The sequence below is a fragment of the Cetorhinus maximus genome, chromosome 19 (assembly GCF_964194155.1).
Source record: "Cetorhinus maximus chromosome 19, sCetMax3.hap1.1, whole genome shotgun sequence".
Lineage (NCBI taxonomy): Eukaryota > Metazoa > Chordata > Chondrichthyes > Lamniformes > Cetorhinidae > Cetorhinus > Cetorhinus maximus.
The window spans coordinates 14,264,896-14,336,984 of NC_135897.1; positions in this window are offsets into that span (position 1 = coordinate 14,264,896).

The window sequence follows — 72,089 nt, forward strand, 5'->3', positions numbered from 1 at the left end:
GTGGAACACTGTAACTCAGCTGACAGTGTGGAGCACTGTAACTCAGCTGACAGGGTGGAGTACTGTAACTCAGCAAACAGGGTGGAACACTGTAACTCAGCTGACAGGGTGGAACACTGAAAGTCCACTGACAGGGTGGAACAATGTAACACAGCTGGCAGGGTGGAACACTGTAACTCAGCTGACAGGGTGGAGCACTGTAACTCAGCTGACAGGGTGGAAGACTGTAACTCAGCTGACAGGATGGAACACTGTAACTCAGCTGACAGGGTGGAATACAGTAACTCAGATGGCAGGGTGGAACACTGTAACTCAGTTGGCAAGGTGGAACACTGTAACTCAATTGACAGGGTGGAACAGAGTAACTCAGCTGACAGGGTGGAGCACTGTAACTCAGCTGACTGGGTGGAACACTGTAAATCAGCTCGCAGGGTGGAGCACTGTAACTCAGCTGACAGGGGGGAACACTGTAACTCAGCTGGCAGGGTGGAACACTGAAAATCAGCTGACAGGGTGGAATGCTGTAACTAATCTGACAGGATGGAGCACTGTAACTCAGCTGACAGGGTGGAACACTGTAACTCATCTGGCAGGGTTATGAACTGTAACTCATCTGACAGAGTGGAGCACTGTAACTCAGCTGACAGGGTGGAACACAGTAACTTAGCTGACAGGGTGGAACAATGTAACTCACCTGACAGGGTGGGGCACTGTAACTCAGCTGACAGGGTGGAGCACTGTAACTCAGCTGGCAGAGTGGAACAATGAAACTCAGCTGACAGGTTGGAACTCTGTAACTCACCTGACAGGGTGGAGCTCTGTAACTCAGCTGACAGGGTGGAACACTGTAACTCCACTGACAGGGTGGAACACTATAACACAGCTGGCAGGGTGGAACACTGTAACTCAGCTGACAGGGTGGAGCAATGCAACTTAGCTGACAGGGTGGAAGTCTGTAACTCAGCTGACAGGATGGAACACTGTAACTCAGCTGACAGGGTGGAAAACTGTAACTCAGCTGGCAGGGTGGAACACTGTAACTCAGTTGGCAAGGTGGAACACGGTAACTCAACTGACAGGGTGGAAAATTGTAACTCAGCTGACAGGGTGGAACACTGTAACTCAACTGACAGGGTGGAACACTGCGACTCAACTGACAGGGTGGAACACTGTAACTCAGCTGACAGGGTGGAACACTGTAACTCAGCTGACAGGGTGGAACACTGTAACTCAGCTGGCAGGGTGGAACACTGTAACTCAGTTGGCAGGGTGGAAAACTGCAACTCAACTGACAGGGTGGAACACTGTAATTCAATGGAAGGGTGGAACTCTGTAACTCAGCTGACAGGGTGGAGTACTGTAACTCAGCCGAAAGGGTGAAGCACTGTAACTCAGCTGGAAGGGTGGAACAGTGTAACAAAGCTGCCAGCGTGGAACACTGTAAGTCAGCTGACAGTGTGGAACACTGTAACTCAGCCGGCAGGGTGGAGCACTGTAACTCAACTGACAGGGTGGAACACTGTAACTCAGCTGACAGTGTGGAGCACTGTAACTCAGCTGACTGGATGGAGTACTGTAACTCAGCTGACAGGGTGGAACACTGTAACTCAGCTGACAGGGTGGAACACTGTAACTCAGCTGACAGTGTGGAACACTGAAACTCAGCTGACAGGGTGGAGTAATGTAACGATGCTGAAAGGGTGGAACACTGTAACTCAGCTGACATGGTGGAACACTGTAACTCAGCTGGCAGGGTGGAACACTGCAACTCAGTTGGCAGGGTGGAACACCGAAACGCAGCTGACAGTGTGGAACACTGTAACTCACCTGAGAGGGTGGAGCACTGTAACTCACCTGACAGGGTGGAACACTGAAACTCAGCTGACAGGGTGGAGCCCTTTAACTCAGCTGGCAGGGTGGAACACTGTAACTCAGCTGACAGGGTGGAACACTGTAACTCAGCTGGCAGGGTGGTACACTGTAACTCAGTTGTCAGGGTGGAACACCGAAACTCAGCTGACAAGGTGGAACACTGTTACTCACCTGACAGGGTGGAGCTCTGTAACTCACTTGACAGGGTGGAACAATGTAACTCAGCTGACAGGGTGGAACACTGTAACTCAGCTGACAGGGTGGAGCACTGTAACTCAGCTGACAGGGTGGAGCACTGTAACTCAGCTGACAGGGTGGAGTTCTGAACTCAGCTGGCAGGGTGGAGTTCTGTAACTCAGCTGACAGGGTGGAACACTGTAAATCAGCTGACAGGGTGGAACACTGTAACTCAACTGACAGGGTGCTGTGCTGTAACTCAGCTGGCAGAGTGGAACACTGTAACTCAGCTGACAGTGTGGAGCACTGTAACTCAGCTGACAGGGTGGAGTACTGTAACTCAGCAAACAGGGTGGAACACTGTAACTCAGCTGACAGGGTGGAACACTGAAAGTCCACTGACAGGGTGGAACAATGTAACACAGCTGGCAGGGTGGAACACTGTAACTCAGCTGACAGGGTGGAGCACTGTAACTCAGCTGACAGGGTGGAAGACTGTAACTCAGCTGACAGGATGGAACACTGTAACTCAGCTGACAGGGTGGAATACAGTAACTCAGATGGCAGGGTGGAACACTGTAACTCAGTTGGCAAGGTGGAACACTGTAACTCAATTGACAGGGTGGAACAGAGTAACTCAGCTGACAGGGTGGAGCACTGTAACTCAGCTGACTGGGTGGAACACTGTAAATCAGCTCGCAGGGTGGAGCACTGTAACTCAGCTGACAGGGGGGAACACTGTAACTCAGCTGGCAGGGTGGAACACTGAAAATCAGCTGACAGGGTGGAATGCTGTAACTAATCTGACAGGATGGAGCACTGTAACTCAGCTGACAGGGTGGAACACTGTAACTCATCTGGCAGGGTTATGAACTGTAACTCATCTGACAGAGTGGAGCACTGTAACTCAGCTGACAGGGTGGAACACAGTAACTTAGCTGACAGGGTGGAACAATGTAACTCACCTGACAGGGTGGGGCACTGTTACTCAGCTGACAGGGTAGAGCACTGTAACTCAGCTGGCAGAGTGGAACACTGAAACTCAGCTGACAGGTTGGAACTCTGTAACTCACCTGACAGGGTGGAGCTCTGTAACTCAGCTGACAGGGTGGAACACTGTAACTCCACTGACAGGGTGGAACACTGTAACACAGCTGGCAGGGTGGAACACTGTACCTCAGCTGACAGGGTGGAGCAATGCAACTTAGCTGACAGGGTGGAAGTCTGTAACTCAGCTGACAGGATGGAACACTGTAACTCAGCTGACAGGGTGGAAAACTGTAACTCAGCTGGCAGGGTGGAACACTGTAACTCAGTTGGCAAGGTGGAACACGGTAACTCAACTGACAGGGTGGAAAAGTGTAACTCAGCTGACAGGGTGGAACACTGTAACTCAACTGACAGGGTGGAACACTGCGACTCAACTGACAGTGTGGAACACTGTAACTCAGCTGACAGGGTGGAACACTGTAACTCAGCAGACAGGGTGGAACACTGTAACTCAGCTGGCAGGGTGGAATACTGTAACTCAGTTGGCAGGGTGGAACACCGAAACTCAGCTGAAAGGGTGGAACACTGTAACTCAGCTGACAGGGTGGAACACTGAAACTCAGCTTGCAGAGTGGAACACTGTATCTCAGCTGACAGGGTGGAACACTGTAACTCAACTGACAGGGTGGAACACTGTAACTCAGCTGACAGGGTCGAACACTATAACTCAGCTGACAGGGTGTTGTGCTGTAACTCAGCTGGCAGAGTAGAACAGTGTAACTCAGCTGACAAGGTGGAGCACTGTAACTCAGCTGACAGGGTGGAGCACTGTAACTCAGCTGACAGGATGTAACACTGTAACTCAGCTGACAGGGTGGAACACTGTAACACAGCTGGCAGAGTGGAACACTGAAACTCAGCTGACAGGGAAGAACACTGTAACTCACCTGACCGGGTGGAGCTCTGTAATTCAGCTGACAGGGTGGAACACTGTAACTCCTCTGACAGGGTGGAACACTGTAACACAGCTGGCAGGGTGGAACACTGTAACTCAGCTGACAGTGTGGAGCACTGTAACTCAGCTGACAGGGTGGAAGACTGTAACTCAGCTGACAGGATGGAACACTGTAACTCAGCTGACAGGGTGGAATACAGTAACTCAGCTGGCAGGGTGGAACACTGTAACTCAGTTGGCAAGGTGGAACACTGTAACTCAACTGACAGGGTGGAACAGTGTAACTCAGCTGACAGGGTGGATCACTGTAACTCAACACACAGGGTGGAACACTGCAACTCAACTGACAGGGTGGAACACTGTAACTCAGCTGACAGGGTGGAACACTGTAACTCAGCTGACAGGGTGGAACACTGTAACTCAGCTGGCAGGGTGGAACACTGTAACTCAGTTGGCAGGGTGGAACACCGAAACTCAGCTGAAAGGGTGGAACACTGTAACTCAGCTGACAGGGTGGAACACTGAAACTCAGCTTGCAGAGTGGAACACTTTATCTCAGCTGACAGGGTGGAATACTGTAACTCAACTGACAGGGTGGAACACTGTAACTCAGCTGACAGGGTGGAACACTGTAACACAGCTGACAGCGTGTTGTGCTGTAACTCAGCTGGCAGAGTGGAACACTGTAACGCAGCTGACAGGTTGGAGCACTGTAACTCAGCTGACAGGGTGGAACACTGTAACTCAGCTGACAGGGTGGAACAATGTAACTCAGCTGGCAGGGTGGAACACTGTAACTCAGTTGGCAAGGTGGAACACTGTAACTCAACTGACAGGGTGGAACACTGTATCTCAGCTGACAGGTTGGAACACTGTAAATCAATTGGCAGGGTGGAAAACTGCAACTCAACTGACAGGGTGGAACGCTGTAATTCAATGGAAGGGTGGAACTCTGTAACTCAGCTGACAGGGTGGAGTACTGTAACTCAGCTGGAAGGGTGAAGCACTGTAACTCAGCTGGAAGGGTGGAACACTGTAACAAAGCTGCCAGCGTGGAACACTGTAAGTCAGCTGACAGTGTGGAACACTGTAACTCAGCCGGCAGGGTGGAGCACTGTAACTCAACTGACAGGGTGGAACACTGTAACTCAGCTGACAGTGTGGAGCACTGTAACTCAGCTGACAGGGTGGAGTACTGTAACTCAGCTGACAGGGTGGAACACTGTAACTCAGCTGACAGGGTGGAACACTGTAACTCAGCTGACAGTGTGGAACACTGTAACTCAGCCGACAGGGTGGAGTAATGTAACGATGCTGACAGGGTGGAACACTGTAACTCAGCTGACATGGTGGAACACTGTAACTCAGCTGGCAGGGTGGAACACTGTAACTCAGTTGGCAGGGTGGAACACCGAAACGCAGCTGACAGTGTGGAACACTGTAACTCACCTGAGAGGGTGGAGCACTGTAACTCACCTGACAGGGTGGAACACTGAAACTCAGCTGACAGGGTGGAGCACTGAAACTCAGCTGGCAGGGTGGAACACTGTAACTCAGCTGACAGGGTGGAACACTGTAACTCAGCTGGCAGGGTGGTACACTGTAACTCAGTTGGCAGGGTGGAACACCGAAACTCAGCTGACAAGGTGGAACACTGTAACCCACCTGACAGGGTGGAGCTCTGTAACTCACTTGACAGGGTGGAACAATGTAACTCAGCTGACAGGGCGGAACACTGTAACTCAGCTGACAGGGTGGAGCACTGTAACTCAGCTGACAGGGTGGAGCACTGTAACTCAGCTGACAGGGTGGAGTTCTGAACTCAGCTGGCAGGGTGGAGTTCTGTAACTCAGCTGACAGGGTGGAACACTGTAACTCAGCTGGCAGAGTGGAACACTGTAACTCAGCTGACAGTGTGGAGCACTGTAACTCAGCTGACAGGGTGGAGTACTGTAACTCAGCAAACAGGGTGGAACACTGTAACTCAGCTGACAGGGTGGAACACTGAAAGTCCACTGACAGGGTGGAACAATGTAACACAGCTGGCAGGGTGGAACACTGTAACTCAGCTGACAGGGTGGAGCACTGTAACTCAGCTGACAGGGTGGAAGACTGTAACTCAGCTGACAGGATGGAACACTGTAACTCAGCTGACAGGGTGGAATACAGTAACTCAGATGGCAGGGTGGAACACTGTAACTCAGTTGGCAAGGTGGAACACTGTAACTCAATTGACAGGGTGGAACAGAGTAACTCAGCTGACAGGGTGGAGCACTGTAACTCAGCTGACTGGGTGGAACACTGTAAATCAGCTCGCAGGGTGGAGCACTGTAACTCAGCTGACAGGGGGGAACACTGTAACTCAGCTGGCAGGGTGGAACACTGAAAATCAGCTGACAGGGTGGAATGCTGTAACTAATCTGACAGGATGGAGCACTGTAACTCAGCTGACAGGGTGGAACACTGTAACTCATCTGGCAGGGTTATGAACTGTAACTCATCTGACAGAGTGGAGCACTGTAACTCAGCTGACAGGGTGGAACACAGTAACTTAGCTGACAGGGTGGAACAATGTAACTCACCTGACAGGGTGGGGCACTGTAACTCAGCTGACAGGGTGGAGCACTGTAACTCAGCTGGCAGAGTGGAACACTGAAACTCAGCTGACAGGTTGGAACTCTGTATCTCACCTGACAGGGTGGAGCTCTGTAACTCAGCTGACAGGGTGGAACACTGTAACTCCACTGACAGGGTGGAACACTGTAACACAGCTGGCAGGGTGGAACACTGTAACTCAGCTGACAGGGTGGAGCAATGCAACTTAGCTGACAGGGTGGAAGTCTGTAACTCAGCTGACAGGATGGAACACTGTAACTCAGCTGACAGGGTGGAAAACTGTAACTCAGCTGGCAGGGTGGAACACTGTAACTCAGTTGGCAAGGTGGAACACGGTAACTCAACTGACAGGGTGGAAATGTGTAACTCAGCTGACAGGGTGGAACACTGTAACTCAACTGACAGGGTGGAACACTGCGACTCAACTGACAGGGTGGAACACTGTAACTCAGCTGACAGGGTGGAACACTGTAACTCAGCTGACAGGGTGGAACACTGTAACTCAGCTGACAGGGTGGAACACTGTAACTCAACTGACAGGGTGTTGTGCTGTAACTCAGCTGGCATAGTGGAACACTGTAACACAGCTGACAGTGTGGAGCACTGTAACTCAGCTGACAGAGTGGAACACTGTAACTCAGCTGACAGTGTGGAGCTCTGTAACTCAGCCGACAGGGTGTAGTACTGTAACTCAGCTGACAGGGTGGAACACTGTAACTCAGCTGACATGGTGGAACACTGTAACTCAGCTGGCAGGGTGGAACACTGTAACTCAGTTGGCAGGGTGGAACACCGAAACTCAGCTGACAGGGTGGAACACTGTAACTCACCTGAGAGGGTGGAGCACTGTAACTCACCTGATAGGGTGGAACACAGAAACTCAGCTGACAGGGTGGAGCACTGTAACTCAGCTGAGATGGTGGAACACTAAAACTGAGCTGACAGGGTGGAGCACTGTAACTCAGCTGACAGGGTGGAAGACTGTAACTCAGCTGGCAGGGTGGAACACTGTAACTCAACTAACAGGGTTTTGTGCTGTAACTTAGCTGGCATAGTGGAACACTGTAACACAGCTGACAGTGTGGAGCACTGTAACTCAGCTGACCGGGTGGAGTACTGTAACTCAGCTGACAGGGTGGAACACTGTAACTCAGCTGGCATAGTGGAACACTGTAACACAGCTGACAGTGTGGAGCACTGTAACTCAGCTGACAGGGTGAAGTTCTGTAACTCAGCTGACAGGGTGGAACACTGTTACTCAGCTGACTGGGTGGAACACTGTAACTCAGCTGACAGTGTGGAGCACTGTAACTCAGCCGAAAGTGTGGTGTGCTGTAACTCAGCTGACAGGGTGGAACTCTGTAACTCAGCTGACGGGGTGGAACACTGTAACTCAGCTCGCAGGGTGGAGCACAGTAACTCACCTAACAGGGTGGAACACTGAAACCTAGCTGACAGGGTGGAGCACTGTAACTCAGCTGGCAGGGTGGAGTTCCGTAACTCAGCTGACAGGGTGGAACACGGTAACACAGCTGACAGGGTGGAACACTTAACTCAACTGACAGTGTGTTGTGCTGTAACTCAGGTGGCATAGTGGAACACTGTAACTCAGCTGACAATGTGGAGCACTGTAACTCAGCTGACAGGGTGGTTCACTGTCACTCAGCTGGAAGAGTGGAACACTGTAATTCAATGGAAGGGTGGAACTCTGTAACTCAGCTGACAGGGTGGAGTACTGTAACTCAGCTGGAAGGGTGAAGCACTGTAACTCAGCTGGAAGGGTGGAACACTGTAACAAAGCTGCCAGCGTGGAACACTGTAAGTCAGCTGACAGTGTGGAACACTGTAACTCAGCCGGCAGGGTGGAGCACTGTAACTCAACTGACAGGGTGGAACACTGTAACTCAGCTGACAGTGTGGAGCACTGTAACTCAGCTGACAGGGTGGAGTACTGTAACTCAGCTGACAGGGTGGAACACTGTAACTCAGCTGACAGGGTGGAACACTGTAACTCAGCTGACAGTGTGGAACACTGTAACTCAGCCGACAGGGTGGAGTAATGTAACGATGCTGACAGGGTGGAACACTGTAACTCAGCTGACATGGTGGAACACTGTAACTCAGCTGGCAGGGTGGAACACTGTAACTCAGTTGGCAGGGTGGAACACCGAAACGCAGCTGACAGTGTGGAACACTGTAACTCACCTGAGAGGGTGGAGCACTGTAACTCACCTGACAGGGTGGAACACTGAAACTCAGCTGACAGGGCGGAGCACTGTAACTCAGCTGGCAGGGTGGAACACTGTAACTCAGCTGACAGGGTGGAACACTGTAACTCAGCTGGCAGGGTGGTACACTGTAACTCAGTTGGCAGGGTGGAACACCGAAACTCAGCTGACAAGGTGGAACACTGTAACCCACCTGACAGGGTGGAGCTCTGTAACTCACTTGACAGGGTGGAACAATGAAACTCAGCTGACAGGGTGGAACACTGTAACTCAGCTGACAGGGTGGAGCACTGTAACTCAGCTGACAGGGTGGAGCACTGTAACTCAGCTGACAGGGTGGAGTTCTGAACTCAGCTGGCAGGGTGGAGTTCTGTAACTCAGCTGACAGGGTGGAACACTGTAAATCAGCTGACAGGGTGGAACACTGTAACTCAACTGACAGGGTGCTGTGCTGTAACTCAGCTGGCAGAGTGGAACACTGTAACTCAGCTGACAGTGTGGAGCACTGTAACTCAGCTGACAGGGTGGAGTACTGTAACTCAGCAAACAGGGTGGAACACTGTAACTCAGCTGACAGGGTGGAACACTGAAAGTCCACTGACAGGGTGGAACAATGTAACACAGCTGGCAGGGTGGAACACTGTAACTCAGCTGACAGGGTGGAGCACTGTAACTCAGCTGACAGGGTGGAAGACTGTAACTCAGCTGACAGGATGGAACACTGTAACTCAGCTGACAGGGTGGAATACAGTAACTCAGATGGCAGGGTGGAACACTGTAACTCAGTTGGCAAGGTGGAACACTGTAACTCAATTGACAGGGTGGAACAGAGTAACTCAGCTGACAGGGTGGAGCACTGTAACTCAGCTGACTGGGTGGAACACTGTAAATCAGCTCGCAGGGTGGAGCACTGTAACTCAGCTGACAGGGGGGAACACTGTAACTCAGCTGGCAGGGTGGAACACTGAAAATCAGCTGACAGGGTGGAATGCTGTAACTAATCTGACAGGATGGAGCACTGTAACTCAGCTGACAGGGTGGAACACTGTAACTCATCTGGCAGGGTTATGAACTGTAACTCATCTGACAGAGTGGAGCAAAGTAACTCAGCTGACAGGGTGGAACACAGTAACTTAGCTGACAGGGTGGAACAATGTAACTCACCTGACAGGGTGGGGCACTGTAACTCAGCTGACAGGGTGGAGCACTGTAACTCAGCTGGCAGAGTGGAACACTGAAACTCAGCTGACAGGTTGGAACTCTGTAACTCACCTGACAGGGTGGAGCTCTGTAACTCAGCTGACAGGGTGGAACACTGTAACTCCACTGACAGGGTGGAACACTGTAACACAGCTGGCAGGGTGGAACACTGTAACTCAGCTGACAGGGTGGAGCAATGCAACTTAGCTGACAGGGTGGAAGTCTGTAACTCAGCTGACAGGATGGAACACTGTAACTCAGCTGACAGGGTGGAAAACTGTAACTCAGCTGGCAGGGTGGAACACTGTAACTCAGTTGGCAAGGTGGAACACGGTAACTCAACTGACAGGGTGGAAATGTGTAACTCAGCTGACAGGGTGGAACACTGTAACTCAACTGACAGGGTGGAACACTGCGACTCAACTGACAGGGTGGAACACTGTAACTCAGCTGACAGGGTGGAACACTGTAAGTCAGCTGACAGGGTGGAACACTGTAACTCAGCTGACAGGGTGGAACACTGTAACTCAACTGACAGGGTGTTGTGCTGTAACTCAGCTGGCATAGTGGAACACTGTAACACAGCTGACAGTGTGGAGCACTGTAACTCAGCTGACAGAGTGGAACACTGTAACTCAGCTGACAGTGTGGAGCTCTGTAACTCAGCCGACAGGGTGTAGTACTGTAACTCAGCTGACAGGGTGGAACACTGTAACTCAGCTGACATGGTGGAACACTGTAACTCAGCTGGCAGGGTGGAACACTGTAACTCAGTTGGCAGGGTGGAACACCGAAACTCAGCTGACAGGGTGGAACACTGTAACTCACCTGAGAGGGTGGAGCACTGTAACTCACCTGATAGGGTGGAACACAGAAACTCAGCGGACAGGGTGGAGCACTGTAACTCAGCTGAGAGGGTGGAACACTGAAACTGAGCTGACAGGGTGGAGCACTGTAACTCAGCTGACAGGGTGGAAGACTGTAACTCAGCTGGCAGGGTGGAACACTGTAACTCAACTAACAGGGTTTTGTGCTGTAACTTAGCTGGCATAGTGGAACACTGTAACACAGCTGACAGTGTGGAGCACTGTAACTCAGCTGACCGGGTGGAGTACTGTAACTCAGCTGACAGGGTGGAACACTGTAACTCAGCTGGCATAGTGGAACACTGTAACACAGCTGACAGTGTGGAGCACTGTAACTCAGCTGACAGGGTGAAGTTCTGTAACTCAGCTGACAGGGTGGAACACTGTTACTCAGCTGACTGGGTGGAACACTGTAACTCAGCTGACAGTGTGGAGCACTGTAACTCAGCCGAAAGTGTGGTGTGCTGTAACTCAGCTGACAGGGTGGAACTCTGTAACTCAGCTGACGGGGTGGAACACTGTAACTCAGCTCGCAGGGTGGAGCACAGTAACTCACCTAACAGGGTGGAACACTGAAACCTAGCTGACAGGGTGGAGCACTGTAACTCAGCTGGCAGGGTGGAGTTCCGTAACTCAGCTGACAGGGTGGAACACGGTAACACAGCTGACAGGGTGGAACACTTAACTCAACTGACAGTGTGTTGTGCTGTAACTCAGATGGCATAGTGGAACACTGTAACTCAGCTGACAGTGTGGAGCACTGTAACTCAGCTGACAGGGTGGTTCACTGTCACTCAGCTGGAAGAGTGGAACACTGTAATTCAATGGAAGGGTGGAACTCTGTAACTCAGCTGACAGGGTGGAGTACTGTAACTCAGCTGGAAGGGTGAAGCACTGTAACTCAGCTGGAAGGGTGGAACACTGTAACAAAGCTGACAGGGTGGAACACTGTAAGTCAGCTGACAGGGTGGAACACTGTAACTCAGCCGGCAGGGTGGAGCACTGTAACTTAACTGAGAGGGTGGAACAGTGTAACTCAGCTGACAGTGTGGAGCACTGTAACTCAGCTGACAGGGTGGAGTACTGTAACTCAGCTGACAGGGTGGAACACTGTAACTCAGCTGACAGGGTAGAACACTGTAACTCAGCTGACAGTGTGGAACACTGTAATTCAGCCGACAGGGTGGAGTACTGTAACTCAGCTGAGAGGGTGGAACACGGTAACTCAGCTGACATGGTGGAACACTGTAACTCAGCTGGCAGGGTGGAACACTGTAACTCAGTTGGCAGGGTGGAACACCGAAACGCAGCTGACAGTGTGGAACACTGTAACTCACCTGAGAGGGTGGAGCACTGTAACTCACCTGACAGGGTGGAACACTGAAACTCAGCTGACAGGGTGGAGCACTGTAACTCAGCTGGCAGGGTGGAACACTGTATCTCAGCTGACAGGGTGCAACACTGTAACTCAGCTGGCAGGGTGGTACACTTTAACTCAGTTGGCAGGGTGGAACACCGAAACTCAGCTGACAGGGTGGAACACTGTAACTCACCTGACAGCGTGGAGCTCTGTAACTCACTTGACAGGGTGGAACAATGTAACTCAGCTGATAGGGTGGAGCACTGTAACTCAGCTGGCAGGGTGGAGCACTGTAACTCAGCTGACAGGGTGGAACACTGTAACTCAGCTGACAGGGTGGAGTTCTGAACTCAGCTGGCAGGGTGGAGTTCTGTAACCCAGCTGACAGGGTGGAACACTGTAAATCAGCTGACAGGGTGGAACACTGTAACTCAACTGACAGGGTGCTGTGCTGTAACTCAGCTGGCAGAGTGGAACACTGTAACTCTGCTGATAGTGTGGAGCACTGTAACTCAGCTGACAGGGTGGAGTACTGTATCTCAGCAAACTGGGTGGAACACTGTAACTCAGCTGACAGGGTGGAATACTGTAACTCAGCTGACAGTGTGGAGCACTGTAACTCAGCTGACAGGGTGGAATACTGTAACTCAGCTGACAGGCTGGAACACTGTAACTCAGCTGACAGGGTGGAGCACTGTAACTCAGCTGACAGGGTGGAGCACTGTAACTCATCTGGCAGAGTGGAACACTGAAACTCAGCTGACAGGGTGGAACACTGTATCTCACCTGACAGGGTGGAGCTCTGTAACTCAGCTGACAGGGTGGAACACTGTAAGTCCTCTGACAGGGTGGAACAATGTAACACAGCTGGCAGGGTGGAACACTGTAACTCAGCTGACAGGGTGGAGCACTGTAACTCAGCTGACAGGGTGGAAGACTGTAACTCAGCTGACAGGATGGAACACTGTAACTCAGGTGACAGGGTGGAATTCAGTAACTCAGGTGGCAGGGTGGAACACTGTAACTCAGTTGGCAAGGTGGAACACTGTAACTCAACTGACAGTGTGGAACAGAGTAACTCAGCTGACAGGGTGGAACACTGTAACTCAACAGACAGGGTGGAACACTGCAACTCAACTGACAGGGTGGAACACTGTAACTCAGCTGACAGGGTGGAACACTGTAACTCAGCTGACAGGGTGGAACACTGTAACTCAGTTGGCAGGGTGGAACACCGAAACTCAGCTGATATGGTGGAACACTGTAACTCAGCTGACAGGGTGGAACACTGAAACTAAGCTTGCAGAGTGGAACACTGTATCTCAGCTAACAGTGTGGAACACTGTAACTCAGCTGACAGGGTGGAGTACTGTAACTCAGCTGACAGGGTGGAACACTGTAACTCAGCTGACAGGGTAGAACACTGTAACTCAGCTGACAGTGTGGAACACTGTAATTCAGCCGACAGGGTGGAGTACTGTAACTCAGCTGAGAGGGTGGAACACGGTAACTCAGCTGACATGGTGGAACACTGTAACTCACCTGACAGCGTGGAGCTCTGTAACTCACTTGACAGGGTGGAACAATGTAACTCAGCTGATAGGGTGGAGCACTGTAACTCAGCTGGCAGGGTGGAGCACTGTAACTCAGCTGACAGGGTGGAACACTGTAACTCAGCTGACAGGGTGGAGTTCTGAACTCAGCTGGCAGGGTGGAGTTCTGTAACCCAGCTGACAGGGTGGAACACTGTAAATCAGCTGACAGGGTGGAACACTGTAACTCAACTGACAGGGTGCTGTGCTGTAACTCAGCTGGCAGAGTGGAACACTGTAACTCTGCTGATAGTGTGGAGCACTGTAACTCAGCTGACAGGGTGGAGTACTGTATCTCAGCAAACTGGGTGGAACACTGTAACTCAGCTGACAGGGTGGAATACTGTAACTCAGCTGACAGTGTGGAGCACTGTAACTCAGCTGACAGGGTGGAATACTGTAACTCAGCTGACAGGCTGGAACACTGTAACTCAGCTGACAGGGTGGAGCACTGTAACTCAGCTGACAGGGTGGAGCACTGTAACTCATCTGGCAGAGTGGAACACTGAAACTCAGCTGACAGGGTGGAACACTGTATCTCACCTGACAGGGTGGAGCTCTGTAACTCAGCTGACAGGGTGGAACACTGTAAGTCCTCTGACAGGGTGGAACAATGTAACACAGCTGGCAGGGTGGAACACTGTAACTCAGCTGACAGGGTGGAGCACTGTAACTCAGCTGACAGGGTGGAAGACTGTAACTCAGCTGACAGGATGGAACACTGTAACTCAGGTGACAGGGTGGAATTCAGTAACTCAGGTGGCAGGGTGGAACACTGTAACTCAGTTGGCAAGGTGGAACACTGTAACTCAACTGACAGTGTGGAACAGAGTGACTCAGCTGACAGGGTGGAACACTGTAACTCAACAGACAGGGTGGAACACTGCAACTCAACTGACAGGGTGGAACACTGTAACTCAGCTGACAGGGTGGAACACTGTAACTCAGCTGACAGGGTGGAACACTGTAACTCAGTTGGCAGGGTGGAACACCGAAACTCAGCTGATATGGTGGAACACTGTAACTCAGCTGACAGGGTGGAACACTGAAACTAAGCTTGCAGAGTGGAACACTGTATCTCAGCTAACAGTGTGGAACACTGTAACTCAGCTGACAGGGTGGAGTACTGTAACTCAGCTGACAGGGTGGAACACTGTAACTCAGCTGACAGGGTAGAACACTGTAACTCAGCTGACAGTGTGGAACACTGTAATTCAGCCGACAGGGTGGAGTACTGTAACTCAGCTGAGAGGGTGGAACACGGTAACTCAGCTGAGATGGTGGAACACTGTAACTCAGCTGGCAGGGTGGAACACTGTAACTCAGTTGGCAGGGTGGAACACCGAAACGCAGCTGACAGTGTGGAACACTGTAACTCACCTGAGAGGGTGGAGCACTGTAACTCACCTGACAGGGTGGAACACTGAAACTCAGCTGACAGGGTGGAGCACTGTAACTCAGCTGGCAGGGTGGAACACTGTATCTCAGCTGACAGGGTGCAACACTGTAACTCAGCTGGCAGGGTGGTACACTTTAACTCAGTTGGCAGGGTGGAACACCGAAACTCAGCTGACAGGGTGGAACACTGTAACTCACCTGACAGCGTGGAACACTGAAACTAAGCTTGCAGAGTGGAACACTGTATCTCAGCTGACAGGGTGGAACACTGTAACTCAGCTGACAGGGTGGAACACTGTAACTCAGTTGGCAGGGTGGAACACCGAAACTCAGCTGATATGGTGGAACACTGTAACTCAGCTGACAGGGTGGAACACTGAAACTAAGCTTGCAGAGTGGAACACTGTATCTCAGCTAACAGTGTGGAACACTGTAACTCAGCTGACAGGGTGGAGTACTGTAACTCAGCTGACAGGGTGGAACACTGTAACTCAGCTGACAGGGTAGAACACTGTAACTCAGCTGACAGTGTGGAACACTGTAATTCAGCCGACAGGGTGGAGTACTGTAACTCAGCTGAGAGGGTGGAACACGGTAACTCAGCTGACATGGTGGAACACTGTAACTCAGCTGGCAGGGTGGAACACTGTAACTCAGTTGGCAGGGTGGAACACCGAAACGCAGCTGACAGTGTGGAACACTGTAACTCACCTGAGAGGGTGGAGCACTGTAACTCACCTGACAGGGTGGAACACTGTAACTCACTTGACAGGGTGGAACAATGTAACTCAGCTGATAGGGTGGAGCACTGTAACTCAGCTGGCAGGGTGGAGCACTGTAACTCAGCTGACAGGGTGGAACACTGTAACTCAGCTGACAGGGTGGAGTTCTGAACTCAGCTGGCAGGGTGGAGTTCTGTAACCCAGCTGACAGGGTGGAACACTGTAAATCAGCTGACAGGGTGGAACACTGTAACTCAACTGACAGGGTGCTGTGCTGTAACTCAGCTGGCAGAGTGGAACACTGTAACTCTGCTGATAGTGTGGAGCACTGTAACTCAGCTGACAGGGTGGAGTACTGTATCTCAGCAAACTGGGTGGAACACTGTAACTCAGCTGACAGGGTGGAATACTGTAACTCAGCTGACAGTGTGGAGCACTGTAACTCAGCTGACAGGGTGGAATACTGTAACTCAGCTGACAGGCTGGAACACTGTAACTCAGCTGACAGGGTGGAGCACTGTAACTCAGCTGACAGGGTGGAGCACTGTAACTCATCTGGCAGAGTGGAACACTGAAACTCAGCTGACAGGGTGGAACACTGTATCTCACCTGACAGGGTGGAGCTCTGTAACTCAGCTGACAGGGTGGAACACTGTAAGTCCTCTGACAGGGTGGAACAATGTAACACAGCTGGCAGGGTGGAACACTGTAACTCAGCTGACAGGGTGGAGCACTGTAACTCAGCTGACAGGGTGGAAGACTGTAACTCAGCTGACAGGATGGAACACTGTAACTCAGGTGACAGGGTGGAATTCAGTAACTCAGGTGGCAGGGTGGAACACTGTAACTCAGTTGGCAAGGTGGAACACTGTAACTCAACTGACAGTGTGGAACAGAGTAACTCAGCTGACAGGGTGGAACACTGTAACTCAACAGACAGGGTGGAACACTGCAACTCAACTGACAGGGTGGAACACTGTAACTCAGCTGACAGGGTGGAACACTGTAACTCAGCTGACAGGGTGGAACACTGTAACTCAGTTGGCAGGGTGGAACACCGAAACTCAGCTGATATGGTGGAACACTGTAACTCAGCTGACAGGGTGGAACACTGAAACTAAGCTTGCAGAGTGGAACACTGTATCTCAGCTAACAGTGTGGAACACTGTAACTCAACTGACAGGGTGGAACACTGTAACTCAGCTGACAGGGTCGAACACTGTAACTCAGCTGACAGGGTGTTGTGCTGTAACTCAGCTCGCAGAGTGGAACACTGTAACTCAGCTGACAGTGTGTAGCACTGTAACTCAGCTGACAGGGTGGGGTACTGTAACTCAGCTGACAGGATGGAACACTGTAACTCAGCTGACAGGGTGGAACACTGTAACTCAGGTGGAAGGTTGGATCACTGTAACTCAGTTTGCAAGGTGGAACACTGTAACTCAACTGACAGAATGGAACACTGTAACTCAGCTTACAGGGTGGAACACTGTACCTCAACTGACAGGGTGGAACAATGTAACTCACCTGACAGGGTGGAGTTCTGTAACTCAGCTGACAGGGTGGAGTTACGTAACTCAGCTGACAGGGTGGAACACGGTAACACAGCTGACAGGGTGGAACACTTAACTCAACTGACAGTGTGTTGTGCTGTAACTGAGGTGGCATAGTGGAACACTGTAACTCACCTGAGAGGGTGGAGCACTGTAACTCACCTGACAGGGTGGAACACTGAAACTCAGCTGACAGGGTGGAGCACTGTAACTCAGCTGGCAGCGTGGAACACTGTAACTCAGCTGACAGGGTGCAACACTGTAACTCAGCTGGCAGGGTGGTACACTTTAACTCAGTTGGCAGGGTGGAACACCGAAACTCAGCTGACAAGGTGGAACACTGTAACTCACCTGACAGCGTGGAGCTCTGTAACTCACTTGACAGGGTGGAACAATGTAACTCAGCTGACAGGGTGGAACACTGTAACTCAGCTGACAGGGTGGAGCACTGTAACTCAGCTGACAGCGTGGAACACTGTAACTCAGCTGACAGGGTGGAGTTCTGAACTCAGCTGGCAGGGTGGAGTTCTGTAACTCAGTTGACAGGGTGGAACACTGTAAATCAGATGACAGGGTGGAACACTGTAACTCAACTGACAGGGTGCTGTGCTGTAACTCAGCTGGCAGAGTGGAACACTGTAACTCTGCTGATAGTGTGGAGCACTGTAACTCAGCTGACAGGGTGGAGTACTGTATCTCAGCAAACTGGGTGGAACACTGTAACTCAGCTGACAGGGTGGAATACTGTAACTCAGCTGACAGGGTGGAGCACTGTAACTCAGCTGACAGGGTGGAAGACTGTAACTCAGCTGACAGGATGGAACACTGTAACTCAGGTGACAGGGTGGAATTCAGTAACTCAGCTGGCAGGGTGGAACACTGTAACTCAGTTGGCAAGGTGGAACACTGTAACTCAACTGACAGTGTGGAACAGAGTAACTCAGCTGACAGGGTGGAACACTGTAACTCAACAGACAGGGTGGAACACTGCAACTCAACTGACAGGGTGGAACACTGTAACTCAGCTGACAGGGTGGAACACTGTAACTCAGCTGACAGGGTGGAACACTGTAACTCAACTGACAGGGTGGAACACTGTAACTCAGCTGACAGGGTCGAACACTGTAACTCAGCTGACAGGGTGTTGTGCTGTAACTCAGCTCGCAGAGTGGAACACTGTAACTCAGCTGACAGTGTGTAGCACTGTAACTCAGCTGACAGGGTGGGGTACTGTAACTCAGCTGACAGGATGGAACACTGTAACTCAGCTGACAGGGTGGAACACTGTAACTCAGGTGGAAGGTTGGATCACTGTAACTCAGTTGGCAAGGTGGAACACTGTAACTCAACTGACAGAATGGAACACTGTAACTCAGCTTACAGGGTGGAACACTGTACCTCAACTGACAGGGTGGAACAATGTAACTCACCTGACAGGGTGGAGTTCTGTAACTCAGCTGACAGGGTGGAGTTACGTAACTCAGCTGACAGGGTGGAACACGGTAACACAGCTGCCAGGGTGGAACACTTAACTCAACTGACAGTGTGTTGTGCTGTACCTGAGGTGGCATAGTGGAACACTGTAACTCAGCTGACAGTGTGGAGCACTGTAACTCAGCTGACAGGGTGGAGTACTGTAACTCACCTGAGAGGGTGGAGCACTGTAACTCACTTGACAGGGTGGAACACTGTAACTCAACTGAGAGGGTGGAGCACTGTAACTCACCTGACAGGGTGGAACACGGAAACTCAGCTGACAGGGTGGAGCACTGTAAATCAGCTGGCAGGGTGGAACACTGAAATTCAGCTGACATGGTGGAGCACTGTAACTCAGCTGACAGGGTGGAAGACTGTAACTCAGCTGGCAGGGTGGAACACTGTAACTCAGCTGGCAGGGTGGAACACTGTAACTCATCTGACAGGGTGGAGCACTGTAACTCAGCTGACTGGGTGGAACACTGTAACTCAGTTCGCAGGGTGGAGCACTGTAACTCAGCTGACAGGGGGGAACACTGTAACTCAGCTGGCAGGGTGGAACACTGAAAATCAGCTGACAGGGTGGAATGCTGTAACTAATCTGACAGGATGGAGCACTGTAACTCAGCTGACAGGGTGGAACACTTTAACTCATTTGGCTGGGTTATGAACTGTAAGTCATCTGACAGAGTGGAGTACTGTAACTCAGCTGAGAGGGTGGAACACCGCAACTTAGCTGACAGGGTGGAACAATGTAACTCACCTGACAGGGTGGGGCACTGTAACTCAGCTGACAGCGTGGAGCACTGTAACTCAGCTGGCAGAGTGGCACACTGAAACTCAGCTGACAGAGTGGAACACTGTAATTCACCTGACAGGGTGGAGCCCTGTAACTCAGCTGACAGGGTGGAACACTGTAACTCCTCTGACAGGGTGGAACACTGTAACACAGCTGGCAGGGTGGAACACTGTAACTCAGCTGACAGGGTGGAGCACTGCAACTCAGCTGACAGGGTGGAAGACTGTAACTCAGCTGACAGGATGGAACACTGTAACTCAGCTGACAGGGTGGAAAACTGTAACTCAGCTGGCAGGGTGGAACAATGTAACTCAGTTGGCAAGGTGGAACACTGTAACTCAACTGACAGGGTGGAACAGTGTAACTCAGCTGACAGGGTGGAACAGTGTAATTCAGCTGACAGGGTGGAACACTGTAACTCAGTTGGCAGGGTGGAACACCGAAACTCAGCTGATATGGTGGAACACTGTAACTCAGCTGACAGGGTGGAACACTGAAACTAAGCTTGCAGAGTGGAACACTGTATCTCAGCTAACAGTGTGGAACACTGTAACTCAACTGACAGGGTGGAACACTGTAACTCAGCTGACAGGGTCGAACACTGTAACTCAGCTGACAGGGTGTTGTGCTGTAACTCAGCTGGCAGAGTGGAACAGTGTAACTCAGCTGACAGGGTGGAGCACTGTAACTCAGCTGACAGGGTGGAGCACTGTAACTCAGCTGACAGGGTGGAACACTGTAACTCAGCTGACATGGTGGAACACTGTAACTCAGCTGGCAGGGTGGAACACTGTAACTCAGTTGGCAGGGTGGAACACCGAAACTCAGCTGACAGGGTGGAACACTGTAACTCACCTGAGAGGGTGGAGCACTGTAACTCACCTGATAGGGTGGAACACTGAAACTCAGCTGACAGGGTGGAGCACTGTAACTCAGCTGAGAGGGTGGAACACTGAAACTGAGCTGACAGGGTGGAGCACTGTAACTCAGCTGACAGGGTGGAAGACTGTAACTCAACTGGCAGGGTGGAACACTGTAACTCAGCTGGCAGGGTGGAACACTGTAACTCATCTGACAGGGTGGAGCACTGTAACTCAGCTGACTGGGTGGAACACTGTAACTCAGCTCGCAGGGTGGAGCACTGTAACTCAGCTGACAGGGTAGAACACTGTAACTCAGCTGGCAGGGTGGAACACTGAAAATCAGCTGACAGGGTGGAATGCTGTAACTCATCTGACCGGATGGAGCACTGTAACTCATCTGGCAGGGTTATGAACTGTAAATCATCTGACAGAGTGGAGCAGTGTAACTCAGCTGACAGGGTGGAGCACTGTAACTCAGCTGACAGGGTGGAACACATTAACTCATCTGACAGGGTGGAGCACTGTAACTCGTCTGACAGGGTAGAGCACTGTAACTCAGCTGGCTGGTGGGAACACTGTAACTCAGCTGACAGGGTGGAACACTGAAACTCAGCTGACAGGGTGGAACACTGTAACTCAGCTGAGAAGGTGGGGCACTGTAACTCAGCTGGCAGGGTGGAAAACTGTAACTCAGCTGACAGGGTGGGGCACTGTAATTCAGCTGGCAGAGTGGAGCACTGTAACTCAGCTGACAGGGTGGAACACAGTAACTCAGCTGACAGGGTAGAACACTGTAACTCAGCTGGCAGGGTGGGACACTGTAACTCAGCTGACAGGGTGGAGCACTGTAACTCAGCTGACAGGGTGGAGCACTGTAACTCAGCTGGCAGGGTGGAGTTCTGTAACTCAGCTGACAGGGTGGAACACTGTAACTCAGCTGGAAGGATGGTTCACTGTAACTCAGCTGGAAGGGTGGAACACTGTAATTCAATGGAAGGGTGGAACTCTGTAACTCAGCTGACAGGGTGGAGTACTGTAACTCAGCTGACATGGTGGAACACAGTAACTCATCTGACACGGTGGAGAACTGTAACTCATCTGACAGGGTTGAGCACTATAACTCAGCTGGCTGGTTGGTACACTGTAACTCAGCTGACAGGGTGGAACACTGTAACTCAGCTGAGAGGGTGGGGCACTGTAACTCAGCTGGCAGGGTGGAACACTGTAACTCAGCTGACAGGGTGGGGCACTTTAATTCAGCTGGCAGAGTGGAGCACTGTAACTCAGCTGACAGGGTGGAACACTGTAACTCAGCTGACAGGGTAGAACACTGTAACTCAGCTGGCAGGGTGGGACACTGTAACTCAGCTGACAGGGTGGAGCACTGTAACTCAGCTGACAGGGTGGAGCACTGTAACTCAGCTGGCAGGCTGGAAGACTGTAACTCAGCTGACAGGGTGGAACACTGTAACTCAGCTGGAAGGGTGGTTCACTGTAACTCAGCTGGAAGGGTGGAACACTGTAATTCAGCTGGAAGGGTGGAACTCTGTAACTCAGCTGACAGGGTGGAGTACTGTAACTCAGCTGACAGGGTGGAACACTGTAAGTCAGCTGACAGTGTGGAACACTGTAACTCAGCCGTCAGGTTGGAACACAGTAACTCAACTGACAGGGTGGCACACAGTAACTCAGCAGTTTGGGTGGAACACTGTAACTCAGCTGACAGGGTGTAACACTGTAACTCAGCTGGAAATGTGGAACACTGAAACTCAGCTGGCAGAGTGGAAGACTGAAACTCAGCTGACAGGGTGGAACACTGTAACTCAGCTGACACGGTGGAACACTTTAACTCAGCTGGCAGAGTGGAACACTGAAACTCTGATGGCAGGGTGGAGCACTGAAACTCAGCTGGGACGGTGGAACACTGAAACTCAGCTGACAGAGTGGAACACTGTAATTCAGCTGACAGGGGGGAACACTGTAACTCGGCTGGAATGGTGGAACACTGAAACTCAGCTGGCAGAGTGCAACACTGTAACTCAGCTGACAGGGTGGAACACTGTAACTCATTTGACAGCGTCAAACACTGTATCTCAGCAGGCAGGGTGGAACACTGAAACTCAGATGGCAGGCTGCAACACTGAAACTCTGATGGCAGAGTATAACACTAATTCAGCTGACAGAGTGGAACACTGTAACTCAGCTGACAGGGTGGAACGCTGTAACTCAGCTTGCAGAGTGGAACACTTACTCAGCTGACAGGGTGGAGTGCTGTAACTTAGCTGACAGGGTGGAACACTGTAACTCAGCTGACAGGGTGGAACACTGTAACTCAGCTGGAAGGGTGGAACACTGTAAATCAGCTGACAGGGTGGAACACTGTAACTCAGCTGACAGGGTGGAACACTGTAACTCAGCAGGCAGGGTGGAGCACTGTAACTCAGCTGACAGGGTGGAACAATGTAACTCAGCAGGCAGGGTGGAACACTGTAACTCAGCTGACAGGTTGGAACACTGTAACTCAGCTGGAAGGGTGGAACACTGTAACTCAGCTGACAGAGTGGAACACTGAAACTCAGCTGACAGTGTGGAACACTGTAACTCAGCTGACAGGGTGGAACTCTGTAACTCAGCTGGCAGGGTGGAGCACTGTAACTCTGCTGACAGGGTGGAGCATTGTAACTCAGCTGACTGGGTGGAACACTGTAACGCAGCTGAGAGGGTGTGGCACTGTAACTTACCTGGTAGGGTGGAACACTGTAATTCAGCTGACAGGGTGGATCACTGTAACTCAGCTGGCAGGCTGGAGCACTGTAACTCAGCTGACAGGGTGGAGCACTGTAACTCAGCTGACAGGGTGGAGCACTGTAACTCAGCTGGCTGGTTGGAACACTGTAACTAAGCTGACAGGGTGGAACACTGAAACTCAGATGACAGGGTGGAACACTGTAACTCAGCTGAGAGGGTGGGGCACTGCAACTCAGCTGGCAGGGTGGAACACTGTAACTCAGCTGACAGGGTGGGGCACTTTAATTCAGCTGTCAGAGTGGAGCACTGTTACTCAGCTGAAAGGGTGGAACACTGTAACTCAGCTGACAGGGTAGAACACTGTAACTCAGCTGGCAGGGTGGGACACTGTAACTCAGCTGACAGGGTGGAGCACTGTAAATCAGCTGACAGGGTGGAGCACTGTAACTCAGCTGGCAGGGTGGAAGAATGAAACTCAGCTGACAGGGTGGAACACTGTAACTCAGCTGGAAGGGTGGTTCACTGTAACTCAGCTGGAAGGTTGGAACACTGTAATTCAGCTGGAAGGGTGCAACTCTGTAACTCAGCTGACAGGGTGGAGTACTGTAACACAGCTGGAAGGGTGAAGCACTGTAACTCAGCTGGATGGGTGGAACACTGTAACTCAGCTGACAGGGTGGAACACTGTAAGTCAGCTGACAGGGTGGAACACTGTAACTCAGCCGGCAGGGTGGAGCACTGTAACTCAACTGACAGGGTGGCACACTGTAACTCAGCAGTCAGGGTGGAACACTGTAACTCAGCTGACAGAGTGTAACACTGTAACTCAGCTGGAAGGGTGGAACACTGAAACTCAGCTGACATGGTGGAACGCTGTAACTCATCTGGCAGGGTTAGGAACTGTAACTCATCTGACAGAGTGGAGCACTGTAACTCAGCTGACAGGGTGGAGCACTGTAACTCAGCTGACAGGGTGGAACACAGTAACTCATCTGACAGGGTGGAGAACTGTAACTCATCTGACAGGGTTGAGCACTGTAACTCAGCTGGCTGGTTGGAACACTGTAACTCAGCTGACAGGGTGGAACACTGAAACTCAGCTGACAGGGTGGAACACTGTAACTCAGCTGAGAGGGTGGGGCACTGTAACTCAGCTGGCAGGGTGGAACACTGTAACTCAGCTGACAGGGTGGGGCACTTTAATTCAGCTGGCAGAGTGGAGCACTGTAACTCAGCTGACAGGGTGGAACACTGTAACTCAGCTGACAGGGTAGAACACTGTAACTCAGCTGGCAGGGTGGGACACTGTAACTCAGCTGACAGGGTGGAGCACTGTAACTCAGCTGACAGGGTGGAGCACTGTAACTCAGCTGGCAGGGTGGAAGACTGTAACTCAGCTGACAGGGTGGAACACTGTAACTCAGCTGGAAGGGTGGTTCACTGTAACTCAGCTGGAAGGGTGGAACACTGTAATTCAGCTGGAAGGGTGGAACTCTGTAACTCAGCTGACAGGGTGGAGTACTGTAACTCAGCTGGAAGGGTGAAGCACTGTAACTCAGCTGGAAGGGTGGAACACTGTAACTCAGCTGACAGGGTGGAACACTGTAAGTCAGCTGACAGGGTGGAACACTGTAACTCAGCCGTCAGGTTGGAACACTGTAACTCAACTGACAGGGTGGCACACTGTAACTCAGCAGTCAGGGTGGAACACTGTAACTCAGCTGACAGGGTGTAACACTGTAGCTCAGCTGGCAGAGTGGAACACTGAAACTCTGATGGCAGGGTGGAGCACTGAAACTCAGCTGGGACGGTGGAACACTGAAACTCAGCTGACAGAGTGGAACACTGAAACTCAGCTGACAGGGTGGAACACTGTAACTCAGCTGACACGGTGGAACACTTTAACTCAGCTGGCAGAGTGGAACACTGAAACTCTGATGGCAGGGTGGAGCACTGAAACTCAGCTGGGACGGTGGAACACTGAAACTCAGCTGACAGAGTGGAACACTGTAATTCAGCTGACAGGGGGGAACACTGTAACTCGGCTGGAATGGTGGAACACTGAAACTCAGCTGGCAGAGTGCAACACTGTAACTCAGCTGACAGGGTGGAACACTGAAACTCAGATGGCAGGCTGCAACACTGAAACTCTGATGGCAGGCTGCAACACTGAAACTCTGATGGCAGAGTATAACAATAATTCAGCTGACAGAGTGGAACACTGTAACTCAGCTGACAGGGTGGAACGCTGCAACTCAGCTTGCAGAGTGGAACACTTACTCAGCTGAAAGGGTGGAGTGCTGTAACTTAGCTGACAGGGTGGAACACTGTAACTCAGCTGACAGGGTGGAACACTGTAACTCAGCTGGAAGGGTGGAACACTGTAACTCAGCTGGCAGGGTGGAACACTGTAACTCAGCTGACAGGGTGGAACACTGTAACTCAGCAGGCAGGGTGGAGCACTGTAACCCAGCTGACAGGGTGGAACACTGTAACTCAGCAGGCAGGGTGGAACACTGTAACTCAGCTGACAGGTTGGAACACTGTAACTCAGCTGGAAGGGTGGAACACTGTAACTCAGCTGACAGAGTGGAACACTGAAACTCAGCTGACAGTGTGGAACACTGTAACTCAGCTGACAGGGTGGAACACTGTAACTCAGCTGACAGGGTGGAGCACTGTAACTCAGCTGACAGGGTGGAGCATTGTAACTCAGCTGAGAGGGTGTGGCACTGTAACTTACCTGGCAGGGTGGAACACTGTAATTCAGCTGACAGGGTGGATCAAAGTAACTCAGCTGGCAGACTGGAGCACTGTAACTCAGCTGACAGGGTGGAGCACTGTAACTCAGCTGACAGGGTGGAGCACTGTAACTCAGCTGGCTGGTTGGAACACTGTAACTAAGCTGACAGGGTGGAACACTGAAACTCAGCTGACAGGGTGGAACACTGTAACTCAGCTGAGAGGGTGGGGCACTGCAACTCAGCTGGCAGGGTGGAACACTGTAACTCAGCTGACAGGGTGGGGCACTGTAACTCAGCTGACAGGGTAGAACACTGTAACTCAGCTGGCAGGGTGGGACACTGTAACTCAGCTGACAGGGTGGAGCACTGTAAATCAGCTGACAGGGTGGAGCACTGTAACTCAGCTGGCAGGGTGGAAGACTGAAACTCAGCTGACAGGGTGGAACACTGTAACTCAGCTGGAAGGGTGGTTCACTGTAACTCAGCTGGAAGGGTGGAACACTGTAATTCAGCTGGAAGGGTGCAACTCTGTAACTCAGCTGACAGGGTGGAGTACTGTAACACAGCTGGAAGGGTGAAGCACTGTAACTCAGCTGGATGGGTGGAACACTGTAACTCAGCTGACAGGGTGGAACACTGTAAGTCAGCTGACAGGGTGGAACACTGTAACTCAGCCGTCAGGGTGGAGCACTGTAACTCAACTGACAGGGTGGCACACTGTAACTCAGCAGTCAGGGTGGAACACTGTAACTCAGCTGACAGAGTGTAACACTGTAACTCAGCTGGAAGGGTGGAACACTGAAACTCAGCTGGCAGAGTGGAACACTGAAACTCAGCTGACAGGGTCGAACACTGTATCTCAGCTGACACGGTGGAACACTTTAACTCAGCTGGCAGAGTGGAACACTGAAACTCTGATGGCAGGGTGGAGCAATGAAACTCAGCTGGCACGGTGGATCACTGAAACTCAGCTGACAGAGTGGAACACTGTAATTCAGCTGACAGGGTGGAACACTGTAACTCAGCTGGCAGGGTGGAGCACTGTAACTCAGCTGACAGGATGGAACACTGTAACTCAGCTGACAGGGTGGAACACTGAAACTCAGCTGGCAGAGTGCAACACTGTAACTCAGCTCACCGGGTGGAACACTGTAACTCAGCTGACAGCGTCGAACACTGTATCTCAGCTAGCGGCGTGGAACACTGAAACTCAGATGGCTTGCTGCAACACTGAAACTCTGATGAAGGGTGGAATACTGAATCTCAGCTGGCAGAGTATAACACTAATTCAGCTGACAGAGTGGAACACTGTAACTCAGCTGACAGGGTGGAACGCTTTAACTCAGCTTGCAGAGTGGAACACTAACTCAGCTGACAGGGTGGAACACTGTAACTCAGCAGGCAGGGTGGAGCACTGTAACTCAACTGACAGTGTGGAACACTGTAACTCAGCAGGCATGGTGGAACACTGTAACTCAGCTGACAGGATGGAACACTGTAACTCGGCTGGAAGGGTGGAACACTGAAACTCAGCTGGCAGAGTGCAACACTGTAACTCAGCTGACAGGGTGGAACACTGTAACTCAGCTGACAGCGTCGAACACTGTATCTCAGCTGGCAGGGTGGAACACTGAAACTCAGATGGCAGGCTGCAACACTGAAAATCTGATGGCAGGGTGGAATACTGAATCTCAGCTGGCAGAGTATAACACTAATTCAGCTGACAGAGTGGAACACTGTAACTCAGTTGGCAAGGTGGAACACTGTAACTCAACTGACAAGATGGAACAATGTAACTCAGCTGACAGGTTGGAACACTGTAACTCAACTGACAGGGTTGAACAATGTAACTCACCTGACAGGGTGGAGTTCTGTAACTCAGCTGACAGGGTGGATTTCTGTAACTCAGCTGATAGGGTGGAACACTGTAACACAGCTGGCAGGGAGGAACACTGTAACTCAGCTGACAGGGTGGAGCACTGTAACTCAGCTGACAGGGTGGAAGACTGTAACTCAGCTGACAGGATGGAACACTGTAACTCAGCTGACAGGGTGGAATACTTAACTCAGCTGGCAGGGTGGAACACTGTAACTCAGTTGGCAAGGTGGAACACTGTAACTCAACTGACAGGGTGGAACAGTGTAACTCAGCTGACAGGGTGGAACACTGTAACTCAACTGACAGGGTGGAACACTGCGACTCAACTGACAGGGTGGAACACTCTAACTCAGCTGACAGGGTGGAACACTGTAACTCAGCTGACAGGGTGGAACACTGTAACTCAGCTGGAAGGGTGGAACACTGTAACTCAGTTGGCAGGGTGGAACACCGAAACTCAGCTGAAAGGGTGGAACACTCTAACTCAGCTGACAGGGTGGAACACTGAAACTCAGCTTGCAGAGTGGAACACTGTATCTCAGCTGACAGGGTGGAACACTGTAACTCAACTGACAGGGTGGAACACTGTAACTCAGCTGACAGGGTCGAACACTGTAACTCAGCTGGCTGGTTGGAACACTGTAACTCAGCTGACAGGGTTGAACACTGAAACTCAGCTGACAGCGTGGAACACTGTAACTCAGCTGAGAGGGTGGGGCACTGTAACTCAGCTGGCAGGCTGGAACACTGTAACTCAGCTGACAGGTTGGGGCACTGTAATTCAGCTGACTGAGTGGAGCACTGTAACTCAGCTGACAGGGTGGAACACTGTAACTCAGCTGACAGGGTAGAACACTGTAACTCAGCTGTCAGGGTGGGACACTGTAACTCAGCTGCCAGGGTGGAGCACTGTAACTCAGCTGACAGGGTGGAGCACTGTAACTCAGTTGGCAGGGTGGAACACTGTAACTCAGCTGAAAGGGTGGAACACTGTAACTCAGCTGGAAGGGTGGTTCACTGTAACTCAGCTGGAAGGGTGGAACACTGTAATTCAGCTGGAAGGGTGGAACTCTGTAACTCAGCAGACAGGGTGGAGTACTGTAACTCAGCTGGATGGGTGAAGCACTGTAACTCAGCTGGAAGGGTGGAACACTGTAACTCAGCTGACAGTGTGGAACACTGTAAGTCAGCTGACAGGGTGGAACACTGTAAATCAGCCGGAAGGGTGGAGCACTGTAACTCAACTGACAGGGTGGAACACTGTAACTCAGCAGGCAGGGTGGAACACTGTAACTCAGCTGACAGGGTGTAACACTGTAACTCAGCTGGAAGGGTGGAACACTGAAACTCAGCTGGCAGAGTGGATCACTGTAACTCAGTTGGCAAGGTGGAACACTGTAACTCAACTGACAAGATGGAACACTGTAACTCAGCTGACAGTTTGGAACACTGTAACTCAACTGACAGGGTTGAACAATGTAACTCACCTGACAGGGTGGAGTTCTGTAACTCAGCTGACAGGGTGGAACACTGTAACTCAGCTGACAGGGTGGAACACTGTAACTCAACTGACAGGGTGTTGTGCTGTAACTCAGCTGGCATAGTGGAACACTGTAACACAGCTGACAGTGTGGAGCACTCTAACTCAGCTGACAGGGTGGAGTACTGTAACTCAGCTGGCAGGGTGGAACACTGTAACTCAGTTGGCATGGTGGAAAACCGAAACTCAGCTGACAGGCTGGAGTACTGTAACTCAGCTGACATGATGGAACACTGTAACTCAGCTGACAGGGTGGAACACTGTAACTCAGCTGGCTGGTTGGAACACTGTAACTCAGTTGGCAAGGTGGAACACTGTAACTCAACTGACAGGGTGGAACAATGTAACTCACCTGACAGGGTGGAGTTCTGTAACTCAGCTGACAGGGTGGAGTTCTGTAACTCAGCTGACAGGGTGGAACACTGTAACTCAGCTAACAGGGTGGAACACTGTAACTCAACTGACAGTGTGTTGTGCTGTAACTCAGCTGGCATAGTGGAACACTGTTACTCAGCTGACAGTGTGGAGCACTGTAACTCAGCTGACAGGGTGGAGTACTGTAACTCAGTAGGCAGGGTGGAACACCAAAACTCAGCTGACAGTGTGGAACACTGTAACTCATCTGAGAGGGTGGAGCACTGTAACTCACCTGACAGGGTGGAACACTGAAACTCAGCTGACATGGTGGAGCACTGTAAATCAGCTGGCAGAGTGGAACACTGAAACTCAGCTGACAGGGTGGAGCACTGTAACTCAGCTGACATGGTGGAAGACGGTAACTCAGCTGGCAGGGTGGAACACTGTAACTCGGCTGGCAGGGTGGAACACTGTAACTCATCTGACAGGGTGGAGCACTGTATCTCAGCTGACTGGGTGGAACACTGTAACTCAGCTCGCAGGGTGGAGCACTGTAACTCAGCTGACAGGGTGGAACACTGTAACTCAGCTGGCAGGGTGGAACAGTGAAAATCAGCTGACAGTGTGGAATGCTGAAACTCATCTGACAGGATGGAGCACTGTAACTCAGCTGACAGGGTGGAACGCTGTAACTCATCTGGAAGGGTTATGAACTGTAACTCATCTGACAGAGTGGAGCACTGTAACTCAGCTGACAGGGTGGAACACAGTAACTTAGCTGACAGGGTGGAACAATGTAACTCACCTGACAGGGTGGGGCACTGTAACTCAGCTGACAGGGGGGAGCACTGTAAATCAGCTGGCAGAGTGGAACACTGAAACTCAGCTGACAGGGTGGAACACTGTAACTCACCTGACAGGGTGGAGCTCTGTAACTCAGCTGACAGGGTGGAACACTGTAACTCCTCTGACAGGGTGGAACACTGTAACACAGCTGGCAGGGTGGAACACTGTAACTCAGCTGACAGGGTGGAGCACTGTAACTCAGCTGTCAGGGTGGAAGACTGTAACTCAGCTGACAGGATGGAACACTGTAACTCAGATGACAGGGTGGAATAAATTAACTCAGCTGGCAGGGTGGAACACTGTAACTCAACTGACAGGGTGGAACAGTGTAACTCAGCTGACAGGGTGGAACGCTGTAACTCAACTGACAGGGTGGAACACTGCGACTCAACTGACAGGGTGGAACACTGTAACTCAGTTGGCAGGGTGGAACACCGAAACTCAGCTGAAAGGGTGGAACACTGTAACTCAGCTGACAGGGTGGAACACTGAAACTCAGCTTGCAGAGTGGAACACTGTATCTCAGCTGACAGGGTGGAACACTGTAACTCAACTGACTGGGTGGAACACTGTAACTCAGCTGACAGGGTCGAACACTGTAACTCAGCTGACAGGGTGTTGTGCTGTAACTCAGCTGGCAGAGTGGAACACTGTAACTCAGCTCTCAGGGTGGAGCAATGTAACTCAGCTGACAGGGTGGAGTACTGTAAATCAGCTGACAGGATGGAACACTGTAACTCAGCTGAAAGGGTGGAACACTGTAACTTAGCTGGCAGGTTGGAACACTGTAAATCAGTTGGCAAGGTGAAACACTATAACTCAACTGACAAGATGGAACACTGTAACTCAGCTGACAGGGTGGAACACTGTAACTCAACTGACAGGGTGGAACAATGTAACTCACCTGACAGGGTGGAGTTCTGTAACTCAGCTGAAAGGGTGGAGTTCTGTAACTCAGCTGACAAGGTGGAACACTGTAACTCAGCTGAAAGGGTGGAACACTGTAACTCAACTGACAGGGTGGAAGACTGTAACTCAGCTGGCAGGGTGGAACACTGTAACTCAGCTGGCAGGGTGGAACACTGTAACTCATCTGACAGGGTGGAGCACTGTAACTCAGCTGACTGGGTGGAACACTGTAACTCAGCTCGCAGGGTGGAGCACTGTAACTCAGCTGACAGGGTGGAACACTGTAACTCAGCTGGCAGGGTGGAACACTGAAAATCAGCTGGCAGGGTGGAATGCTGTAACTCATCTGACAGGATGGAGCACTGTAACTCAGCTGACAGGGTGGAACACTGTAACTCATCTGGCAGGGTTATGAACTGTAACTCATCTGACAGAGTGGAGCACTGTAACTGAGATGACAGGGTGGAACACAGTAACTTAGCTGACAAGGTGGAAGAATGAAACTCACCTGACAGGGTGGGTCACTGTAACTCAGCTGACAGGGTGGAGCACTGTAACTCAGCTGGCAGAGTGGAACTCTGAAACTCAGCTGACAGGGTGGAACACTGTAACTCACCTGACAGGGTGGAGCTCTGTAACTCCTCTGACAGGGTGGAACACTGTAACTCCTCTGACTGGGTGGAACACTGTAACACAGCTGGCAGGGTGGAACACTGTAACTCAGCTGACAGGGTGGAGCACTGTAACTGAGCTGACAGGGTGGAAGACTGTAACTCAGCTGACAGGATGGAACACTGTAACTCAGCTGACAGGGTGGAAAACTGTAACTCAGCTGGCAGGGTGGAACACTGTAACTCAGTTGGCAAGGTAGAACACTATAACTCAACTGATAGGGTGGAACAGTGTAACTCAGCTGACAGGGTGGAACACTGTAACTCAACTGACAGGGTGGCACACTGCGACTCAACTGACAGGGTGGAACACTGTAACTCAGCTGACAGGGTGGAACACTGTAACTCAGCAGACAGGGTGGAACACTGTAACTCAGCTGGAAGGGTGGAACACTGTAACTCAGTTGGCAGGGTGGAACACTGTAACTCAACTGACAAGATGGAACACTGTAACTCAGCTGACAGGTTGGAACACTGTAACTCAACTGACAGGGTTGAACAATGTAACTCACCTGACAGGGTGGAGTTCTGTAACTCAGCTGACAGGGTGGAGTTCTGTAACTCAGCTGACAGGGTGGAAGACTGTAACTCAGCTGACAGGATGGAACACTGTAACTCAGCTGACAGGGTGGAAAACTGTAACTCAGCTGGCAGGGTGGAACACTGTAACTCAGTTGGCAAGGTGGTACACTGTAACTCAACTGACAGGGTGGAACAGTGTAACTCAGCTGACAGGGTGGAACACTGTAACTCAACTGACAGGGTGGAACACTGCGACTCAACCGACAGGCTGGAACACTGTAACTCAGCTGACAGGTTGGAACACTGTAACTCAGCTGACAGGGTGGAACACTGTAACTCAGCTGGAAGGGTGGAACACTGTAACTCAGTTGGCAGGGTGGAACACTGTAACTCAACTGACAAGATGGAACTCTGTAACTCAGCTGACAGGTTGGAACACTGTAACTCAACTGACAGGGTTGAACAATGTAACTCACCTGACAGGGTGGGGTTCTGTAACAAAGCTGACAGGGTGGAGTTCTGTAACACAACTGACAGGGTGGAACACTGTAACTCAGCTGACAGGGTGGAACACTGTAACTCAACTGACAGGGTGTTGTGCTGTAACTCAGCTGGCATAGTGGAACGCTGTAACAAAGCTGAAGGTGTGGAGCACTGTAACTCAGCTGAATGGGTGGAGTACTGTAACTCAGCTGACAGGGTGGAACACTGTAACTCAGCTGACAGGGTGGAACACTGTAACTCAGCTGACAGTGAAGAGCACTGTAACTCAGCCGACAGGGTGTAGTACTGTAACTCAACTGACAAGATGGAACACTGTAACTCAGCTGACAGGTTGGAACACGGTAACTCAACTGACAGGGTTGAACAATGTAACTCACCTGACAGGGTGGAGTTCTGTAACTCAGCTGACAGGGTGGAGTTCTGTAACTCAGCTGACAGGGTGGAAGACTGTAACTCAGCTGACAGGATGGAACACTGTAACTCAGCTGACAGGGTGGAAAACTGTAACTCAGCTGGCAGGGTGGAACACTGTAACTCAGTTGGCAAGGTGGAACACTGTAACTCAACTGACAGGGTGGAACAGTGTAACTCAGCTGACAGGGTGGAACACTGTAACTCAACTGACAGGGTGGAACACTGCGACTCAACTGACAGGGTGGAACACTGTAACTCAGCTGACAGGGTGGAACACTGTAACTCAGCTGACAGGGTGGAACAATGTAACTCAGCTGGAAGGGTGGAACACTGTAAATCAGTTGGCAGTGTGGAACACTGTAACTCAACTGACAAGATGGAACACTGTAACTCAGCTGACAGGTTGGAACACTGTAACTCAACTGACAGGGTTGAACAATGTAACTCACCTGACAGGGTGGAGTTCTGTAACAAAGCTGACAGGGTGGAGTTCTGTAACACAGCTGACAGGGTGGAACACTGTAACTCAGCTGACTGGGTGGAACACTGTAACTCAACTGACAGGGTGTTGTGCTGTAACTCAGCTGGCATAGTGGAACACTGTAACACAGCTGACAGTGAAGAGCACTGTAACTCAGCCGACAGGGTGTAGTACTGTAACTCAGCTGACAGGGTGGAACACTGTAACTCAGCGGACATGGTGGAACACTTTAACTCAGCTGGCAGGGTGGAACACTGTAACTCAGTTGGCATGGTGGAACACCGAAACTCAGCTGACAGGGTGGAGTACTGTAACTCAGCTGACATGATGGAACACTGTAACTCAGCTGACAGGGTGGAACACTGTAACTCAGCTGGCTGGTTGGAACACTGTAACTCAGTTGGCAAGGTGGAACACTGTAAATCAACTGACAGGGTGGAACAATGTAACTCACCTGACAGGGTGGAGTTCTGTAACTCAGCTGACAGGGTGGAGTTCTGTAACTCAGCTGACAGGGTGGAACACTGTAACTCAGCTGACAGGGTGGAACAATGTAACTCAACTGACAGGGTGTTGTGCTGTATCTCAGCTGGCATAGTGGAACACTGTTACTCAGCTGACAGTGTGGAGCACTGTAACTCAGCTGACAGGGTGGAGTACTGAAACTCAGTAGGCAGGGTGGAACACCAAAACTCAGCTGACAGTGTGGAACACTGTAACTCACCTGAGAGGGTCGAGCACTGTAACTCACCTGACAGGGTGGAACACTGAAACTCAGCTGACATGGTGGAGCACTGTAAATCAGCTGGCAGAGTGGAACACTGAAACTCAGCTGACAGGGTGGAACACTGTAACTCAGCTGACAGTGAAGAGCACTGTAACTCAGCCGACAGGGTGTAGTACTGTAACTCAGCTGACAGGGTGGAACACTGTAACTCAGCTGACATGGTGGAACACTGTAACTCAGCTGGCAGGGTGGAACACTGAAACTCAGCTGACAGGGTGGAGTACTGTAACTCAGCTGACATGATGGAACACTGTAACTCAGTTGGCAAGGTGAAACACTATAACTCAACTGACAAGATGGAACACTGTAACTCAGCTGACAGGGTGGAACACTGTAACTCAGCTAACATGGTGGAGCACTGTAAATCAGCTGGCAGAGTGGAACACTGAAACTCAGCTGACAGGGTGGAACACTGTAACTCAGCTGACAGTGAAGAGCACTGTAACTCATCCGACAGGGTGTAGTACTGTAACTCACCTGAGAGGGTCGAGCACTGTAACTCACCTGACAGGGTGGAACACTGAAACTCAGCTGACATGGTGGAGCACTGTAAATCAGCTGGCAGAGTGGAACACTGAAACTCAGCTGACAGGGTGGAACACTGTAACTCAGCTGACAGTGAAGAGCACTGTAACTCAGCCGACAGGGTGTAGTACTGTAACTCAGCTGACAGGGTGGAACACTGTAACTCAGCTGACATGGTGGAACACTGTAACTCAGCTGGCAGGGTGGAACACTGTAACTCAGTTGGCATGGTGGAACACCGAAACTCAGCTGACAGGGTGGAGTACTGTAACTCAGCTGACATGATGGAACACTGTAACTCAGTTGGCAAGGTGAAACACTATAACTCAACTGACAAGATGGAACACTGTAACTCAGCTGACAGGGTGGAACACTGTAACTCAACTGACAGGGTGGAGCAATGTAACTCACCTGACAGGGTGGAGTTCTGTAACTCAGCTGACAGGGTGGAGTTCTGTAACTCAGCTGACAGAGTGGAACACTGTAACTCAGCTTACAGGGTGGAACACTGTAACTCAACTGACAGGGTGGAAGACTGTAACTCAGCTGGCAGGGTGGAACACTGTAACTCAGCTGGCAGGGTGGAACACTGTAACTCATCTGACAGGGTGGAGCACTGTAACTCAGCTGACTGGGTGGAACACTGTAACTCAGCTCGCAGGGTGGAGCACTGTAACTCAGCTGACAGGGTGGAACACTGTAACTCAGCTGGCAGGGTGGAACACTGAAAATCAGCTGACAGGGTGGAATGCTGTAACTCATCTGACAGGATGGAGCACTGTAACTCAGCTGACAGGGTGGAACACTGTAACTCATCTGGCAGGGTTATGAACTGTAACTCATCTGACAGAGTGGAGCACTGTAACTGAGATGACAGGGTGGAACACAGTAACTTAGCTGACAAGGTGGAAGAATGTAACTCACCTGACAGGGTGGGTCACTGTAACTCAGCTGACAGGGTGGAGCACTGTAACTCAGCTGGCAGAGTGGAACACTGAAACTCAGCTGACAGGGTGGAACACTGTAACTCACCTGACAGGGTGGAGCTCTGTAACTCAGCTGACAGGGTGGAACACTGTAACTCCTCTGACAGGGTGGAACACTGTAACACAGCTGGCAGGGTGGAACACTGTAACTCAGCTGACAGGGTGGAGCACTGTAACTCAGCTGACAGGGTGGAAGACTGTAACTCAGCTGACTGGATGGAACACTGTAACTCAGCTGACAGGGTGGAACACTGTAACTCAGCTGGAAGGGTGGAACACTGTAACTCAGTTGGCAGGGTGGAACACTGTAACTCAACTGACAAGATGGAACTCTGTAACTCAGCTGACAGGTTGGAACACTGTAACTCAACTGACAGGGTTGAACAATGTAACTCACCTGACAGGGTGGGGTTCTGTAACAAAGCTGACAGGGTGGAGTTCTGTAACACAACTGACAGGGTGGAACACTGTAACTCAGCTGACAGGGTGGAACACTGTAACTCAACTGACAGGGTGTTGTGCTGTAACTCAGCTGGCATAGTGGAACGCTGTAACAAAGCTGAAGGTGTGGAGCACTGTAACTCAGCTGAATGGGTGGAGTACTGTAACTCAGCTGACAGGGTGGAACACTGTAACTCAGCTGACAGGGTGGAACACTGTAACTCAGCTGACAGTGAAGAGCACTGTAACTCAGCCGACAGGGTGTAGTACTGTAACTCAACTGACAAGATGGAACACTGTAACTCAGCTGACAGGTTGGAACACTGTAACTCAACTGACAGGGTTGAACAATGTAACTCTCCTGACATGGTGGAGTTCTGTAACTCAGCTGACAGGGTGGAGTTCTGTAACTCAGCTGACAGGGTGGAAGACTGTAACTCAGCTGACAGGATGGAACACTGTAACTCAGCTGACAGGGTGGAAAACTGTAACTCAGCTGGCAGGGTGGAACACTGTAACTCAGTTGGCAAGGTGGAACACTGTAACTCAACTGACAGGGTGGAACAGTGTAACTCAGCTGACAGGGTGGAACACTGTAACTCAACTGACAGGGTGGAACACTGCGACTCAACTGACAGGGTGGAACACTGTAACTCAGCTGACAGGGTGGAACACTGTAACTCAGCTGACAGGGTGGAACACTGTAACTCAGCTGGAAGGGTGGAACACTGTAAATCAGTTGGCAGTGTGGAACACTGTAACTCAACTGACAAGATGGAACACTGTAACTCAGCTGACAGGTTGGAACACTGTAACTCAACTGACAGGGTTGAACAATGTAACTCACCTGGCAGGGTGGAGTTCTGTAACAAAGCTGACAGGGTGGAGTTCTGTAACACAGCTGACAGGGTGGAACACTGTAACTCAGCTGACTGGGTGGAACACTTTAACTCAACTGACAGGGTGTTGTGCTGTAACTCAGCTGGCATAGTGGAACACTGTAACACAGCTGACAGTGAAGAGCACTGTAACTCAGCCGACAGGGTGTAGTACTGTAACTCAGCTGACAGGGTGGAACACTGTAACTCAGCTGACATGGTGGAACACTTTAACTCAGCTGGCAGGGTGGAACACTGTAACTCAGTTGGCATGGTGGAACACCGAAACTCAGCTGACAGGGTGGAGTACTGTAACTCAGCTGACATGATGGAACACTGTAACTCAGCTGACAGGGTGGAACACTGTAACTCAGCTGGCTGGTTGGAACACTGTAACTCAGTTGGCAAGGTGGAACACTGTAAATCAACTGACAGGGTGGAACAATGTAACTCACCTGACAGGGTGGAGTTCTGTAACTCAGCTGACAGGGTGGAGTTCTGTAACTCAGCTGACAGGGTGGAACACTGTAACTCAGCTGACAGGGTGGAACAATGTAACTCAACTGACAGGGTGTTGTGCTGTATCTCAGCTGGCATAGTGGAACACTGTTACTCAGCTGACAGTGTGGAGCACTGTAACTCAGCTGACAGGGTGGAGTACTGAAACTCAGTAGGCAGGGTGGAACACCAAAACTCAGCTGACAGTGTGGAACACTGTAACTCACCTGAGAGGGTCGAGCACTGTAACTCACCTGACAGGGTGGAACACTGAAACTCAGCTGACATGGTGGAGCACTGTAAATCAGCTGGCAGAGTGGAACACTGAAACTCAGCTGACAGGGTGGAACACTGTAACTCAGCTGACAGTGAAGAGCACTGTAACTCAGCCGACAGGGTGTAGTACTGTAACTCAGCTGACAGGGTGGAACACTGTAACTCAGCTGACATGGTGGAACACTGTAACTCAGCTGGCAGGGTGGAACACTGAAACTCAGCTGACAGGGTGGAGTACTGTAACTCAGCTGACATGATGGAACACTGTAACTCAGTTGGCAAGGTGAAACACTATAACTCAACTGACAAGATGGAACACTGTAACTCAGCTGACAGGGTGGAACACTGTAACTCAGCTAACATGGTGGAGCACTGTAAATCAGCTGGCAGAGTGGAACACTGAAACTCAGCTGACAGGGTGGAACACTGTAACTCAGCTGACAGTGAAGAGCACTGTAACTCATCCGACAGGGTGTAGTACTGTAACTCACCTGAGAGGGTCGAGCACTGTAACTCACCTGACAGGGTGGAACACTGAAACTCAGCTGACATGGTGGAGCACTGTAAATCAGCTGGCAGAGTGGAACACTGAAACTCAGCTGACAGGGTGGAACACTGTAACTCAGCTGACAGTGAAGAGCACTGTAACTCAGCCGACAGGGTGTAGTACTGTAACTCAGCTGACAGGGTGGAACACTGTAACTCAGCTGACATGGTGGAACACTGTAACTCAGCTGGCAGGGTGGAACACTGTAACTCAGTTGGCATGGTGGAACACCGAAACTCAGCTGACAGGGTGGAGTACTGTAACTCAGCTGACATGATGGAACACTGTAACTCAGTTGGCAAGGTGAAACACTATAACTCAACTGACAAGATGGAACACTGTAACTCAGCTGACAGGGTGGAACACTGTAACTCAACTGACAGGGTGGAACAATGTAACTCACCTGACAGGGTGGAGTTCTGTAACTCAGCTGACAGGGTGGAGTTCTGTAACTCAGCTGACAGAGTGGAACACTGTAACTCAGCTTACAGGGTGGAACACTGTAACTCAACTGACAGGGTGGAAGACTGTAACTCAGCTGGCAGGGTGGAACACTGTAACTCAGCTGGCAGGGTGGAACACTGTAACTCATCTGACAGGGTGGAGCACTGTAACTCAGCTGACTGGGTGGAACACTGTAACTCAGCTCGCAGGGTGGAGCACTGTAACTCAGCTGACAGGGTGGAACACTGTAACTCAGCTGGCAGGGTGGAACACTGAAAATCAGCTGACAGGGTGGAATGCTGTAACTCATCTGACAGGATGGAGCACTGTAACTCAGCTGACAGGGTGGAACACTGTAACTCATCTGGCAGGGTTATGAACTGTAACTCATCTGACAGAGTGGAGCACTGTAACTGAGATGACAGGGTGGAACACAGTAACTTAGCTGACAAGGTGGAAGAATGTAACTCACCTGACAGGGTGGGTCACTGTAACTCAGCTGACAGGGTGGAGCACTGTAACTCAGCTGGCAGAGTGGAACACTGAAACTCAGCTGACAGGGTGGAACACTGTAACTCACCTGACAGGGTGGAGCTCTGTAACTCAGCTGACAGGGTGGAACACTGTAACTCCTCTGACAGGGTGGAACACTGTAACACAGCTGGCAGGGTGGAACACTGTAACTCAGCTGACAGGGTGGAGCACTGTAACTCAGCTGACAGGGTGGAAGACTGTAACTCAGCTGACTGGATGGAACACTGTAACTCAGCTGACAGGGTGGAAAACTGTAACTCAGCTGGCAGGGTGGAACACTGTAACTCAGTTGGCAAGGTGGAACACTGTAACTCAACTGATAGGGTGGAACAGTGTAACTCAGCTGACAGGGTGGAACACTGTAACTCAACTGACAGGTTGGAACACTGCGACTCAACTGACAGGGTGGAACACTGTAACTCAGCTGACAGGGTGGAACACTGTAACTCAGCTGACAGGGTGGAACACTGTAACTCAACTGGAAGGGTGGAACACTGTAACTCAGTTGGCAGTGTGGAACACTGTAACTCAACTGACAAGATGGAACACTGTAACTCAGCTGACAGGTTGGAACACTGTAACTCAACTGACAGGGTTGAACAATGTAACTCACCTGACAGGGTGGAGTTCTGTAACTCAGCTGACAGGGTGGATTTCTGTAACTCAGCTGACAGGGTGGAAGACTGTAACTCAGCTGACAGGATGGAACACTGTAACTCAGCTGACAGGGTGGAATAACTGTAACTCAGCTGGCAGGGTGGAACACTGTAACTCAGTTGGCAAGGTGGAACACTGTAACTCAACTGACAGGGTGGAACAGTGTAACTCAGCTGACAGGGTGGAACACTGTAACTCAACTGACAGGGTGGAACACTGCGACTCAACTGACAGGGTGGAACACTGTAACTCAGCTGACAGGGTGGAACACTGTAACTCAGCTGACAGGGTGGAACACTGTAACTCAGCTGGAAGGGTGGAACACTGTAACTCAGTTGGCAGTGTGGAACACTGTAACTCAACTGACAAGATGGAACACTGTAACTCAGCTGACAGGTTGGAACACTGTAACTCAACTGACAGGGTTGAACAATGTAACTCACCTGACAGGGTGGAGTTCTGTAACAAAGCTGACAGGGTGGAGTTCTGTAACACAGCTGACAGGGTGGAACACTGTAACTCAGCTGACTGGGTGGAACACTGTAACTCAACTGACAGGGTGTTGTGCTGTAACTCAGCTGGCATAGTGGAACACTGTAACACAGCTGACAGTGAAGAGCACTGTAACTCAGCCGACAAGGTGTAGTACTGTAACTCAGCTGACAGGGTGGAACACTGTAACTCAGCTGACATGGTGGAACACTTTAACTCAGCTGGCAGGGTGGAACACTGTAACTCTGTTGGCATGGTGGAACACCGAAACTCAGCTGACAGGGTGGAATACTGTACCTCAGCTGACATGATGGAACACTGTAACTCAGCTGACAGGGTGGAACACTGTAACTCAGCTGGCTGGTTGGAACACTGTAACTCAGTTGGCAAGTTGGAACACTGTAACTCAACTGACAGGGTGGAACAATGTAACTCACCTGACAGGGTGGAGTTCTGTAACTCAGCTGACAGGGTGGAGTTCTGTAACTCAGCTGACAGGGTGGAACACTGTAACTCAGCTGACAGGGTGGAACAATGTAACTCAACTGACAGGGTGTTGTGCTGTATCTCAGCTGGCATAGTGGAACACTGTTACTCAGCTGACAGTGTGGAGCACTGTAACTCAGCTGACAGGGTGGAGTACTGAAACTCAGTAGGCAGGGTGGAACACCAAAACTCAGCTGACAGTGTGGAACACTGTAACTCACCTGAGAGGGTCGAGCACTGTAACTCACCTGACAGGGTGGAACACTGAAACTCAGCTGACATGGTGGAGCACTGTAAATCAGCTGGCAGAGTGGAACACTGAAACTCAGCTGACAGGGTGGAACACTGTAACTCAGCTGACAGTGAAGAGCACTGTAACTCAGCCGACAGGGTGTAGTACTGTAACTCAGCTGACAGGGTGGAACACTGTAACTCAGCTGACATGGTGGAACACTGTAAGTCAGCTGGCAGGGTGGAACACTGAAACTCAGCTGACAGGGTGGAGTACTGTAACTCAGCTGACATGATGGAACACTGTAACTCAGTTGGCAAGGTGAAACACTATAACTCAACTGACAAGATGGAACACTGTAACTCAGCTGACAGGGTGGAACACTGTAACTCAACTGACAGGGTCGAACAATGTAACTCACCTGACAGGGTGGAGTTCTGTAACTCAGCTGACAGGGTGGAGTTCTGTAACTCAGCTGACAGAGTGGAACACTGTAACTCAGCTTACAGGGTGGAACACTGTAACTCAACTGACAGGGTGGAAGACTGTAACTCAGCTGGCAGGGTGGAACACTGTAACTCAGCTGGCAGGGTGGAACACTGTAACTCATCTGACAGGGTGGAGCACTGTAACTCAGCTGACTGGGTGGAACACTGTAACTCAGCTCGCAGGGTGGAGCACTGTAACTCAGCTGACAGGGTGGAACACTGTAACTCAGCTGGCAGGGTGGAACACTGAAAATCAGCTGACAGGGTGGAATGCTGTAACTCATCTGACAGGATGGAGCACTGTAACTCAGCTGACAGGGTGGAACACTGTAACTCATCTGGCAGGGTTATGAACTGTAACTCATCTGACAGAGTGGAGCACTGTAACTGAGATGACAGGGTGGAACACAGTAACTTAGCTGACAAGGTGGAAGAATGTAACTCACCTGACAGGGTGGGTCACTGTAACTCAGCTGACAGGGTGGAGCACTGTAACTCAGCTGGCAGAGTGGAACACTGAAAGTCAGCTGACAGGGTGGAACACTGTAACTCACCTGATAGGGTGGAGCTCTGTAACTCAGCTGACATGGTGGAACACTGTAACTCCTCTGACAGGGTGGAACACTGTAACACAGCTGGCAGGGTGGAACACTGTAACTCAGCTGACAGGGTGGAGCACTGTAACTCAGCTGACAGGGTGGAAGACTGTAACTCAGCTGACTGGATGGAACACTGTAACTCAGCTGACAGGGTGGAAAACTGTAACTCAGCTGGCAGTGTGGAACACTGTAACTCAGTTGGCAAGGTGGAACACTGTAACTCAACTGATAGGGTGGAACAGTGTAACTCAGCTGACAGGGTGGAACACTGTAACTCAACTGACAGGTTGGAACACTGCGACTCAACTGACAGGGTGGAACACTGTAACTCAGCTGACAGGGTGGAACACTGTAACTCAGCTGACAGGGTGGAACACTGTAACTCAGCTGGAAGGGTGGAACACTGTAACTCAGTTGGCAGGGTGGAACACTGTAACTCAACTGACAAGATGGAACACTGTAACTCAGCTGACAGGTTGGAACACTGTAACTCAACTGACAGGGTTGAACAATGTAACTCACCTGACAGGGTGGAGTTCTGTAACTCAGCTGACAGGGTGGATTTCTGTAACTCAGCTGACAGGGTGGAAGACTGTAAATCAGCTGACAGGATGGAACACTGTAACTCAGCTGACAGGGTGGAATAACTGTAACTCAGCTGGCAGGGTGGAACACTGTAACTCAGTTGGCAAGGCGGGACACTGTAACTCAACTGACAGTGTGGAACAGTGTAACTCAGCTGACAGGGTGGAACACTGTAACTCAACTGACAGGGTGGAACACTGCGACTCAACTGACAGGGTGGAACACTGTAACTCAGCTGACAGGGTGGAACACTGTAACTCAGCTGACAGGGTGGAACACTGTAACTCAGCTGGAAGGGTGGAACACTGTAACTCAGTTGGCAGTGTGGAACACTGTAACTCAACTGACAAGATGGAACACTGTAACTCAGCTGACAGGTTGGAACACTGTAACTCAACTGACAGGGTTGAACAATGTAACTCACCTGACAGGGTGGAGTTCTGTACCAAAGCTGACAGGGTGGAGTTCTGTAACACAGCTGACAGGGTGGAACACTGTAACTCAGCTGACAGGGTGGAACACTGTAACTCAACTGACAGGGTGTTGTGCTGTAACTCAGCTGGCATAGTGGAACACTGTAACACAGCTGACAGTGAAGAGCACTGTAACTCAGCCGACAGGGTGTAGTACTGTAACTCAGCTGACAGGGTGGAACACTGTAACTCAGCTGACATGGTGGAACACTGTAACTCAGCTGGCAGGGTGGAACACTGTAACTCAGTTGGCATGGTGGAACACCGAAACTCAGCTGACAGGGTGGAGTACTGTAACTCAGCTGACATGATGGAACACTGTAACTCAGCTGACAGGGTGGAACACTGTAACTCAGCTGGCTGGTTGGATCACTGTAACTCAGTTGGCAAGGTGGAACACTGTAACTCAACTGACAGGGTGGAACAATGTAACTCACCTGACAGGGTGGAGTTCTGTAACTCAGCTGACAGGGTGGAGTTCTGTAACTCAGCTGACAGGGTGGAACACTGTAACTCAGCTGACAGGGTGGAACAATGTAACTCAACTGACAGGGTGTTGTGCTGTATCTCAGCTGGCATAGTGGAACACTGTTACTCAGCTGACAGTGTGGAGCACTGTAACTCAGCTGACAGGGTGGAGTACTGTAACTCAGTAGGCAGGGTGGAACACCAAAACTCAGCTGACAGTGTGGAACACTGTAACTCACCTGAGAGGGTGGAGCACTGTAACTCACCTGACAGGGTGGAACACTGAAACTCAGCTGACATGGTGGAGCACTGTAAATCAGCTGGCAGAGTGGAACACTGAAACTCAGCTGACAGGGTGGAACAGTGTAACTCACCTGACAGGGTGGAGCTCTGTAACTCAGTTGACAGGGTGGAACACTGTAACTCCTCTGACTGGGTTGAACACTGTAACAGAGCTGGCAGGGTGGAACACTGTAACTCAGCTGACAGGGTGGAGCACTGTAACTCAGCTCTCAATGTGGAAGAATGTAACTCAGCTGACAGAATGGAACACTGTAACTCAACTGACAGGGTGGAACACTGCGACTCAACTGACAGGGTGGAACACTGTAACTCAGCTGACAGGGTGGAACACTGTAACTCAGCTGACTGGGTGGAACACTGTAACTCAGCTGGCAGGGTGGAACACTGTAACTCAGTTGGCAGGGTGGAACACCGAAACTCAGCTGAAAGGGTGGAACACTGTAACTCAGCTGACAGGGTGGAACACTGAAACTCAGCTTGCAGAGTGGAACACTGTATATCAGCTGACAGGGTGGAACACTGTAACTCAACTGACAGGGTGGAACACTGTAACTCAGCTGACAGGGTCGAACACTGTAACTCAACTGACAGGGTGTTGTGCTGTAACTCAGCTGGCAGAGGGGAACACTGTAACTCAGCTGACAGGGTGGAGCACTGTAACTCAGCTGACAGGGTGGAGTACTGTAACTCAGCTGACAGGATGGAACACTGTAACTCAGCTGACAGGGTGGAACAATGTAACTTAGCTGGCTGTTTGGAACACTGTAACTCAGTTGGCAAGGTGAAACACTGTAACTCAACTGACAAGATGGAACACTGTAACTCAGCTGACAGGGTGGAACACTGTAAATCAACTGACAGGGTGGAACAATGTAACTCACCTGACAGGGTGGAGTTCTGTAACTCAGCTGACAGGGTGGAGTTCTGTAACTCAGCTGACATGGTGGAACACTGTAACTCAGCTTACAGGGTGGAACACTGTAACTCAGCTGACAGGGTGTTGTGCTGTAACTCAGCTGGCATAGTGGAACACTGTAACTCAGCTGACAGTGTGGAGCACTGTAACTCAGCTGACAGGGTGGAGTACTGTAACTCAGTTGGCAGGGTGGAACACCGAAACTCAGCTGACAGTGTGGAACACTGTAACTCACCTGAGAGGGTAGAGCACTGTAACTCACCTGACAGGGAGGAACACTGAAACTCAGCTGACAGTGTGGAGCACTGTAAATCAGCTGGCAGAGTGGAACACTGAAACTCAGCTGACAGGGTGGAGCACTGTAACTCAGCTGACAGGGTGGAAGACAGTAACTCAGCTGGCAGGGTGGAACACTGTAACTCAGCTGGCAGGGTGGAACACTGTAACTCATCTGACAGGGTGGAGCACTATAACTCAGCTGACTGGGTGGAACAATGTAACTCAGCTCGCAGTGTGGAGCACTGTAACTCAGCTGACAGGGTGGAACACTGTAACTCAGCTGGCAGGGTGGAACACTGAATATCAGCTGACAGGGTGGAATGCTGTAACTCATCTGACAGGATGGAGCACTGTAACTCAGCTGACAGGGTGGAACAATGTAACTCATCTGGCAGGGTTATGAACTGTAACTCATCTGACAGAGTGGAGCACTGTAACTGAGATGACAGGGTGGAACACAGTAACTTAGCTGACAAGGTGGAACAATGTAACTCACCTGACAGGGTGGGTCACTGTAACTCAGCTGACAGGGTGGAGCAATGTAACTCAGCTGGCAGAGTGGAACACTGAAACTCAGCTGACAGGGTGGAACACTGTAACTCACCTGACAGGGTGGAACAATGTAACTCAGCTGACAGGGTGTAACACTGCAACTCAGCTGGAAGGGTCGAACACTGAAACTCAGCTGGCAGAGTGGAACACTGAAACTCAGCTGACAGGGTGGAACACTGTAACTCAGCTGACTGGGTGGAACACTTTAACTCAGCTGGCAGAGTGGAACACTGAAACTCTGATGGCAGGGTGGAGCACTGTAACTCAGCTGGCAGTGTGGAACACTGTAACTCAGTTGGCAGGGTGGAACACCGAAACTCAGCTGAAAGGGTGGAACAGTGTAACTCAGCTGACAGGTTGGAACACTGAAACTCAGCTTGCAGAGTGGAACACTGTATCTCAGCTGACAGGCTGGAACACTGTAACTCAACTGACAGTGTGGAACACTGTAACTCAGCTGACAGGGTCGAACACTATAACTCAGCTGACAGGGTGTTGTGCTGTAACTCAGCTGGCAGAGTGGAACAGTGTAACTCAGCTGACAGGGTGGAGCACTGTAACTCAGCTGACTGGGTGGAGCACTGTATCTCAGCTGACAGGATGGAACACTGTAACTCAGCTGACAGGGTGGAACACTGTAACTCAGCTGGCAGGGTGGAACACTGTAACTCAGTTGGCAAGGTGGAACACTGTAACTCAACTGACAAGATGGAACACTGTAACTCAGCTGACAGGTTGGAACACTGTAACTCAACTGACAGGGTTGAACAATGTAACTCACCTGACAGGGTGGAGTTCTGTAACTCAGCTGACAGGGTGGAGTTCTGTAACTCAGCTGACAGTGTGGAACACTGTAACTCAGATGACAGTGTGGAACACTGTAACTCAACTAACAGGGTGTTGTGCTGTAACTCAGGTGGCATAGTGGAACACTGTAACACAGCTGACAGTGTGGAGCATTGTAACTCAGCTGACAGGGTGGAGTACTGTAACTCAGCTGACAGGGTGGAACACTGTAACTCAGCTGACAGGGTGGAACACTGTAACTCAGCTGACAGTGTGGAGCACTGTAACTCAGCCGACAGGGTGTAGTACTGTAACTCAGCTGACAGGGTGTACACTGTAACTCAGCTGACATGGTGGAACACTGTAACTCAGCTGGCAGGGTGGAACACTGTAACTCAGTTGGCAGGGTGGAACACCGAAACTCAGCTGACAGGGTGGAACACTGTAACTCACCTGAGAGGGTGGAGCACTGTAACTCACCTGACAGGGTGGAACACTGAAACTCAGCTGACAGGGTGGAGCACTATAACTCAGCTGGCAGTGTGGAACACTGAAACTCAGCTGAAAGGGTGGAGCACTGTAACTCAGCTGACAGGGTGGAAGACTGTAACTCAGCTGGCAGGGTGGAACACTGTAATTCAGCTGACAGGGTGTAACACTGCAACTCAGCTGGAAGTGTGGAACACTGAAACTCAGCTGGCAGAGTGGAACACTGAAACTCAGCTGACAGGGTGGAACACTGTAACTCAGCTGACAGGGTGGAACACTTTAACTCAGCTGGCAGAGTGGAACACTGAAACTCTGATGGCAGGGTGGAGCACTGTAACTCAGCTGGCAGTGTGGAACACTGTAACTCAGTTGGCAGGGTGGAACACCGAAACTCAGCTGAAAGGGTGGAACACTGTAACTCAGCTGACAGGGTGGAACACTGAAACTCAGCTTGCAGAGTGGAACACTGTATCTCAACTGACAGTGTGGAACACTGTAACTCAGCTGACAGGGTCGAACACTGTAACTCAGCTGACAGGGTGTTGTGCTGTAACTCAGCTGGCAGAGTGGAACAGTGTAACTCAGCTGACAGGGTGGAGCACTGTAACTCAGCTGACAGGGTGGAGCACTGTATCTCAGCTGACAGGATGTAACACTGTAACTCAGCTGACAGGGGGGAACACTGTAACTCAGCTGGCAGGGTGGAACACTGTAACTCAGTTGGCAAGGTGGAACACTGTAACTCAACTGACAAGATGGAACACTGTAACTCAGCTGACAGGTTGGAACACTGTAACTCAACTGACAGGGTTGAACAATGTAACTCACCTGACAGGATGGAGTTCTGTAACTTAGCTGACAGGGTGGAGTTCTGTAAGTCAGCTGACAGGGTGGAACACTGTAACTCAGCTGACAGTGTGGAACACTGTAACTCAACTGACAGGGTGTTGTGCTGTAACTCAGCTGGCATAGTGGAACACTGTAACACAGCTGACAGTGTGGAGCACTGTAACTCAGCTGACAGGGTGGAGTACTGGAACAAAGCTGACATGGTGGAACACTGTAACTCAGCTGACAGGGTGTAACACTGAAACTCAGCTGACAGTGTGGAGCACTGTAACTCAGCCGACAGGGTGTAGTACTGTAACTCAGCTGACAGGGTGTACACTGTAACTCAGCTGACATGGTGGAACACTGTAACTCAGCTGGCAGGGTGGAACACTGTAACTCAGTTGGCAGGGTGGAACACCGAAACTCAGCTGACAGGGTGGAACACTGTAACTCACCTGAGAGGGTGGAGCGCTGTAACTCACCTGACCGGGTGGAACACTGAAACTCAGCTGACAGGTTGGAGCAATGTAACTCAGCTGGCAGTGTGGAACACTGAAACTCAGTTGACAGGGTGGAGCACTGTAACTCAGCTGACAGGGTGGCAGACTGTAACTCAGCTGGCAGGGTGGAACACTGTAACTCAGCTGGCAGGGTGGAACACTGTAACTCAGCTGACTGGGTGGAACACTGTAACTCAGCTGACAGGGTGGAGCACTTAACTCAGCTGGCAGGGTGGAACACTGACAATCAGCTGACAGGGTGGAATGCTGTAACTCATCTGACCGGATGGAGCACTGTAACTCAGCTGACAGGGTGGAACACTGTAACTCATCTGGCAGGGTTATGAACTGTAACTCATCTGACCGGATGGAGCACTGTAACTCAGCTGACAGGGTGGAGCACTGTAACTCAGCTGACAGGTTGGAACACAGTAACTCATCTGACAGGGTGGAGCACTGTAACTCATCTGACAGGGTAAAGCACTGAAACTCAGCTGGCTGGTTGGAACACTGTATCTCAGCTGACAGGGTTGAACACTGAAACTCAGATGACAGCGTTGAACACTGTAACTCAGCTGAGAGGGTGGGGCACTGTAACTCAGCTGGCAGGGTGGAACACTGTAACTCAGCTGACAGGGTGGGGCACTGTAATTCAGCTGGCAGAGTGGAGCACTGTAACTCAGCTGACAGGGTGGAACACTGTAACTCAGTTGACAGGGTAGAACACTGTAACTCAGCTGGCAGGGTGGGACACTGTAACTTAGCTAGACAGGGTGGAGCACTGTAACTCAGCTGACAGGGTGGAGCACTGTAACTCAGTTGGCAGGGTGGAACACTGTAATTCAGCTGACAAGGTGGAACACTGTAACTCAGCTGGAAGGGTGGTTCACTGTAACTCAGCTGGCAGGGTGGAACACTGTAATTCAGCTGACAGGGTGTAACACTGCAACTCAGCTGGAAGTGTGGAACACTGAAACTCAGCTGGCAGAGTGGAACACTGAAACTCAGCTGACAGGGTGGAACACTGTAACTCAGCTGACAGGGTGGAACACTTTAACTCAGCTGGCAGAGTGGAACACTGAAACTCTGATGGCAGGGTGGAGCACTGTAACTCAGCTGGCAGTGTGGAACACTGTAACTCAGTTGGCAGGGTGGAACACCGAAACTCAGCTGAAAGGGTGGAACACTGTAACTCAGCTGACAGGGTGGAACACTGAAACTCAGCTTGCAGAGTGGAACACTGTATCTCAACTGACAGGGTGGAACACTGTAACTCAACTGATAGTGTGGAACACTGTAACTCAGCTGACAGGGTCGAACACTGTAACTCAGCTGACAGGGTGTTGTGCTGTAACTCAGCTGGCAGAGTGGAACAGTGTAACTCAGCTGACAGGGTGGAGCACTGTAACTCAGCTGACAGGGTGGAGCACTGTATCTCAGCTGACAGGATGGAACACTGTAACTCAGCTGACAGGGTGGAACACTGTAACTCAGCTGGCAGGGTGGAACACTGTAACTCAGTTGGCAAGGTGGAACACTGTAACTCAACTGACAAGATGGAACACTGTAACTCAGCTGACAGGTTGGAACACCTTAACTCAACTGACAGGGTTGAACAATGTAACTCACCTGACAGGGTGGAGTTCTGTAACTTAGCTGACAGGGTGGAGTTCTGTAAGTCAGCTGACAGGGTGGAACACTGTAACTCAGCTGACAGTGTGGAATACTGTAACTCAACTGACAGGGTGTTGTGCTGTAACTCAGCTGGCATAGTGGAACACTGTAACACAGCTAACAGTGTGGAGCACTGTAACTCAGCTGACAGGGTGGAGTACTGGAACTCAGCTGACAGGGTGGAACACTGTAACTCAGCTGACAGGGTGTAACACTGAAACTCAGCTGACAGTGTGGAGCACTGTAACTCAGCCGACAGGGTGTAGTACTGTAACTCAGCTGACAGGGTGTACACTGTAACTCAGCTGACATGGTGGAACACTGTAACTCAGCTGGCAGGGTGGAACACTGTAACTCAGTTGGCAGGGTGGAACACCGAAACTCAGCTGACAGGGTGGAACACTGTAACTCACCTGAGAGGGTGGAGCGCTGTAACTCACCTGACCGGGTGGAACACTGAAACTCAGCTGACAGGGTGGAGCAATGTAACTCAGCTGGCAGTGTGGAATACTGAAACTCAGTTGACAGGGTGGAGCACTGTAACTCAGCTGACAGGGTGGCAGACTGTAACTCAGCTGGCAGGGTGGAACACTGTAACTCAGCTGGCAGGGTGGAACACTGTAACTCAGCTGACTGGGTGGAACACTGTAACTCAGCTGACAGGGTGGAACACTGAAACTCAGCTGGCAGGGTGGAACACTGACAATCAGCTGACAGGGTGGAATGCTGTAACTCATCTGACCGGATGGAGCACTATAACTCAGCTGACAGGGTGGAACACTGTAACTCATCTGGCAGGGTTATGAACTGTAACTCATCTGACCGGATGGAGCACTGTAACTCAGCTGACAGGGTGGAGCACTGTAACTCAGCTGACAGGTTGGAACACAGTAACTCATCTGACAGGGTGGAGCACTGTAACTCATCTGACAGGGTAGAGCACTGAAACTCAGCTGGCTGGTTGGAACACTGTATCTCAGCTGACAGGGTTGAACACTGAAACTCAGATGACAGCGTTGAACACTGTAACTCAGCTGAGAGGGTGGGGCACTGTAACTCAGCTGGCAGGGTGGAACACTGTAACTCAGCTGACAGGGTGGGGCACTGTAATTCAGCTGGCAGAGTGGAGCACTGTAACTCAGCTGACAGGGTGGAACACTGTAACTCAGTTGACAGGGTAGAACACTGTAACTCAGCTGGCAGGGTGGGACACTGTAACTTAGCTAGACAGGGTGGAGCACTGTAACTCAGCTGACAGGGTGGAACACTGTAACTCAGTTGGCAGGGTGGAACACTGTAATTCAGCTGACAAGGTGGAACACTGTAACTCAGCTGGAAGGGTGGTTCACTGTAACTCAGCTGGCAGGGTGGAACACTGTAATTCAGCTGACAGGGTGTAACACTGCAACTCAGCTGGAAGTGTGGAACACTGAAACTCAGCTGGCAGAGTGGAACACTGAAACTCAGCTGACAGGGTGGAACACTGTAACTCAGCTGACAGGGTGGAACACTTTAACTCAGCTGGCAGAGTGGAACACTGAAACTCTGATGGCAGGGTGGAGCACTGTAACTCAGCTGGCAGTGTGGAACACTGTAACTCAGTTGGCAGGGTGGAACACCGAAACTCAGCTGAAAGGGTGGAACACTGTAACTCAGCTGACAGGGTGGAACACTGAAACTCAGCTTGCAGAGTGGAACACTGTATCTCAACTGACAGGGTGGAACACTGTAACTCAACTGATAGTGTGGAACACTGTAACTCAGCTGACAGGGTCGAACACTGTAACTCAGCTGACAGGGTGTTGTGCTGTAACTCAGCTGGCAGAGTGGAACAGTGTAACTCAGCTGACAGGGTGGAGCACTGTAACTCAGCTGACAGGGTGGAGCACTGTATCTCAGCTGACAGGATGGAACACTGTAACTCAGCTGACAGGGTGGAACACTGTAACTCAGCTGGCAGGGTGGAACACTGTAACTCAGTTGGCAAGGTGGAACACTGTAACTCAACTGACAAGATGGAACACTGTAACTCAGCTGACAGGTTGGAACACCTTAACTCAACTGACAGGGTTGAACAATGTAACTCACCTGACAGGGTGGAGTTCTGTAATTTAGCTGACAGGGTGGAGTTCTGTAAGTCAGCTGACAGGGTGGAACACTGTAACTCAGCTGACAGTGTGGAATACTGTAACTCAACTGACAGGGTGTTGTGCTGTAACTCAGCTGGCATAGTGGAACACTGTAACACAGCTAACAGTGTGGAGCACTGTAACTCAGCTGACAGGGTGGAGTACTGGAACTCAGCTGACAGGGTGGAACACTGTAACTTAGCTGACAGGGTGTAACACTGAAACTCAGCTGACAGTGTGGAGCACTGTAACTCAGCCGACAGGGTGTAGTACTGTAACTCAGCTGACAGGGTGTACACTGTAACTCAGCTGACATGGTGGAACACTGTAACTCAGCTGGCAGGGTGGAACACTGTAACTCAGTTGGCAGGGTGGAACACCGAAACTCAGCTGACAGGGTGGAACACTGTAACTCACCTGAGAGGGTGGAGCGCTGTAACTCACCTGACCGGGTGGAACACTGAAACTCAGCTGACAGGGTGGAGCAATGTAACTCAGCTGGCAGTGTGGAACACTGAAACTCAGTTGACAGGGTGGAGCACTGTAACTCAGCTGACAGGGTGGAAGACTGTAACTCAGCTGGCAGGGTGGAACACTGTAACTCAGCTGGCAGGGTGGAACACTGTAACTCAGCTTACAGGGTGGAACACTGTAACTCAGTTGGCAGGGTGGAACACCGAATCTCAGCTAACAGGGTGGAACACTGTAACTTACCTGAGAGGGTGGAGCACGGTAACTCACCTGACAGGGTGGAACACTGAAACTCAGCTGACAGGGTGGAGCACTTAACTCAGCTGGCAGGGTGGAACACTGAAACACAGCTGACAGGGTGGAGCACTGTAACTCAGCTGAAAGGGTGGAAGACTGTAACTCAGCTGGCAGGGTGGAACACTGTAACTCAGCTGGCAGGGTGGAACACTGAAAATCAGCTGACAGGGTGGAATGCTGTAACTCATCTGACCGGATGGAGCACTGTAACTCAGCTGACAGGGTGGAACACTGTAACTCATCTGGCAGGGTTATGAACTGTAACTCATCTGACAGAGTGGAGCACTGTAACTCAGCTGACAGGGTGGAGCACTGTAACTCAGCTGACAGGGTGGAACACAGTAACTCATCTGACAGGGTGGAGCACTGTAACTCATCTGACAGGGTAGAGCACTGTAACTCAGCTGGCTGGATGGAACACTGTAACTCAGCTGACAGGGTTGAACACTGAAACTCAGCTGACAGCGTGGAACACTGTAACTCAGCTGAGAGGGTGGGGCACAGTAACTCAGCTGGCAGGGTGGAACACTGTAACTCAGCTGACAGGGCGGGGCACTGTAATTCAGCTGGCAGAGTGGAGCACTGTAACTCAGCTGACAGGGTGGAACACTGTAACTCAGCTGACAGGGTAGAACACTGTAACTCAGCTGGCAGGGTGGGACACTGTAACTCAGCTGACAGGGTGGAGCACTGTAACTCAGCTGACAGGGTGGAGCACTGTAACTCAGTTGGCAGGGTGGAACACTGTAAATCAGCTGACAGGTTGGAACACTGTAACTCAGCTGGAAGGGTGGTTCACTGTAACTCAGCTGGAAGGGTGGAACACTGTAATTCAGCTGGAAGGGTGGAACTCTGTAACTCAGCTGACAGGGTGGAATACTGTAACTCAGCTGGAAGGGTGAAGCACTGTACTCAGCTGGAAGGGTGAACACTGTAACTCAGCTGACAGGGTGGAACACTGTAAGTCAGCTGACAGGGTGGAACACTGTAACTCAGCCGGCAGGGTGGAGCACTGTAACTCAACTGACAGGGTGGAACACTGTAACTCAGCAGGCAGGGTGGAACACTGTAACTCAGCTGACAGGGTGTAACACTGTAACTCAGCTGGAAGGGTGGAACACTGAAACTCAGCTGGCAGAGTGGAACACTGAAACTCATCTGACAGGGTGGAACACTGTAACTCAGCTGACAGGGTGGAACACTTTAACTCAGCTGGCAGAGTGGAACACTGAAACTCTGATGGCAGGGTGGAGCACTGAAACTCAGCTGGCACGGTGGAACACTGAAACTCAGCTGACAGAGTGGAACACTGTAATTCAGCTGACAGGGTGGAACACTGTAGCTCAGCTGGCAGGGTGGAACAGTGTAACTCAGCAGGCAGGGCGGAACTCCAACACCCAATTGACAGGGTGGAATACTGAAACTCAGCTGACAGGGTGGAACACTGTAACTCATCTGAAAGGGTGGAACACTGTAACTCTGCTGGAAGGGTGGAACACTGTAACTCAGCTGACAGTGTATAACACTGTAACTCAGCTGACAGGATGGAACACTGTAACTTGGCTGGAAGGGTGGAGCACTGAAACTCAGATGGCAGAGTGCAACACTGTCACTCAGCTGACAGGGTGGAACACTGTAACTCAGCTGACAGCGTCGAACACTGTATCTCAGCTGGCAGGGTGGAACACTGAAACTCAGATGGCAGGCTGCAACACTGAAAATCTGATGGCAGGGTGGAATACTGAATCTCAGCTGGCAGAGTATAACACTAATTCAGCTGACAGAGTGGAACACTGTAACTCAGCTGACAGGGTGGAACGCTGTAACTCAGCTTGCAGAGTGGAACACTAACTCAGCTGACAGGGTGGAGTGCTGTAACTTAGCTGACAGGGTGGAACACTGTAACTCAGCTGACAGGGTGGAACACTGTAACTCAGCTGGAAGGGTGGAACACTGTAACTCAGCTGACAGGGTGGAACACTGTAACTCAGCTGACAGGGTGGAACACTGTAACTCAGCATACAGGGTGGAGCGCTGTAACTCAGCTGACAGGGTGGAACACTGTAACTCAGCAGGCAGGGTGGAACACTGTAACTCAGCTGACAGGTTGGAACACTGTAACTCAGCTGGAAGGGTGGAACACTGAAACTCAGCTGACAGAGTGGAACACTGAAACTCAGCTGACAGTGTGGAACACTGTAACTCAGCTGACAGGGTGGAACACTGTAACTCAGCTGACAGAGTGGAACACTGTAACTCAGCTGACAGGGTGGAACACTGTAACTCAGCTGACAGGGTGAAACACTGAAACTCAGCTGACAGGGTGGAACACTGTAACTCAGCTGACAGTTTGGAACACTGTAACTCAGCTGGCAGGGTGGAGCACTGTAACTCAGCTGTTAGGGTGGAACACTGTAACTCAGCAGGCAGGGTGGAACACTGTAACTCAGCTGACAGGGTGTAACACTGTAACTCAGCTGGAAGGGTGGAACACTGAAACTCAGCTGGCAGAGTGGAACTCTGAAACTCAGCTGACAGAGTGGAACACTGTAACCTAGCTGACAGGGTGGAACACTTTAACTCAGCTGGCAGAGTGGAACACTGAAACTCTGATGCCAGGGTGGAGCACTGAAACTCAGCTGGCACGGTGGAACTCTGAACCTCAGCTGACAGAGTGGAACACTGTAATTCAGCTGACAGGGTGGAACACAGTAACTCAGCTGGCAGGGTGGAACAGTGTAACTCAGCTGGCAGGGTGGAACTCCGAAACTCAGCTGACAGGGTGGAATACTGTAACTCAGCTGACAGGGTGAAACACTGTAACTCATCTGGAAGGGTGGAACACTGTAACTCTGCTGGAAGTGTGGAACACTGTAACTCAGCTGACAGGGTATAACACTGTAACTCAGCTGACAGGGTGGAACACTGTAACTCAGCATGCAGGGTGGAGCACTGTAACTCAACTGACAGTGTGGAACACTGTAACTCAGCAGGCATGGTGGAACACTGTAACTCAGCTGACAGGATGGAACACTGTAAATCATCTGACAGGGTGGAACACTGTAACTCAACTGACAGGGTGTTGTGCTGTAACTCAGCTGGCATAGTGGAACACTGTAACACTGCTGACAGTGTGGAGCACTGTAACTCAGCTGACTGGGTGGAGTACTGTAACTCAGCTGACACGGTGGAACACTGTAACTCATCTGACAGGGTGGAACACTGTAACTCAGCTGACAGAGTATAACACTAATTCAGCTGACAGAGTGGAACACTGTAACTCAGCTGACAGGTTGGAACACTGTAACTCAGCTGGAAGGGTGGAACACTGAAACTCAGCTGACAGTGTGGAACACTGTAACTCAGCTGACAGGGTGGAACACTGTAACTCAGCTGGCAGGGTGGAGCACTGTAACTCAGCTGACATGGTGGAGCACTGTAACTCAGCCGATAGGGTGGAACACTGTAACTCAGCTGAGAGGGTGTGGCACTGTAACTTACCTGGCAGGGTGGAACACTGTAACTCAGCTGACAGGGTGGATCACTGTAACTCAGCTGGCAGGCTGGAGCACTGTAATTCAGCTGACAGGGTGGAGCACAGTAACTCAGCTGACAGGGTGGAGCACAGTAACTCAGCTGACAGGGTGGAGCACTGTAACTCAGCTGGCAGAGTGGAACACTGTAACTCAGCTGACAGGGTGGAACACTGTAACTCAGCGGACAGGGTGGAACACTGTAACTCAGCTGGCAGGGTGGAACACTGTAACTCAGCTGACAAAGTGGAACACTGTAACTCAGCTGACAGGGTGGAACACTGTAACTCAGCTGACAGGGTGAAACACTGAAACTCAGCTGACAGGGTGGAACACTGTAACTCAGCTGGAAGGGTGGAACACTGTAACTCAGCTGACAGATTGAAACACTGTAACTCAGCTGACAGGGTGGAACACTGTAACACAGCTGACAGGGTGGAACACTTTAATTCAGCTGACAGCGTGGAGCACTGTAACTCAGCTGACAGGGTGGAACAGTGTAACTCAGCTGGCAGGGTGGAACTCCGAAACTCAGCTGACAGGGTGGAATACTGTAACTCAGCTGACAGAGTGGAACAAAGTAACTCAGCTGACAGGGTGGTACACTGTAACCCAGCTGACAGAGTGGAACACTGTAATTCAGCTGACAGGGTGGAACACTGTAACTCAGCTGGCAGCGTGGAACAGTGTAAATCAGCTGGCAGGGTGGAACTCCGAAACTCAGCTGACAGAGTGGAACACTGTAACCTAGCTGACAGGGTGGAACACTTTAACTCAGCTGGCAGAGTGGAACACTGAAACTCTGATGGCAGGGTGGAGCACTGAAACTCAGCTCGCACGGTGGAACTCTGAAACTCAGCTGACAGAGTGGAACACTGTAATTCAGCTGACAGGGTGGAACACTGTAACTCAGCTGGCAGGGTGGAACAGTGTAACTCAGCTGGCAGGGTGGAACTCCGAAACTCAGCTGACAGGGTGGAATACTGTAACTCAGCTGACAGGGTGAAACACTGTAACTCATCTGGAAGGGTGGAACACTGTAACTCTGCTGGAAGTGTGGAACACTGTAACTCAGCTGACAGGGTATAACACTGTAACTCAGCTGACAGGGTGGAACACTGTAACTCAGCATGCAGGGTGGAGCACTGTAACTCAACTGACAGTGTGGAACACTGTAACTCAGCAGGCATGGTGGAACACTGTAACTCAGCTGACAGGATGGAACACTGTAAATCATCTGACAGGGTGGAACACTGTAACTCAACTGACAGGGTGTTGTGATGTAACTCAGCTGGCATAGTGGAACACTGTAACACTGCTGACAGTGTGGAGCACTGTAACTCAGCTGACTGGGTGGAGTACTGTAACTCAGCTGACACGGTGGAACACTGTAACTCATCTGACAGGGTGGAACACTGTAACTCAGCTGACAGAGTATAACACTAATTCAGCTGACAGAGTGGAACACTGTAACTCAGCTGACAGGTTGGAACACTGTAACTCAGCTGGAAGGGTGGAACACTGAAACTCAGCTGACAGTGTGGAACACTGTAACTCAGCTGACAGGGTGGAACACTGTAACTCAGCTGGCAGGGTGGAGCACTGTAACTCAGCTGACATGGTGGAGCACTGTAACTCAGCCGATAGGGTGGAACACTGTAACTCAGCTGAGAGGGTGTGGCACTGTAACTTACCTGGCAGGGTGGAACACTGTAACTCAGCTGACAGGGTGGATCACTGTAACTCAGCTGGCAGGCTGGAGCACTGTAATTCAGCTGACAGGGTGGAGCACAGTAACTCAGCTGACAGGGTGGAGCACTGTAACTCAGCTGGCAGTGTGGAACACTGTAACTCAGCTGACAGGGTGGAACACTGTAACTCAGCGGACAGGGTGGAACACTGTAACTCAGCTGGCAGGGTGGAACACTGTAACTCAGCTGACAAAGGGGAACACTGTAACTCAGCTGACAGGGTGGAACACTGTAACTCAGCTGACAGGGTGAAACACTGAAACTCAGCTGACAGGGTGGAACACTGTAACTCAGCTGGAAGGGTGGAACACTGTAACTCAGCTGACAGATTGAAACACTGTAACTCAGCTGACAGGGTGGAACACTGTAACTCAGCTGACAGGGTGGAACACTTTAATTCAGCTGACAGCGTGGAGCTCTGTAACTCAGCTGACAGGGTGGAACAGTGTAACTCAGCTGGCAGGGTGGAACTCCGAAACTCAGCTGACAGGGTGGAATACTGTAACTCAGCTGACAGAGTGGAACAAAGTAACTCAGCTGACAGGGTGGTACACTGTAACCCAGCTGACAGAGTGGAACACTGTAATTCAGCTGACAGGGTGGAACACTGTAACTCAGCTGGCAGCGTGGAACAGTGTAAATCAGCTGGCAGGGTGGAACTCCGAAACTCAGCTGACAGGGTGGAATACTGTAACTCAGCTGACAGGGTGGAACACTGTATCTCATCTGGAAGGGTGGAACACTGTAACTCTGCTGGAAGGGTGGAACACTGTAACTCAGCTGACAGGGTATAATACTGTAACTCAGCTGACAGGGTGGAACACTGTAACTCAGCTGACAGGGTGGAACACTGTAACTCAGCTGGCAGGGTGGAACACTCTAAATCAGTTGGCAGGGTGGAGCACCGAAACTCAACTGACAGGGTGGAACACTGTAACTCACCTGACAGGGTGGAGCACTGTAACTCACCTGACAGGGTGGAACACTGAAACTCAGCTGACAGGGTGGATCACTGTAACTTAGCTGACAGGGTGGAACACAGTAACTTAGCTGACAGGGTGGAACAATGTAACTCACCTGACAGGGTGGGGCACTGTAACTCAGCTGACAGGGTGGAGCACTGTAACTCAGCTGGCAGAGTGGAACACTGAAACTCAGCTGACAGGGTGGAACACTGTAACTCACCTGATAGGGTGGAACACTGTAACTCAGCTGACAGGGTGGAACACTGTAACTCAGCTGACAGGGTGGAACACTGTAACTCAGCTGACAGGGTGGAACACTGTAACTCAGCTGACAGGGTGGAACACTGTAACTCAGCTGACAGGGTGGAACACTGTAACTCAGCTGACAGGGTGGAACACTGTAACTCACCTGACAGGGTGGAGCTCTGTCACTCAGCTGACAGGGTGGAACACTGTAAGTCCTCTGACAGGGTGGAACACTGTAACACAGCTGGCAGGGTGGAACACTGTAACTCAGCTGACAGGGTGGAGCACTGTAACTCAGCTGACAGGGTGGAAGACTGTAACTCAGCTGACAGGATGGAACACTGTAACTCAGCTGACAGGGTGGAAAACTGTAACTCAGCTGGCAGGGTGGAACACTGTAACTCAGTTGGCAAGGTGGAACACTGTAACTCAACTGACAGGGTGGAACAGTGTAACTCAGCTGACAGGGTGGAACACTGTAACTCAACTGACAAGGTGGAACACTGCGACTCAACTGACAGGGTGGAACACTGTAACTCAGCTGACAGGGTGGAACACTGTAACTCAGCTGACAGGGTGGAACACTTTAACTCAGCTGACAGGATGGAACACTGTAACTCAGTTGGCAGGGTGTAATAGCGAAACTCAGCTGAATGGGTGGAACACTGTAACTCAGCTGACAGGGTGGAACACTGAAACTCAGCTTGCAGAGTGGAACACTGTATCTCAGCTGACAGGGTGGAACACTGTAACTCAACTGACAGGGTGGAACACTGTAACTCAGCTGACATGGTGTAGCACTGTAACTCAGCCGACAGGGTGGAACACTGTAACTCAGCTGAGAGGGTGTGGCACTGTAACTTACCTGGCAGGGTGGAACACTGTAACTCAGCTGACAGGATGGATCACTGTAACTCAGCTGGCAGGCTGGAGCACTGTAATTCAGCTGACAGGGTGGAACACTGTAACTCAGCTGACAGGGTGGAGCACTGTAACTCAGCTGGCAGAGTGGAACACTGTAACTCAGCTGACAGGGTGGAACACTGTAACTCAGCTGACAGGTTGGAATACTGTAACTCAGCTGGCAGGGTGGAACACTGTAACTCAGCTGACAAAGTGGAACACTGTAACTCAGCTGACAGGGTGAAACAGTGTAACTCAGCTGACAGGGTGAAACACTGAAACTCAGCTGACAGGGTGTAACACTGTAACTCAGCTGGAAGGGTGGAACACTGTAACTCAGCTGACAGATTGGAACACTGTAACTCAGCTGACAGGGTGGAACACAGTAACTCAGCTGACAGGGTGGAACACTGTAATTCAGCTGACAGCGTGGAGCACTGTAACTCAGCTGACAGGGTGGAAAACTGTAACGCAGCTGGCAGTGTGGAACACTGTAACTCAGCTGGCAGGGTGGAACTCCGAAACTCAGCTGACAGGGTGGATTACTGTAACTCAGCTGACAGGGTGGAACACAGTAACTCAGCTGACAGGGTGGAACACTGTAACCCAGCTGACAGAGTGGAACACTGTAATTCAGCTGACAGGGTAAAACACTGTAACTCAGCTGGCAGGGTGGAACACTGTAACTCAGCTGACAGGGTGGAACACTGTAACTCAACTGACAGGGTGTTGTGCTGTAACTCAGCTGGCATAGTGGAACACTGTAACTCAGCTGACAGTGTGGAGCACTGTAACTCAGCTGACAGGGTGGAGTACTGTAACTCAGTTGGGAGGGTGGAACACCGAAACTCAGCTGACAGTGTGGTACAATGTAACTCACCTGAGAGGGTGGAGCACTGTAACTCACCTGACAGGGTGGAACACTGAAACTCAGATGACAGGGTGGAGCACTGTAAATCAGCTGACAAGGTGGAACACAGTAACTTAGCTGACAGGGTGGAACAATGTAACTCACCTGACAGGGTGGGGCACTGTAACAAAGCTAACAGGGTGGAGCACTGTAACTCAGCTGGCAGAGTGGAACACTGAAACTCAGCTTACAGGGTGGAACACTGTAACTCAACTGACAGGGTGGAGCACTGTAACTCAGCTGACAGGGTGGAACACTGTAACTCAGCAGGCAGGGTAGAACACTGAAAATCAGCTGACAGTGTGGAATGCTGTAACTCATCTGACAGGATGGAGCACTGTAACTCATCTGACAGGGTGGAAAACTGTAACTCATCTGGCAGGGTTATGAACTGTAACTCATCTGACAGAGTGGAGCACTGTAACTCAGCTGACAAGGTGGAACACAGTAACTTAGCTGGCAGGGTGGAACAATGTAACTCACCTGACAGGGTGGGGCACTGTAACTCAGCTAACAGGGTGGAGCACTGTAACTCAGCTGGCAGAGTGGAACACTGAAACTCAGCTGACAGGGTGGAACACTGTAACTCCTCTGACAGGATGGAACACTGTAACACAGGTGGCAGGGTGGAACACTGTACTCAGCTGACATGGTGGAGCACTGTAACTCAGCTGACAGGGTGGAAGACTGTAACTCAGCTGACAGGATGGAACACTGTAACTCAGCTGACAGGGTGGACAACTGTAACTCAGCTGACAGGGTGGAACACTGTAACCCAGCTGGCAGGGTGGAACAGTGTAACTCAGCTGGCAGGGTGGAACTCCGAAACTCAGCTGACAGGGTGGAATACTGTAACTCAGCTGACAGGGTGGAACACAGTAACTCAGCTGACAGGGTGGAACACTGTAACCCAGCTGACAGAGTGGAACACTGTAATTCAGTTGACAGGGTGGAACACTGTAACTCAGCTGGCAGGGTGGAACAGTGTAACCCAGCTGACAGAGTGGAACACTGTAATTCAGCTGACAGGGTGGAACACTGTAACTCAGCTGGCAGGGTGGAACAGTGTAACTCAGCTGGCAGGGTGGAACTCCGAAACTCAGCTGACAGGGTGGAATACTGTAACTCAGCTGACAGGGTGGAACACTGTAACTCAGCTGACAGGGTGGAACACTGTAACTCAGCTGGCAGGGTGGAACACTGTAACTCAGTTGGTAGGGTGGAACACCGAAACTCAGCTGAAAGGCTGGAACACTGTAACTCAGCAGACAGGGTGGAACACTGAAACTCAGCTTGCAGAGTGGAACACTGTATCTCAGCTGACAGGGTGGAACACTGTAACTCAACTGACAGGGTGGAACACTATAACTCAGCTGACAGGGTCGAACACTGTAACTCAGCTGACAGGGTGTTGTGCTGTAACTCAGCTGGCAGAGTGGAACACTGTAACTCATCTGACAGGGTGGAGCTCTGTAACTCAGCTGACAGGGTGGAACACTGTAAGTCCTCTGACAGGGTGGAACGCTGTAACACAGCTGGCAGGGTGGAACACTGTAACTCAGCTGACAGGGTGGAGCACTGTAACTCAGCTGACAGGGTGGAAGACTGTAACTCAGCTGACAGGATGGAACACTGTAACTCAGCTGGCAGGTTGGAACACTGTAACTCAGTTGGCAAGGTGGAACACTGTAACTCAGCTGACAGGGTGGAACACTGAAACTCAGCTTGCAGAGTGGAACACTGTATCTCAGCTGACAGGGTGGAGCACTGTAACTCAGCTGACAGGGTGGAAGACTGTAACTCAGCTGACAGGATGGAACACTGTATCTCAGCTGACAGGGTGGAATACATTAACTCAGTTGGCATGGTGGAACACTGTAACTCAACTGACAGGGTGGAACAGTGTAACTAAGCTGACAGGGTGGAAAACTGTAACTGAACTGATAGGGTGGAACTCTGCAACTCACTGACAGGGTGGAACACTGTAACTCAGCTGACAGGGTGGAACACTGTAACTCAGCTGACAGGGTGGAACACTGTAACTCGGCTGGCAGGGTGGAACACTGTAACTCAGTTGGCAGGGTGGAACACTGTAACTCAACTGACAGGGTGGAACAATGTAACTCACCTGACAGGGTGGAGTTCTGTAACTCTAGCTGACAGGGTGGAGTTCTGTAACTCAGCTGACAGGGTGGAACACTGTAAATCAGCTGACAGGGTGGAACACTGTAACTCAACTGACAGTGTGTTGTGCTGTAACTCAGCTGGCATAGTGGAACACTGTAACTCAGCTGACAGTGTGGAGCACTGTAACTCAGCTGACAGGGTGGAGTACTGTAACTCAGTTGGCAGGGTGGAACACCGAAACTCAGCTGACAGTGTGGAACACTGTAACTCACCTGAGAGGGTGGAGCACTGTAACTCATCTGACAGGGTGGAACACTGAAACTCAGATGACAGGGTGGAGCACTGTAAATCAGCTGGCAGGGTGGAACACTGAAACTCAGCTGACAGGGTGGAGCACTGTAACTCAGCTGACAGGGTGGAAGACTGTAACTCAGCTGGCAGGGTGGAACACTGTAACTCAGCTGGCAGGGTGGAACACTGTAACTCATCTGACAGGGTGGAGCACTGTAACTCAGCTGACTGGGTGGAACACTGTAACTCAGCTCGCAGGGTGGAGCACTGTAACTCAGCTGACAGGGTGGAACACTGTAACTCAGCTGGCAGGGTGGAACAGTGAAAATCAGCTGACAGGGTGGAATGCTGTAACTCATCTGACAGGATGGAGCATTGTAACTCAGCTGACAGGGTGGAACACTGTAACTCATCTGGCAGGGTTATGAACTGTAACTCATCTGACAGAGTGGAGCACTGTAACTCAGCTGACAAGGTGGAACACAGTAACTTAGCTGACAGGGTGGAACAATGTAACTCACCTGACAGGGTGGGGCACTGTAACTAAACTAACAGGGTGGAGCACTGTAACTCAGCTGGCAGAGTGGAACACTGAAACTCAGCTGACAGGGTGGAACACTGTAACTCACCTGACAGGGTGGAGCACTGTAACTCAGCTGACAGGGAGGAACACTGTAACTCAGCTGGCAGGGTAGAACACTGAAAATCAGCTGACAGGGTGGAATGCTGTATCTCATCTGACAGGATGGAGCACTGTAACTCAGCTCACAGGGTGGAAAACTGTAACTCAAATGGCAGGGTTATGAACTGTAACTCATCTGACAGAGTGGAGCACTGTAACTCAGCTGACAAGGTGGAACACAGTAACTTAGCTGACAGGGTGGAACAATGTAACTCACCTGAAAAGCTGGGGCACTGGAACTCAGCTAACAGGGTGGAGCACTGTAACTCAGCTGGCAGGGTGGAACACTGTAACTCAGTTGGCAAGGTGGAACACTGTAACTCAACTGACAGGGTGGAACAGTTTAACTCAGCTGACAGGGTGGAACACTGTAACTCAACTGACAAGGTGGAACACTGCGACTCAACTGACAGGGTGGAACACTGTAACTCAGCTTACAGGGTGGAACACTGTAACTCAGCTGACAGGGTGAAACACTGTAACTCAGCTGGCAGGGTGGAACACTGTAACTCAGTTGGCAGGGTGGAACACCGAAACTCAGCTGAAAGGGTGGAACACTGTAACTCAGCTGACAGGGTGGAATACTGAAACTCAGCTTGCAGAGTGGAACACTGTATCTCAGCTGACAGGGTGGAACACTGTAAATCAACTGACAGGGTGGAACACTGTAACTCAGCTGACAGGATCGAACACTGTAACTCAGCTGACAGGGTGTTGTGCTGTAACTCAGCTGGCAGAGTGGAACACTGTAACTCACCTGACAGGGTGGAGCTCTGTAACTCAGCTGACAGGGTGGAACACTGTAAGTCCTCTGACAGGGTGCAACAATGTAACACAGCTGGCAGGGTGGAACACTGTAACTCAGCTGACAGGGTGGAACACTGAAACTCAGCTTGCAGAGTGGAACACTGTATCTCAGCTGACAGGGTGGAGCACTGTAACTCAGCTGACAGGGTGGAAGACTGTAACTCAGCTGACAGGATGGAACACTGTATCTCAGCTGACAGGGTGGAATACATTAACTCAGTTGGCATGGTGGAACACTGTAACTCAACTGACAGGGTGGAACACTATAACTCAGCTGACAGGGTCGAACACTGTAACTCAGCTGACAGGGTGTTGTGCTGTAACTCAGCTGGCAGAGTGGAACACCGTAACTCATCTGACAGGGTGGAGCTCAGTAACTCAGCTGACAGGGTGGAACACTGTAAGTCCTCTGATAGGGTGGAACACTGTAACACAGCTGGCAGGGTGGAACACTGTAACTCAGCTGACAGGGTGGAGCACTGTAACTCAGCTGACAGGGTGGAAGTCTGTAACTCAGCTGACAGGATGGAACACTGTAACTCAGCTGGCAGGTTGGAACACTGTAACTCAGTTGGCAAGGTGGAACACTGTAACTCAGCTGACAGGGTGGAACACTGAAACTCAGCTTGCAGAGTGGAACACTGTATCTCAGCTGACAGGGTGAAGCACTGTAACTCAGCTGACAGGGTGGAAGACTGTAACTCAGCTGACAGGATGGAACACTGTATCACAGCTGACACGGTGGAATACATTAACTCAGTTGGCATGGTGGAACACTGTTACTCAACTGACAGGGTGGAACAGTGTAACTCAGCTGTCAGGGTGGAAAACTGTAACTGAACTGATAGGGTGGAATTCTGCAACTCACTGACAGGGTGGAACACTGTAACTCAGCTGACAGGGTGGAACACTGTAACTCAGCTGACAGGGTGGAACACTGTAACGCAGCTGACAGGGTGGAATACATTAACTCAGTTGGCATGGTGGAACACTGTAACTCAACTGACAGGGTGGAACAGTGTAACTCAGCTGACAGGGTGGAAAACTGTAACTCAACTGATAGGGTGGAACACTGTAACTCAGCTGACAGGGTGGAACACTGTAACTCAGCTGGCAGGGTGGAACACTGTAACTCAGTTGGCAGGGTGGAACACCGAAACTCAGCTGAAAGGGTGGAACACTGTAACTCAGCTGACGGGGTGGAACACTGAAACTCAGCTTGCAGAGTGGAACACTGTATCTCAGCTGACAGGGTGGAACACTGTAACTCAAGTGACAGGGTGGAACACTGTAACTCAGCTGAAAGGGGCGAAAACTGTAACTCAGCTGGCAGAGTGGAACACTGAAACTCAGCTGACAGGGTGGAACACTGTAACTCACCTGACAGGATGTAGCTCTGTAACTCAGCTGACAGGGTGGAACACTGTAAGTCCTCTGACAGGGTGGAACACTGTAACACAGCTGGCAGGGTGGAACACTGTAACTCTGCTGACAGGGTGGAGCACTGTAACTCAGCTGACAGGGTGGAAGACTGTAACTCAGCTGACAGGATGGAACACTGTAACTCAGCTGACAGGGTGGACAACTGTAACTCAGCTGGCAGGGTGGAACACTGTAACTCAGTTGGCAAGGTGGAACACTGTAACTCAACTGACAGGGTGGAACAGTGTAACTCAGCTGACAGGGTGGAACACTGTAACTCAACTGACAAGGTGGAACACTGCGACTCAACTGACAGGGTGGAACACTGTAACTCAGCTGACAGGGTGGAACACTGTAACTCAGCTGACAGGGTGGAACACTGTAACTCAGCTGGCAGGGTGGAACACTGTATCTCAGTTGGCAGGGTGGAACACCGAAACTCAGCTGAAAGGGTGGAACACTGTAACTCAGCTGACAGGGTGGAACACTGAAACTCAGCTTGCAGAGTGGAACACTGTATCTCAGCTGACAGGGTGGAACACTGTAAGTCAACTGACAGGGTGGAACACTGTAACTCAGCTGACAGGGTCGAACACTGTAACTCAGCTGACAGGGTGTTGTGCTGTAACTCAGCTAGCAGAGTGGAACATTGTAACTCACCTGACAGGGTGGAGCTCTGTAACTCAGCTGACAGGGTGGAACACTGTAAGTCCTCTGACAGGGTGCAACACTGTAACACAGCTGGCAGGGTGGAACACTGTAACTCAGCTGACAGGGTGGAACACTGAAACTCAGCTTGCAGAGTGGAACACTGTATCTCAGCTGACAGGGTGGAGCACTGTAACTCAGCTGACAGGGTGGAAGACTGTAACTCAGCTGACAGGATGGAACACTGTATCTCAGCTGGCCGGGTGGAATACATTAACTCAGTTGGCATGGTGGAACACTGTAACTCAACTGACAGGGTGGAACAGTGTAACTCAGCTGACAGGGTGGAACACTGTAACTCAACTGATAGGGTGGAACTCTGCAACTCACTGACAGGGTGGAACACTGTAACTCAGCTGAATGGGTGGAACACTGTAACTCAGCTGACAGGGTGGAACACTGTAACTCAGCTGAAAGGGTGGAACACTGTAACTCAGTTGGCAGCGTGGAACACCGAAACTCAGCTGAAAGGGTGGAACACTGTAACTCAGCTGACAGGGTGTTGTGCTCTATCTCAGCTGGCAGAGTGGAACACTATAACTCAGCTGACCGGGTGGAGCACTGTAACTCAGCTGACAGGGTGGAGTACTGTAACTCAGCTGACAGGATGGAACACTGTAACTCAGCTGACAGGGTGGAACACTGTAACTCAGCTGGCATGTTGGAACACTGTAACTCAGTTGGCAAGGTGGAACATTGTAACTCAACTGACAGGATGGAACACTGTAACTCAGCTGACAGGGTGGAACACTGTAACTCAACTGACAGGGTGGAACAATGTAACTCACCTGACAGGGTGGAGTTCTGTAACTCTAGCTGACAGGGTGGAGTTCTGTAACTCAGCTGACAGGGTGGAACACTGTAACTCAGCTGACAGGGTGGAACACTGTAACTCAACTGACAGGGTGTTGTGCTGTAACTCAGCTGGCATAGTGGAACACTGTAACTCAGCTGACAGTGTGGAGCACTGTAACTCAGCTGACAGGGTGGAGTACTGTAACTCAGTTGGCAGGGTGGAACACCGAAACTCAGCTGACAGTGTGGAACACTGTAACTCACCTGAGAGGGTGGAGCACTGTAACTCACCTGACAGGGTGGAACACTGAAACTCAGATGACAGGGTGGAGCACTGTAACTCAGCTGACAGGGTGGAAGACTGTAACTCAGCTGGCAGGGTGGAACACTGTAACTCAGCTGGCAGGGTGGAACACTGTAACTCATCTGACAGGGTGGAGCACTGTAACTCAGCTGACTGGGTGGAACACTGTAACTCAGCTCGCAGGGTGGAGCACTGTAACTCAGCTGACAGGGTGGAACACTGTAACTCAGCTGGCAGGGTGGAACACTGAAAATCAGCTGACAGGGTGGAATGCTGTAACTCATCTGACAGGATGGAGCATTGTAACTCAGCTGACAGGGTGGAACACTGTATCTCACTGACAGGGTGGAACACTGTAACTCAACTGACAGGGTGTAACACTGTAACTCAGCTGACAGGGTCGAACACTGTAACTCAGTTGACAGGGTGTTGTGCTGTAACTCAGCTGACAGGGTGGAACACTGTAACTCAACTGACAGGGTGTTGTGCTGTAACTCAGCTGGCATAGTGGAACACTGTAACACAGTTGACAGTGTTGAGCACTGTAACTCAGCTGACAGGGTGGAGTACTGTAACTCAGCTGACAGGGTGGAACACTGTAACTCAGCCGACAGGGTGGAACACTGTAACTCAGCTGACAGTGTGGAGCACTGTAACTCAGCCGACAGGGTGTAGTACTGTAACTCAGCTGACAGGGTGGAACACTGTAACTCAGCTGACATGGAGGAACACTGTAACTCAGCTGGCAGGGTGGAACACTGTAACTCAGCTGACAGGGTGGAGCACTGTAACTCAGCTGACAGGGTGGAGCACTGTAACTCAGCTGGCAGGGTGGAACACTGTAACTCAGCTGACAGGGTGGAACACTGTAACTCAGCTGGAAGGGTGGTTCACTGTAACTCAGCTGGAAGGGTGGAACACTGTAATTAAGCTGGAATGGTGGAACTCTGTAACTCAGCTGACAGGGTGGAGTACTGTATGTCAGCTGGAAGGGTGAAGCACTGTAACTCAGCTGGAAGGGTGGAACACTGTAACTCAGCTGACAGGGTGGAACACTTTAAGTCAGCTGACAAGGTGGAACACTGTAACTCAGCCGGCAGGGTGGAGCACTGTAACTCAACTGACAGGGTGGAACACTGTAACTCAGCAGGCACGGTGGAGCACTGTAACTCAGCTGACAGGGTGGAGTACTGTAACTCAGCTGACAGGATGGAACACTGTAACTCAGCTGACAGGGTGGAAAACAGTAACTCAGCTGGCAGGGTGTTGTGCTGTAACACAGCTGGCATATTGGAACACTGTAACACAGCTGACAGTGTGGAGCACTGTAACTCAGCTGACAGGGTGGAGTACTGTAACTCAGCTGACAGGGTGGAACACTGTAACTCAGCTGACAGGGTGGAACACTGTAACTCAGCTGACAGTGTGGAGCACTGTAACTCAGCCGACAGGGTGTAGTACTGTAACTCAGCTGACAGGGTGGAACACTGAAACTCAGCTGACATGGTGGAACACTGTAACTCAGCTGGCAGGGTGGAACACTGTGACTCAGTTGGCAGGGTGGAACACCGAAACTCAGCTGACAGGGTGGAACACTGTAACTCAGCTGAGAGGGTGGAGCACTGTAACTCATTTGACAGGGTGGAGCACTGAAACACAGCTGAGAGGGTGGAGCACTGTAACTCAGCTGGCAGGGTGGAACTCTGAAACTCAGCTGACAGGGTGGAGCACTGTAACTCAGCTGACAGGGTGGAAGACTGTAACTCAGCTGGCAGGGTGGAACAATGTAACTCAGCTGGCAGGGTGGAACACTGTAACTCATCTGACAGGGTGGAGCACTGTAACTCAGCTGACTGGGTGGAACACTGTAACTCAGCTCGCAGGGTGGAGCACTGTAACTCAGCTGACAGGGTGGAACACTGTAACTCAGCTGGCAGGGTGGAACACTGAAAATCAGCTGACAGGGTGGAATGCTGTAACTCATCTGATCGGATGGAGCACTGTAACTCAGCTGACAGGGTGGAACACTGTAACTCATCTGGCAAGGTTATGAACTGTAACTCATCTGACAGAGTGGAGCACTGTAACTCAGCTGACAGGGTGGAGCACTGTAACTCAGCTGGCAGGGTGGAACACAGTAACTCATCTGACAGGGTGGAGCACTGTAACTCATCTGACAGGGTAGAGCACTGTAACTCAGCTGGCTGGTTGGAACACTGTAACTCAGCTGACAGGGTGGAACACTGAACCTCAATTGACAGTGTGGAACACTGTAACTCAGCTGAGAGGGTGGGGCACTGTAACTCAGCTGGCAGGGTGGAACACTGTAACTCATCTGACAGGGTGGGGCACTGTAATTCAGCTGGCAGAGTGGAGAACTTTAACTCAGCTGACAGGGTATAACACTGTAACTCAGCTGGCAGGGTGGGACACTGTAACTCAGCTGACAGGGTGGAGCACTGTAACTCAGCTGACAGGGTGGAACACTGTAACTCAGCTGGCAGGGTGGAACACTGTAACTCAGCTGACAGGGTGGAACACTGTAACTCAGCTGGAAGGGTCGTTCACTGCAACTCAGCTGGAAGGGTGGAACACTGTAATTCAGCTGGAAGGGTGGAACTCTATAACTCAGCTGACAGGGTGGAGTACTGTAAGTCAGCTGGAAGGGTGAAGCACTGTAACTCAGCTGGAAGTGTGGAACAGTGTAACTCAGCTGACAGGGTGGAACACTGTAAGTCAG